Below are 72,089 nucleotides of genomic sequence, written 5' to 3' on the forward strand. Positions count from 1 at the left end.
TTGTAATCGGTTAGGTCTATATGTAATTGGTCACAGCGGTAAACCATAATCTCTTCGTGGGAAAATTGTAACGTAAGATTCCCAAATCCGTTCGTCTGCATGCAATGACCCAAAAATAAACACACTTTCGAAACGTCTATTCAAAAGTGTATTCCAGTAAAATTAGCCCGAGGCTATCGAAATGACTGGTGCAACGCCGTACACCTAAAAACTGTCACTACAATACAAATTACTTGGATAAAAGACGGAACTTTTGTCCAGCTAGCAAGCACTAAGCCAACAGTTAAATGTGCGGCCAACTTTCAAACAATCATTTTACGAATGACCAGAATAGATATCAATATCTCAAATTCACGTAGAAAGTAACTGTGACGCAATAAATGAAAGACAATTATGAAGTCATTCCAACAGGTGTTTAAAGCTGATGTAATATTTCCTGTTTAAACAGGCCCAAACAAGTCCAAACAAGTTTGACACAAGTCTATGAACGATGGTGCAATTTTGGCACATTTTCTAGCAACTTCCATGACGTAATATTCAGTAGACTTGAACGGTTTTATATGACGTTTGATTTGTACAGAGATTGGCCGTAACAGTAATATATTCAAAGGTCACAAAATTAATTTTTTAATCTAACCAGAATTTAAAAGCTTTTTGATTATATTTCAACAAAAAAACTACTAGGACTAACTCAATAGATGCATATGCTACTAGTTATATTGAAATTCGGGACTAGCAAAGTTCCCAATGTAGCACCAACAAAAAAAGATGTCAAAACAAAAAGGTTTATAATATGCATCGAAGAAATAGTGTTTGGAAATCACTCAAGGACAGCCTAATAAGACCTATTACGGTTCATCTCCTTATCCTGGTGAGCCATGATCATTGAGGTCCATATTCTGCAAAAGCTCAGCAGATTGGATGCCTGAATAGATTGAGGGAGCAAGTCTTTTAGGCGCTGACAGTTAGGCGCTGGTCTAATAGGCGCGCACACTGTGGCGTTTGGATATTTAGGTGCGGAGCACTGTGGCGCCCGGTCATTTAGGTGCTATTCCTAGTAAAGTCTGTAGATTGTATCAGCTTGGCAGCTTGCCAGAAAATTATATCATGGCTTCAGTGAGTGAAGCTGCTAAAACCGGCAATGCTTTTCACACAAAATGTTACATTGAACAGAAAAATATATTGTTGTTTTATTGATTTATTATTGTTTTATTTGTTGTTAGTCCAGGTTTGCGTTGGTGAAAGCTTTATCAATAAATTATTGAAGCTTCCGAACATTATTGAGTTCATTTTTAGTTAACTCTTTCGCGACCACGGACGTATACACAGTACACACGTCTTGGGATTTTTGCCATGATGACCAAGGAAGTATCCCTACGTCCAAGGTTAAAAGGTAGCCTATTTCAAGCAAAAAAATAATGTAAATGATGGCAGATCCATAGTCTTTGCCTGTCCTTTTTTGGCTAATTAAAAAAAATATTTTGGCGGTGCAGTTATCAGATGAGGACTTCTTAAAGATGGGGACACAGTGAATTTTTTTTCTTTCACTTATTGGAATTGGCAGTCAAAACTGGCTAGGCAACCCCTTACTTTGGAATTTCTCGATTAAAAAGACTGTAGGCTAAATTACGTAAACTTTTTGCGTAAAATTTTCCAAATTTCTCCATAATCATTCTGCTGTACCTCCTAAAGCATTGCGCGCAGAAACGAAGTAAATTTTTTCTCATGTGCAGAATTGTTTTGGCATTCGATTAAACTACATATGTTTTCATATTATTGTATCATGCTTGGGTAGTAAAAATTATAATGAAGTACACTTTTCTGCCAATTTTTAATTTTTTTAGAAATTAGAAAAAATACCGTTTGGAGTTGCTAGTTGTACATAGAATGTTTTAAATTTTATTGCAAAGCTTTGCATCTTCGGATAGCTGAAGATGTATGCTTTCATTTGATGTCAAGATTGTGCGTCCACGTCGATCACATGACATGTTTTTACCGCGTAAATACAACAGTTTTGTGTGAAAAATGTCTGGTAATTTAGATTAGATATAAATTACTTCTGTTCGGGATGGATTGGCCATGTGACGAGAACGCGTAAGACGCTCTACTACTGTTCATATGCATACATTTCTACAGGGCATATAGGCTACACCTTTGCTACAAGTTGCAAGCATAATGGTGAGACTTCGCTCGTTATTAAACCTAGTCCGGGTTTTGACGGAAAACTAAGTTACTCTTCACTCAAGCCCACCGCCCGCTTGAGTACAGCCTACGGTACATTTTTTAGGGAGCAAGTCTTTTAGGCGCTGACAGTTAGGCGCTGTGAATTAATTATAAAAGGCGCTTGAATTAATAACAAAACTGTTATTAATTCAAGATTTGAACAACTTTTTTATTAATTCATTTTATAGTACCGGTATCAATGTAAATGCTTGTTAAATTGACTGATGAAGTGATATAATTTCTTTTTAAGAGTTAGGCAAAAGACAAAGTGATGAAAGCACTACTAATTTATTGACCAAAAAGTAACTGCACATTGCATTTCACGCAATAGAATCTATGTTTGCTTGGATTTTCTGGTGACACGATATTTTTTCCGATCCATGGATTTTTTCTTCCTTCTATGATGCACAAAGCTTCCCCAATTTGTCGTTTTTGCCCAGCTATCCGCCCAGTTGCTGTTGTTGTCAGTTTAACTCCATGTTCTACAGATTGAGTGTGACTTGGATAATTTAGATGAAGAGGATGTTCCACAAGTTGCTGAATGTTAATGCATGATTTGGTCAGGGGAGGTTTGTTTGGTCAGGAGAGGTTTGTTTGTTTGTTGTATCCAGGCTTAGGCCTACACCGGTGGTGGAAGATTTAGATTAAGTGGACAGGAAGTCAAAGAAGCCAATCTTCATGTCCACTTTCAGGCATGCCTTTAAGTGTCCTGCCACAGACACAGCCGCATGCTCTTGAGCGGTGCCGAACAGGCGCCCTTTCGATTGCCGTTCCAGGGCTCTCACCACTCGGCTATGCAGCCGACACAAAATATGTTGTTGGCGTTTATTGGAAAAGTCACATTCAAGCTAAATATACAATTATTATCAGGGATGAGCCGAACAATCTTTTTCAAGGAATGCAATTGAAAAAGAATCTATTCAATGGCAATGAAGTGCAACAAAGTGTTCAACAAAATTCTTTTTTGCTCATCCCGAAAACGTGCTTTTGGCAATGCTGGGCGATGATAACAAAACCATCACAAGCTAATGCAGTCAAACTAATCTATAAGATTTGGTGCACCACCGTCCATCAATGATGAAAGTCAATCGTAAAATTCTTCAGTGCAAGAGTTTCACCTTCCCAAATTGAATTTTGAGGCAACATCTTATACAGTAGCCTACAGAAATGATAACCATGTATGGCAGTGGGTGCTCCACAATATCTTACCTCTCAAACAAAAAAGGATTGAATGAACCTCCCCTGACCAAACCATGCATTAACATTAAGCAATTTGTGGAACATCCTTTTCATCTAAATTATCCAAGTCACACTCAATCTGTAGAACATGGAGTTAAACTGACAACAACAGCAACTGGGCGGATAGCTGGGTAAAAATGATAAATTGGTGAAGCTTTGTGCACTATAGAAGGAAGAAAAAAATCCATGGATCGGGAAAAAATATCATGTCACCAGAAAATCCAAGCAAACATAGATTCTATTGCGTGAAATGCGATGTGCAGTTACTTCTAGGTCAATAAGTTAGTACGGTAGTGCTTTCATCACTTTGTTTTTTGCCTAACTCTCAAAAAGAAATTATATCACTTCATCAGTCAATTTAAGAAGCATTTACATTGATACTATAAAATGAATTAATTAAAATGTTGTTCAAATCTTGAATTAAGGCATGCAAGTGTCTTCCTTTATGAAAATCAATAAAAATAAATACCAACAACATATATCTAGCTCAAATATTACTAATTTTATCATTAAAAACGTGATTTAGGGGGCTCGATTTAAAACTGCTGTTGGGGCAGGGTCTAAACAGGGTCAGATTTCAAAAAAAGATTGGATTTATTAATATTTTGGGCTAAGGCAAAAATCTATCACCCAGGCAAGTTGAAATGAAAAAATTGCCTCAAAAGGGGCCACCCTAGTGTAGCAACCAAGCCAAATTTCAAACTTATAATTTTATATCGGATTCAACCACGTTTTCACGTATGGTTGCTTCTACCTTTTTCTGTACTTCAAGCTATGTTTTAGCATGGGTTGTTTTTCAACATGATGTTCAGAAGTAAAAACAAACTGAACAGTGTTTCCTTTTAAAAAAGGTAAACATTGTTGGCTAACCTACACCGATTACTTATACATACTTTGTCTATAACAACACAGCTAAGTGTTAGAGCCCCCCCCAAAAAAATTTTTAGGACTGCACCCCTGGACACAACGACAATGCAGTTTGTATACAAATTTTGAATTCCTAAACAATTTTGACAAGTCAAAAAATAATCGCCCTAATTATTATAAATAGATTTTTTATATTTTTTGTGGGATTTTCAGGGGCCAATGAGAGCCGCGGTTGGGAATCACTGGTGTGAGATGTTCACAGGATTCAGATCTTGCTCGATCATAAAAATGTGGCAAAATCAAAAAGGACTAGATCTTGAGTTTCGCAAAAGAGCAGGGTCAGAACAGGATTCTAAAGTTTCTAAAGCAGATCAAAGGTTGAAAACAGCGTATAAAATCATTCACAAACTTAACAGATTTTTGTTGTTTACATGTAGCCAATAGCCAACATAGTAGCCTACATAGGCTAGCCTACATAAGTCTTTATAGGCCTCCTCCACGTTGGCGGTAGAAGGTGATACAGTAGAATTCGCCTATAGTGACACCTAAAGGGACCGCGGAAAAAGTGTCACTATAAGCGAAAGTGTCACTATAGACGAATGATGACGTCGTTGATAACTTCACTTGTGCAGTATCTGCGCATGCGCATCCCATGTTGGTTTAATTCAAACCCAGTCAGCAAATCAATCCTTTATTGTTCAACCTCTGCATACGTCAAATCAATGTAAAAAGATGGATTTGCTGGCTGGAAACTGGCGAATGCTGATAAGGACAAAATATGATTCCAACTTAAACTGGAAATACACCGTAAAGTGTCCTTATACGGAAATTTTCGAGCCCAAGGGACAGAAATGTGGTGTCACTGCCACTGTAAACAAAGTGTTCTTATGCACGAAGTCACTATAGGCGAAGTCATTTCTATGCAAAACATATGGTTTGCAAATGGGACTTTGCAACAGGTGTCACTATAGGCGAAGTGTCACTACAGCCAAAGTCACTATAGGCTAATTCTACTGTAGTAGTTCTGCCGCGGTTTGGTTGGTTATGAGGATGTCGTAAATCTAATTGGCCTTCCGCCTTTGTGTAGTTCCATCGCTTCACTGAGGCACTTGGGATGAAAGAGGCGAGGTTATGGGCAGTGATAAGCGAAGGTCGGTATTGAGAACGTGGGAACTTCTCCAGCACACGTCTGTCAGGCTGAGAGCTATTTGTGTTCATGCTTGCAAAGGCCAGATTGGGGTTTCTGCCCGTTCTCCAGCGTCCAGACCAAAAGCTAGCTGGATCTTTTGGGTTGTAAAGAAGGGCGAGGTTGTTGTTTGCAGCCCAAGCAGCCAGGCATTTCCGTAGCTGCTGGTGTAGGCTAATTGTAATCCCAGTCGGTGCTAGCAGTGAAAGTCGCCAGCATAGATATTGGGTGATGGGAATTCGGGTAGGCCTATAGATCATGGTCATGATCACAATCGGTTCATGGTCAGATATAAACATACACATATTCTTTTAATGATTTATTTCACGCAGTTAATGTGATTTCTGCTCCTGAACTTCATCGGAAACTTCACTCTGTCAATCTCGGTAACCGGGCCTGCGTCAGTGATTCAAAGCCTCTACAAGTATGCGAAACTGCCAGGATTAAGCTCTGCAAAAAGCTTTCCCAGTCCGAGGATAAAGATTCAATCAATCAATCAATCAATCAATCATTGCATAGCGCATCCGCGTGAGCCAAAGGGCAGAGATAAAAGAGCCGCATGCGGCTCCGGAGCCACAGGTTGCCGACCGCTGCTCTATCACATCAACTCAAAGGCACTGCGATTTGCGATTAATTTCAACTTCCAGACACGGAGTGTTGGAAGTAGTAGGCTATTTTCTTTTTCTGATGTCTAGCAATGATGGTCATGTCACCGATAAGCAGTTTGTGTTGGGAGATACATTTTTTGCTGCCGAGTGAGTGTTCATAATGTTGAAACTTTTGTTTTTCAATGTTCTTAAATGCATTTGAGATAGGCATAGTCTTTCTTTGGTACACCTCCGCCCCGTTAACTCAATGGTTACGTGCCCGGCTTAAGAACACGAGGCGCTAGTTCGACTCTCGGAGTTTGGAGTAACAGTGCACTTGAGCAACGAATTTCAGGACTGCTCTCCATTCAGCGTCCCCTAGTGAAGGGAATAATTCCCCGGCAACAACACCTCAACAAACGGAAAACTTCACTCTGTCAGTCCCGGTAACCGGCCCTGTGTCAAGAGCTTCTACAAGTAGCCTACTACCAGGAATAACTTATCAAGGCTTTGTAAGTCCGAGGATTAAGAGTCAAAAACTGAACCTCTCACTAACTTTTACTTGAACATTTGTAGGCTGTACAAGTGTACATTTGAAATGGCATTTCATATCAGCGTGTACGCTCCTTGTAGTGGTTTTCTTGTAAACAAAGAACATTTAAAGCAGGATTACTTGCAATGTGGCCGACTCAGTCAGTAGGCCCATTATAAGATTCTATCTGGCAGTTGTGTTAAAAAGGTTGCCCAACCCTGTTGTTATCAGTTCTTTGGCTTGCATAAATGCATAACTATGAAAGTAGGCTATAGCGATTGAAAATAGCATGCCTTAATTTATGGTCAGAGGTGAGAACGAATTTGAAGAGGCATTTCTAAATATAGGCTACTTTCCAAAACTGAAAACGAAACTGCATAAACGCAGTTACAATTACCATCCCGCGACAGCACAAAGTACCTACGGCTACAACTTCATTCATTTTGCATTTTACTTCAATTTTGCAAAACAAAACTTAATTGCAAAGTAAGTTGAAGGTATCTAGCCAAATGTTTAGCCAGGGCCAAGTCATTGTTTTGAATGTGGTAAAAAAGCAAAACCCTCAGCCTCATTGAGCCCCGGACTGGCCAAGAAGATTTATTATTTTCGATGAAGTAAATTAAAGCTGTATTTTTTTGTTGATTCCACCTGTGTTCAGGGAAATCTAAGATTTTCCGAATCAATCTTTGAAATTTGTGGCAATTGACCAGCTTACGAAAAGTCTCTTTTGGATTAATCTATGGTTGTAGCAAATCTGGAAAAAGAAATTTAGGTGAGCACCAGGATTTCAAGGACGTAAAAATTCCAAGCGAAATAAACAATGTAAATATTGAAGTAAGAAAAAAGAAGTAAACACGTCCATACATTGTTTGGAGGCTTGCCTCCAGAAAAATTTGGCATTACTAGTTTTGATCGCTTTTTGTATATTTTGTGCTCTAATATTCATCACACGAATTTCAAAGAGTGCAGGATGTTGTTTGCTACCCTCTAGCTCCGCCCCTTGAACTGGCTAGCCTACGGCTACATATTGCTTCACGAAAAAGCTAATGGATATAGATACGAGATATTCTACAGAATATTCATTTACAGCCATGTCTATTGTGCGAGACATACGCAAAATTTGCTTTGCTTTATGGAAGTAATGGATTGCGTGCAAATGTAGCCTACGGTTGGTGTTGAATCCAGCACTGGCTTTGATATAAAAAAAAAAACTGTAGGCTACAGTAGTTTACTTCAAGCCACTAAAAACGGTTAGCTTTGTCATCAGGTTCGGCAACTTTTAATAAATTGCTCCGCAGTGCTTGAGGCAAAACATGACGTCAATGAAAACATTAAAAAAGGGCAACATCTTCACAAACACATCTAGGGTAGCCTATTCTTCAATTCAGTTCTATATTGCGACTTTGTAAAATATTCAACATATTTATTTACAAATTTCTTTTGCGAATGTTTCATATGCCCTGAGGCTAATGTATTTATAAGTAAAGTTAGGCTAGGCTATGCCGGAAATTGATCGAAAATAGTTTTCATTTAAAAAAGAATAAAAGTTTAAATATTCGAAATTAAGCTCAGGAAAATAGTGTTTTGTGTTTCATTCATTTGCATGTCATTACATGCAGATGTCTGTTTTAGTTTTAAATCTGAAGTTTGTGTGATTAGAAACAGGCTTGTATCATAATTCCAACATTGGCAGCTTACTTAGTGATAGCAATTAGCATTGGAAGGTTAAACTTTTACACTGGTCTATGTCTCTGTAAGATGAGTGTATGAACTTCGGCGAGTCAATGTTTCTAGTTTTATTCCTAGATGTGGTTCAAGGTGTTTTTACCTTTAATTTCCGTTGGAGCGACGGTTTCCGTTCTTTAAACTTTTTTTTTAGATTTGAGCTATGGAATAGAAAGTAGCAGATATGTTCGGATCTACCTTTTTAAGATCATGATCCGACGAGTGCAGGTCCTGATCCAATGGTTTTAGAAATTTTAAAGATCCTGTCCTAATCCTGCCTATTTTCAATGGTTTTGTGAAAATTTCTGCTTCCTGGCAACCTTAATACACAGTCCTTGATCTTTTTAAAAAAAATAACGTGAATGAATTCTAAATGACATGTCAATGTGATGTAGAATCTATACCGATGTTATTTTGAAATAAAGATCCACTAAAATTAAGATCCTGTCCTGATCATGATCTTGCCAATTTTCAATGATCCTGCAAGATCTTGATCCTGATTCTGAGAACATCTCTGGAAAGTACCGATAAAATAAAGCAAGTTGATGCAATAGACGACCCATTGTAACTTGTAGGACCAATAGTCCTGCAATTCACATTGTTTTTATGTTTTTGTGTGAGGCATGTCAGCAAGGTAGGCATTGAAACTAAAGATGTAGCCTACATTGTACAGTAGCCTATAGTATCATCAGAAGATCCTTATGCAAATAGAATCTATAGATGTGTTTTCAAATAGATTCTATTTGAATAAGGACCTTCTGATGACCCACCTTTTAGGGTGAAGCAGCCTGTAGATGCTTTAGTAACTATATTTGATATAATTCGCTCTGCTGGACCTTTTGCTTGGTATTGAGCACTTTTTGTAATATTAATAGTATTTATTTATTTTTTTATTTTTTTTTTATATATGTAAAACTGTCATCTCTACGGCAATTACATTACAAAAGGAAAGTGGATAAGGAAGGACGTTGCTTCCAGAGAAGGTAGACTTCACAATACTTTTTCCGTGAAAACAGCAACAGTTTCAGGTTTCCGGAATAACGCTGTTAGCAATGGGTGTGTTGACACAAAAATATTTCAGCAGCATCTTTTGCTAGCGAATTCGACGACCCCTATTCGGGATTTTACCGCATTGAAGAGCTCACTTGCACCAGGAGCTATTTGAGCTTTACTGCCACGCCAAGCTCCGAAGCTGACAACATCATTTTCCCCGTGCCTTTTTACCAGCAGCTGGATCAAACTAATTTCAAGACAAGCGAACGTTTGCAAAGAAATGTTGAGCTTGTTCGGCTCAACATGTTTGTGTGAGCAGATTTTCTCGGTTATGAACTTCAACAAGAACCGCTTGAGATCACAACTGGACGACTCCTGCCTACGTGATGTTTTATGCTTGTCTAGCACTAACTTCAAACCAGACTTGATTTGTAAATGAAGTCAAGAGGTCAGTTTCATCTTTCACATTAACACAGCTGCGTTTCACAGACTTTTTGGATATTTCAATTTGTGGTAGGAAAGCAAATGGCTTATGTAGCCTAACTTTATAGCCTACTAACTTTTTATAATGTCATGATATGTGGGCTGCTGTAGGTTATATTACAAACTACGTATGATACTTAAATCTGCGTGTTGCTTTGTTGTGTGAAAATGATATTAATACACAACATTACTAGGCTATATCTGGAAGGCACCTTTTTTTGTGCAAAACAGGATTATCAGAGATTGTTGACCCTTAGGCACTTCCGCATTATCAAATCTGGCCAACCTGTGGAAACGTTTGCATACCCCTGATTCACGTATTCAAACGCTCTGCTGATGGATAGTGATTTTCTTCAATCACGTAGAATCCACGTCAAAACATATAATTAAATTAAAATTATCAGCCTACTTGAATTGTAAAAGATTTTGAAAGGTTGCTTTTATTTTAGTGCATTTTATGCATTTCTATATCCTGCTTGGTGGTGGGATGGCGCCGCTGATAAGGCACTCGTTTTCCAGTAATAGACTACTAGCTTGACTCCCGGCTTAAAATCTCGTTGTCAGATAAACACCGCTCAATTTTAAAATATGAATGTCGGTGTTTACTCGGTTACGAAACATGAGCTTATTCGCTTCCAAACTTTAATTTCTTACGTAAAGTGATTGAATTACTTCAATAAACCTGAACGAGACTACTTGTTTTGGAATTAGGTGGCGTAGACTTCGCGAATGTCTATTTAATGCCTAATTAAAAGTTGAATTAGAAAAAAATGAGGTGGACTACAAAGTACCTATTGATAGGACACATTATCATCACAAGCAAGTTCTTATATTTTTTTTCCCAGGACATACTGTATAGAAGCAAGTAGTCTGCAATTGTTATGTAAAGATGGGCCAAACGAACGACATAAGTCGGCTTATGTTGATAATAATCTTATCTTTTAACCAAAAATGGCTGTTAATTCATCTATAGGCTATTGAGTTGTAAACGTGCCCTTTTTGGATATTTTTTTTTTAGGTTTGACATGTGTACTTTGACGAAAAGTACTGTTTTCTAAACTAACATTTATAAAACAAAAATAGACAGAAACTGAAAAAGTGATTGTAGGCTACCCATGTTAGTAGGCTACTCTCGAAATTGATCGGAGATTGGCCTACTGATGTCTTGAATACTGGCAATTTTGCGTGACCAGTTTGGCCAGTGCGTCGTTATTGCCCCAGGCTACTCAAGTTGTGGGCGTAAGCTGTAACTTCAAACCAAACGCAACCTAAAGACATTTGTTATTTTTTATATCTTTGGGCTATTTGACCTTCATTTTTATCACCAATACGTTTAACGTTTAAAAGTACAGTACCTACCTATCTACCTCTTCCAAGCAATACCTGGAAGCATACTCTACTAAACGTAGCCCACATCTGATCAAAGCTATGTTAGAAATCTATTTTTCAACTATCGTAGCAATCTCAAGACAAGAAATTGACCATTTGTGTTACAAGCAATATGAAGATTAGCTTGTGTTGTCACCAGATGCTGAAAAACTACGTCTGTAATGTAATATGATGGGTCGATTGCGATATTTTTGGAGTGTAAAGGCTTTGAGCATAGCCACTTTACATACAATAGCTTACAAAGCAGTCATTTTTTTTGTTTTACAACCCTCCGAAGCAATGGGTTATTGATAATTGCTGATGGATGACATTTTTTTTTCTGAGTGACGTAAACACTTTGGCTTATCACACCTTGTACCGGTATGCGACTGTGCTTTCGGCCAGTAATCAGCCAAGACCCTGGAAAAGTCAAAATCCGCTCCGAAATCTGTTTGATTAAGCGATCAAATCTTTCGTGGCAAGTGTTTTTTTAAACATATTTTTGTTGTAAGATATCGATTTAAACTTGGCCAATGTGGGTAACTTTAAATCGCCTCCGTACTGGTGTTGGTCGCTTCAAGCACAATATGTTGCACTGGGGTTTGTGTGACACACCAGCCGGCGCTTGTGGCAAACTTCAAACAGCACAGCACATTATACATCATTGTTCAATTTTCCGACCTGCAGAACATGTGAACCTAATAGATCCTAACACTGATAGCCTACAGTGCACTGGCTGCAGCAGTTGGGAGATGTTGCCTCAATTACTGCCTTATGAGCAAGATGAAGCATATTTTTACGTTTGACATATTTTACTTTGGGATGTCTTACCCACAAAGCCATAACTTGCTGTGTGATTTGTAAAGTTCTTCGAAACTTCGTTTTAAAGACTTTGCTAAGAGAGAGTTGTCAGCGGTTTCCATCCCCACTTCCACTGGGGGAGAAGTTTCAAGTCACATAGGTTAAAGCAGAACCAATTTTCAACTTGGCAGTGAGCTAGTGCAGCTGGAGAGATTTATAAAACCCAGCCTCCGCCTTTGAGATGTCTGTGACAACTCAACAAATAATCTAACATTAGTAAGAGCAGAATTTAACATTATATTGATTCAATTACCGGAACGTCACATAGATCTGAACAAGGATATAGTTTATAACCTCTTGGCTACGCCACTGAAGCGTGTGCAATGCTACCATGTAAAGTGATGGTCATTTATCTTTACTAGAAATAGAGGCGCACCGAACCCATTGTCAAAATCACTAAAAAACAAACACGACGATGGAATAAACCGTTGCCAGAGCGTGTGTTTGGCTGACACTCTGCCATTTATTTAACACCTTTTTATAAAATAATAGTTTGTCTTTGATTTTGTTACAGTCATGTTTTTGTAACTTAAAATTTCTGAAGAAGTTTGTTGCAAATGTCTACATCTGTGTAGACATCAATTTGTCAATGGTCCTCAGTTATGTTTTATGAAGAAATAATTAATTCTTTGAGTGGACTGTCGAAAAAAGTACAGGCTAATTTTTCTTGTTGGTTTAGAGCTAGAGGTCTAAAAAGCTGCAAATGCGATGTATAAATTATTTTTTTATTGCAAAATATATTGGTTATTTGGACTATTCATAGTATTGTTATATCCTTGCAAGATATCTGGACAAAATGAAAAAGCAGACAAACGTAAGTAAAACAAAAATAGGTTAGGCTAATAACCACTTGAGTTTTAAACAACACACTTGTTTTGTAAGTAAATTAGCTCTCTGAAATGTTTATAGAGAGTTCATTAAAGCACTAACAGCAACTAGATTTATTACAGTATACGTTTCAGCTATGCTGGCGTAGAATGACGTAAATCATCAATCTTCAAAGAAAATGTGATAACTTGCAAAAATGCTGCAAGTATGCCAGAGTTGGATAAATTACAATTTTAATGGAATGTTGTTAATTATACACTTTCATGTAATCGTAATTATAATTGCAATTGAGTCTTTTTGTTGTTGTGTATTTGTGATTAAACAAAAATTAGTTCCAAATTTCAATTACATTTCGGGCTAACTGCAACGTCTTCAACCAATCAATGCAACACTGCAACTGCAACAACAGCAATAACATCAACCAATAACTGCAACACATCATCAATCAATCAATCTGCCCCAGCAGAAACACTTTTTTCAACAGCTTGAAATTTTTATACTGCAAAAAGGAAGTTACAGGGAACAGACAATTTTTGCAACTTACTCTTTGTCAAATGCAATTCTACTGTTTTCGATATAATTAAACTGTAAAAATCATCAATGACGAATTAACACAAAGATTAAAACATTTAGTTTTTGTAATTGAAACGTGCAATTGATTACATTGGAAAGCAATTGCAATTGGGCTATAATTGTAACTTGAAAATTATAGAACAATGCAATTGTAAAGTAATTAAAAATTTTGATCGTGTAATTGTATTGTAGTTGAACCTGAAACTATGCAATTGATCTAACTCTGAAGTGTGTTGGGTTCCAATCCTATTTTAGGCTACGTTTGAGGTAGTGCGCCTTTAATAGACACTTGAACAGGCCTACTTTAGCTTTGAGTTATGAAAGTAGGCTATGTTTTAATATTAAATGCAATGCAATTTAAACAACAAAAAATTGTTTTGTTTTTAGGCTAACTATTGGATCACAGAGAATTCCTGTAAAAATGTACGAAGGAAAACTTTTGCGAAAGAACAAAAAATCACATGCCTGACAAAATATTTATTCTCAGAGAAAATTATACAGAAAATGTTAACAATTTTTTTTTGTGCAATATTTAAAAAGATGACATTTTAATGGAAATCTATTTTTGGAGATAGGCTACAACTTATTCGTAGTACCGGTAGTGATGAGAATGTATAGCTTCAACTAACCACTTTTTCAAAAAATGAATGAATAAAAGGATGTAAGGAATTATCGAGAATAGGCGTTTCTTCTCACTTTACGACAAACTGCTTTTGTGTTTTAATATTTTGATAGGTACGAAGTAGCCCAGCTTAGCTTATTACAAAAAAAAACTGCGACTTACGTGTGGACTATTCCTTTCAGCTGACGTTCGCGGAAGTTGCGGAGGTAGTTTTACTGGAAGAAGTGGAGTGATAGCCAGCCCTGGTTTTCCTGAAAAAGGACCAGTCGGTACGAATTGCACATATGAAATTGAAGTTGCACCTGGCTTCGTCGTCGCTGTAAGTTTTTGTTGAATCGATTGTCATCGCAGGTTGTACAGGAGTGTAGAACAAGCTGATAACAATTAACAGTTCACCACAAGTTTTCCTTGTTGTAGTTTTGATGGGTTGTCTAGCCCTACGAGATTTTTTTGGACTGAGAAAGATTTTTTGAAAGCTTCATGTTGGCAGTTTGCATATTTGGAGAGACTTGACGCAGGCCAGATCACCGAGATCGACAGATTGAAGTTTGTGTTGTAGAATTGCCTGAAAATTATTCCATTCATCAAGTAGGCTATCGCTAAAACAAGCACTGTCCAGAATTGGATCAATTACAATTGTAATATAATGTAATTACCTACACATTTTTTATGTAATTGTAATTGAGACTTTTTGGTGTTGTTTAACTATAATTTAAACATTTTGGTCCAAATTACAATTACATTTGATAAGCTGCATGCATGATATCACTACTTTTGTTGAGTCGCTAGTCGGATTTTATAATAGGCTAATAATAATGTTATAACTTTATTAGTATTATGATCATTTAGGCTAGTCGTTCTGTGCACGGTGGCATTAATGAATCTTCACAATGAATTCATTAACAAAACTATGCAATCCTACAAGGAATGGTTTCTTTTTTCAAAAGAAACTGCATCAAAATAATACAATTTACAGTAGGCTTTATAGTCTATTTTATAAACGTAAATGCAAACAAACTGTTTTAGTCTGATACTAAAACGTTTTTTCAGTGCTAATTTAACCAATTTACTGCTTATGCAGACAGAATATTCTAAGGCTTTAAATGTTAGCCTATAGGCCTATTGATATTCTTTTTTCTTCAAGTGCGCTGCTCGTTTTTTTTTTTTTTTAATTGAAAGTGAGACACGCAATTAGTTTTAGACTTAGATCATAATTTTAAAAGCCAACCAATAACTTATTTTATGTTTTTTACTTCTGTTTAGTATCAGTCAACTTTCATCAATCTTGAGAAAGGTTGCTATGACTATTTATTGATTTTTCCAAGAAAAGATGTCAGTGAAGAAAATGGAGTTCAATATTGTGATAGCAACGCTGTACCACTAGAAACAACACAAGAAAACAAACTCACGTCAGTGTTTTTATAGTGATAATTTACAATATACACAAATTTCTGGTGTTAGATATCAGTTATTGCTGTTTAACACATTTGTCACTAGGTGCATGTAGCCGTCAGTAGACTGTGCAATGTGCATCGAGCTCATTTGTATGTTGATTATGAGACATAATACACTCTGTACTTAAATTTACCTTCATCTCGACTGATTTCTATTATGATTATCATGTAATTATTAATTTTCTACAAAGCAAAATTTTGGTAAACGCCAAGTAATGTTTACCATAAATTTTGATGCTTATTTCAAATCTGCCATTGTTTTTGCTCTATTGCAGGGTTACATTTCACTCAGATGAAGTCACCCCCAGCGAAGGCTTTGTTATATCATGGTATGCTCTCAATGTCAGCGATCTTCCACCTACTTTTAACTGCTCCTTTGATGGCCCGATTGCTTTGTGTCCAGGTATTTTGTTCTAAAATAGGCTAACAGTTTGTACAATCAGCAAGATAACGTTGTAGTTAGCGAAATTGTTTGTTGCACTGGTTCTATGCTTGTGCCACAGCAATGACTAGCAGTGTATTACATTATATTTTGTATTTTATTGTGTGCATAGTAATAATTTTAATTTGAAGCTTTACCTTTCTGAGACCAAAAGGTTTTGGGTTATAACATTTATACAGTACAATACTATGTCGTGTATAACTTACTTCTACCTCCACTGAATACTTTGTTGCGTGATTTGAATAACTAGTATAGGCTATTGTTTCTTGATGATGCACTGTTTTGAAGTAAAAGCGTTTAACTTTTTAGTGTTGCTTTGACAGGCATATGAATGTTGCCTATAATAAATTACCTCGACAATGCAAGTAAGCTTTCGTGAAATTCTCTGAAAATTAAACAGGTAAGAACCAAATAGTTGACCGACAGAGCGTAAGGTTATAAAATGCTGATTATTTTAGGTTGGACCCAGGTTGAGAATGACTTTGATCAGATGAACTTTCAATTCAGACGCGACTCCACTCCATCAGATAACACAGGTCCATCGCAGGATTCCAATGGATGTGAGTTTTGCTGAATCGAGTGACCACTCACTAACACTTCATACAAAACTAAAATCGATTAAACACTTATTAAAACGTTTTATAGCATAAGATTCCTAAATCCCAAACCATAGGAGATAAGTCGGATCATCTGATTAGGATAATTATGTACATCGGGTAGATGTGCAAAAAAGCTTGCCAAATTTACTGTGTTATTAACCAGTGTCCTTTGTTTTTCTTTTTTTGTGTTCAATAAATTTATGATTTTTAAGAGCAAAGTAGATGAAATGCGTATTTATTAGGTTAAAATATGTCGAGCCGAATATGCAGATACTAGGATACTTATGGATCAGCAAAGGTTTTAAAACTAAATTCGTGTCCAGTGCTAAAGTTTTACTTCTATTCTTTAGACTATCCTTTCGATATCTTCTTTTGCTTTTATTCTCATGGTAACAAAACAAATGTTGTTAAAGTAGGCTATACTGCTGTTGCCAAATTTGTTTCTAGTTTCAAATTGAAGCTACCTGTTAGGCCCCAAAATTGGCAAGTAGGGCGTTTTAGGACATTATGACGTCAGGGAGCGACAAATGACTTTGCAATATTAGGAGATGGTTTGGGGTTGGCGTTAAAACTCTGATGTGTTTCGGAACAATTAACTGTCATGTGGTAATTGTAGCCTGTAAGCCTCCGCCGTGTTTTTAGACGTTTTTTAACATCTTAAGACGCATATATACAGTGTGGAGATCTATTGGAAATGTGTATTAAATTTGTATTTTGTTTGTATATTTAGCAGGAAGATATGCTTATATAGAAGCGTCTAAAAAGGCGGAAGGAGATACGGCGGTGCTTATTTCACCAGAGATAGTGTTAAATGGTGAGGAATGAAAGTTTTGTAACAGGAGTGAGTAAATGTATTGCATAATGCTTCATCCAGAATAGCACTAATTGTGCTCCTGATGTCTCAGTATATTTACAATATAATCCGAATATAGCATTAAACGTTATTCGCATATTTCATTTATCGTTGTTCGCGTGTCCGAAAAGCAACAAAAAGTACTCTTTGCACTAAAACCAAGTTATGCAATATATCAATATGCTAATAACGTGTGGATCCAGTGGTTCCCAACCGGGGTGCCGCGGCACCCTGGGGTGCCAATTGCAATGCTCAAGGGTGCCACGAGATATTGCAATACTGCGGCCCATTCTTTATTTTAACTTTAACCCGTTAAGTGCAGAATTTATTTATTTATGGCCGAGTTTCAGTGCGTATTAAGTTGCGCGTCTCGCAGTTATTCCCAGCTCCTTTCTGGAGGGTCGCTTAGTGGGAAGTCGCTGGCGGTAAGTAGATAATCCGCGGTAAGCCTTTGTTTTCTCGCCCAGGAAAAACAGCGTGGAAGAGATTTTAACTCGTTGCTGTTCTTTCCATAAAAACGTTTGAAACGCATCATTATTGCCAGATTTCATGATTTTATTTTGCGAAGAATTTGAGAAATCCAGTTTTACTGGACTCTCATATTGTTTTGAATCTTAAAAAAGAATAAATTGACATTCGTAGCGATGGAAGTTTTAAGCTTATGCACAAGCAGATGCCTCTCCACGACTTCTGGATAAAAATTCAAAACAAATATCCTTGAGTTGGAAAGAAATCTATTGTGCTTTTGCTGCAGTTTTCCACGTCATAGCCTACCTATGTGAGAGTGGATTTTACGTAACGAACTTAAAAAACGAGAACGACTCCTTTAGTCGACGAAGAAATGCGAGTGGCTTTATCGAATGTGCCCCCACATATTAAGGGACTTTGTGCAAGAAGTCAAGCCCAAATTTCACACTGACTTTTGAATAACAACATTTATTTGCGCGCGCTATACTGTAGGCTACAACTCATTCTCTGTTATTTCATACAGTTATTTGAAATACAGAAACCTCATAGAATTGATCCAGCTTTGCCAGGGTGCCGCAAACTATTTATCTCTTTGATAGGGTGCCGCAAGGTCTAAAAGGTTGGGAACCACTGGGCTAACCCTTTTAAAGATTTGATCTGTATGTGAATAATTGATTGGGTATAGATACTTAGTATAGAGCATGCTTGGATTTAGAACACGGCCACAAAAGCCAATTACTGTTTATGAAACATTATTTTATCAATGTTAAACGGTAATAAATTTTTATTTTAGATGTGATTAATTCTTGTTTAAACTATGTAAACATTGGGTTACAGTCAGTGTAATATAATGCCAAGACCTAATAAGTGCCATATTAAAACTCGTTGAAAGAGCTACAATCGAACGTTTAGAAACTGAAGTCTTCCAAATCTGAGACGTCTGAAAAGTTTTTATTGTGTTTTTTTATTTGTGTGATTCAGAATCTCGGACGGTTAGTTGCTACGTTTTGTTCTGATATTGTCTCACACGGTAGCGGTCGTTCTGGCAGTAATTCATTTCATTCTTTCATTTTTTGCATCAGAGCATGAAGAATATTGCTTATCAATGATGTATCATAACAACGGCAGTAAGCACGGGTCGTTGGAGCTAATACGAATTGTTGATGGTGGAGACGGCTACCTCATTTACTCAGCAAAAAATGCAACTGATAAGTGGCTCAATATCAATGCGACGATGTATAGATCTGAAGAAGCGATCCGGGTGTGTTAATAGTGTCTTGCATTGAAATTGGCCAAATTGTTACACATTTTACGCTAAACTAGTTTTGACAATGTTTTCACAAACTAATCCACTAAATATATTGTTGAACTCGAGAAGATATTATCAAGTAGCCTACATGACTGTTTTCAGTGATTTAACAAAGTAGAAAAATCGCCTGCCCTTTAAAGCAGCTAATTTTATACAGTAAATGCATTTTGCATATATGTTGCACTGCAAAGCAGAGTAGATGTGTGTAGTGAAAGTAAAGATCGCATAACAATATTCTGTGAGACTATTCTTTGATACTAACAATATAACAGACCTTTCAACATACAGTATTTATAGGTTTACTCCCTCACACAAACTAAACCAAAATCCGACATCTAGACTAAACGATTCGTATATTGTAAAGTGAGAGATTTAGCAGCATTACTGTAATGAAAACTTCAACATAATGCACCTCTGGTAGATTACTAGCCTACTTTTTATTCCATTGCGTGCATTTTCGTGCACTTTTAGGCACCTTTGAAACAGATCTCCAAGTATGTGATACAATTTTGTCGGCAGCAGTGGCCGAGTGGTTAGCTCGTTGGGCTTGCAGTTGAGAGCCTGCATGTTCGACTCCAGCCACCCGTATTTGCTGTTGTTTCTCTGGGCAAGAAACTTTACGATAATTGCCTCTACTCAGTGATCGATTTCGAGTAATGGGTAGTACCAAATTTAAGTCATGAGTAGAGTAGACAACCGGAAACAGACATTGCCGTCGGCTGCAGCGTGGGTCAGGTGTACGTTGGAAGGCGTACACCGATGCATAGCGCTCAAGTCCGCTTTCCCGCAAAGCAGGATAAAGATATGAAAAAACAAACAAAAAAATTTAAAGTGTATTGTCTGTCTTGCCCTAATAATATTTGGGTACCGGTACATTAAGTCAATATCTGATAATTGAAGTAAATCAAAATATCTACAGGTTGGAATTCGTGCAATCAGAGGAGGCAACTGGCAATCGGATGTTGCAATCGATGACATCAAGCTTCTTCCATATCCCTGCGTGATTGATGATTATGATTACAGCCAAAATAATTACTCGGAATATGATAACACCACCGGTACATTCTTTAGTGATTGAAAGCTCCCCTACCAGTGTATCTGTATCATGCATCATGTATCAAGTGTAGCCTATCATGTATCAACTCCTATCGAATTATTGGATAATATTGTAGCAAATGTTGGTCACTAGTTTCATTGATCAATTATTGTATTTTTTCATCATTCTACAGCGCTTTACTGATAATGGTTTATCGCCTTCATGAAACCAGTCTTTTTCTTTTAGAACTACAAGAGAAGACTATCAGAGCAGCTATGTTTGAAATTGACCCGTCCCACCAACGGCTCTATTTTTTTTTTAATTTTATTATTTTAATTTTCAGATTACTATGATTATGGTTGCTCTGAATCAGACTTCTTATGTTCTGACATACCCGGAGACTGCATTTCTGACTCTAAAGTGTGCGAAGGCACTCAGGATTGCGATAACGGATCAGACGAAGATCCTGAAATGTGTGCTGGTATGTTTGTGTATGAATGGTGGTCTTGCATGGCTTTATATGTTCGGTTCATCAGTTCACATTGGATAAATTTGTCATAGCTGAGAGTATTTTTATAGCGCTTAAATCAAAATGACAGGAATTATAGAATTTTTACTTTTTCACTGTCCACTTCACACGAAATTGCTCATATCTATAATGAAGAAGAAACATATCCTATTTCTTAGAAGTTTTGACAGAAACGTTCATAAAGGCGGAAGAAAACATTTGGCCACCAATGCAATTGAAGCAATTTGTAAAAAGTTAGTACTTAATGTTGCATAATCCTTTAGTCAAGGGTCTTTATAGCCCTCGGTTCCCGGCAAAATGCGTCTGCTGAATTCAACATACTCCTGTTTATTTGTTGCTTCCAGGTAGGCTAAGTGGTACTTTACGCGATCTATTTTCCTAATTTTCAGAAAGAGCGGCTACATTTACGGAGACAGATACCACAGTGGGACTTGAGATTACCACAAGAACGGAATTGACTACAACTATGAAGCCTACTGAGAGCGTGGTAGAAAAAACAACAGATTCATCAGGTAAGATCAAAAATAATGTAGTGTGATTTGCTACATTTCATGTCGATGAAGTTGAGGTAACGTGTTGTTGTTGTGTTCTGTACTACAATATATTGCCAAAGCTCATTGAGGTTTTATTTTATATAGCCTAATCACGAAGAAGCAGTGTTTAAAAACCAAAAATAGACTGGTTTTTGTGCAACGTGCTAAGTTGTCTCGGATGGGATAAGTTGCTCTATACGTTTTCATATCAAACTTAGGCTACACTAGATTTTTCATCTTTTCTATTTCAGTTCAGTTTCAGTTTGATTTTATTTCTGACCTTCATAGCGAAAAAAAAACAAAACAATATAGCCTACCTAGGCCAAACATAGCAGATGTCTAGAAAAAGGTAGAAACGACAAAACGCGGACGTTATAACGTGCATGATACCTAAGCAGAACAATCAGTTTAAAATAGGCTATTTCAATAATCTCTTACCCTCTTTCTAAACCTCAGAACAGAATGCATATGACATGTAACACAATTACTCCCAGTGAAAGATTGTTTGCAAGTAACGTAAAATACTGTTTTCGTAGTAGGCTAAAAACTACTCTAATAAGCACCACAGCAAAAATACATTAAAAACATTTTAAGTTTTTCACTCATCAGCACAATTCAGATTGTTCATTAAATTGAAAAATTATCGCTTATAGGCATGGCCACCTAAAGATAAGGCCTGATTTGTCACATTTTGCAGAAATTTCCAGGTTTTTCTAACTTTGGGCAAACGTTTAAATAAATTTTTCTAAAATTTAGATTTTTACGCTTTCTTTATTCTTTTCCCCAGATGACACAATAGGTTTTAACGGTGGCCGGTCGATTGGTCGACAGTCATTTGGTCGACAGTCATTTGGTCGATAGACATTTGGTCGACAGGACGTTTGGTCGACAGACAATTGGTCGACAGACATTTGGTCGACAGGACATTTGGTCGACAGGACATGTGGTCGACAGGACATTTGGTCGACAAGACATTTGGTCGACAAGACATTTGGTCGACAGGACATTTGAGTTAGAGTTAGGGTTAGGTTAGGTTAGGGTTAGGGTTAGGGTTAGGTTAGGGTTAGGGTTAGGGTTAGGTTAGGTTAGGGTTAGGGTTAGGGCTAGGGCTAGGGCTAGGGCTAGGGCTAGGGCTAGAGTTAGGGTTAGGGTTAGGTTAGGGTTAGTTAACCCTAACCCTAAAATGAATCGTTCTGTCGACCAAATGTCCTGTCGACGAAATATCTTGTCGACCAATTGTCTGTCGACCAATTGTCTGTCGACCAAACGTCCTGTCGACCAAATGTCTGTCGACCAAATGTCTGTCGACCAAATGTCCTGTCGACCAAATGTCCTGTCGACCAAATGTCTTGTCGACCAAATGTATGTCGACCAAACGTCCTGTCGACCAATGGTCTGTCGACCAAATGACTGTCGACCAATTGTCTTTCGACCAATTGACCTGGTACCGTTTTAACATCCTCACATGTTGAAAAACAAAGAAAGTTTGATTTCGAAGATTTTAGTCAGACTGTTAATTTTCAATAACAGTCTCATTTTGTGTTTTTCAACTTACTTTTTCTCATTTTCTACTGCTTCCCCAAGGCAACAAAAAAGTTTTATGTCATTAGGAAACCGCAAAAAGTAAAAACATCTCAAAAAATGTCAGTCAAGCACTAGCAGTAGCTGTAATCAAAATCTGCAAAATGTGACAAATCAGGCCACATCTCCAGGTGGCCATGGCTTAGGCTATTTTAGTTATGCTAATGTTAAATTTCAAAGTTGCAAATGTTCAATAGCATTGCTGATATCATCGTCTTTCATTTAGTTTTAACGACATGCCAGCTACAATACGAAGCTTATTTGCAAATAAAGAGAGGAGACCCGAACTCCCCCATTGGCCCGTCTCTTCCTGATTGTGCAAGTGATGGAAAGTTTATAAAGAAACAATGCGATTATGAATTCTGTTATTGTGTTGATCCTGAGACTGGAGATGAGGTTGTAGGAAGTCGACAATATAAAAATTTGTTTATTGGAGATTGCACAGAAGGTTGGTGACTTTGCTACTGTTTATTACAAATGACTTTGTTGCTGCGGTTGCACACTCAAAGTTTAAAAAATTTACTGGACCAGAAAGAACAGCACATCTTCACAGGTGTGATAAATTTTGGAAATAGTTTAGCTATTGCAGTTAATTCACGGCTCAATTCATTGCCGTCCATGTCTCTGGTTGGTTTCTTGGTTTCTAGTGTTTTGCTACAATTTCAAATTTCTGGAGACTTTTTCCTTTTAACTGTAAACGAATAACTTGTAATTATAAAGTAAAAGTGAAAACTCCTCTTCTAAACGAAACTAATGGAATTCCTCTGCTTGACCTCTGTTTGATCGGATCTGTGTTTATCAGAGAGATTATTTGTATGGTTTTAAAGTATCCCTGCGACAATATTTGAAAAACAAAAACATCTTTAGGCTGTTAGAAGAATATATATAATTTGAAGTCATGAAACTGGTAAATTAAAAAGCAAGCTCCTTGCCCCCATAAAAGCTGTGCCCTAGGCGACTGTCTACTTTAACGAATGGACGTGCCGGCCCTGGATGTTGCAGTAGTAGGCCTACAAATTTCACCATATTGAATTATTGATATCTAGTGCTTTTGGGTTTAATGGTACCACAGAGAGTAGTGTAATAGTGCCAAAGAGTGAACAGCACACCGCCTCTCTTGTGACATGTTTATGCATCTCGCAGACTTGACACCAACCACAGTAAGCTCCACTACTGAGGGCGCAGGTGAGTACAAGCTCATGTTTGGTATTAATAAACTTGATGGTCAGCAAATAGCTTAATTGGATTTGCTTGTGGTTGATAGGATAATTGTTATTGGTTTAGGCTATCAGCTACGCTTGTTAGTTGCTTCACAATTGTGTAGCAACACAGTTAAATTGATCGAACAACTTTCACCCTATTTTCAGCTGCAGCTATATTGAGTAGCCTATTCATATCTTCTTTATTTTTTTTTGAGTTTTAGTTGAAGAAACCACTGAGTTTTATGATTATGTCACAACAGCCGAAGAAGAAATCGGTAAGCTTTCTTTTATTAGCCTACGTTTTCATCAATCCAACTTTACTTAATATTTTTGATTTTACATTTGTATTTGCATGCATTTATCGAAAATTGATAAAATTAATACACTAGGACGCTTTAGTATAAATGAAAATTGCTTGGTCCAGTCTTTTAACTCCTTATTTAGTCTAAACAAATACTGTACTTTCAAGCAGTATTCAACGTATTGATGGAAATTCTGTAGCGTAACTTTTCTGCTCAGCTCGAAGCACCTACTAACTGGTATCTTTCAACGATTTTCAGATCCGGACGTCCATGAAGAAACAACTGCAGATGCGGAATCTACAACAATTCTAGAAGGTGTGTTTCAAGATCGCTCGACTTGTTGAGATCGCTCCCAGTTATTACTTGTAGGCTAGAATACTTTATTATCGTTCATGAGCTTGATACGCACGTGCAGGCTACCGCAAAGGATTTAAAGCTTAAATCTGCAGGTGGAGTACCAAATGCAAATCGCGCCAAATGAGTTTCTTGTAAAGGTTTTCCGTCATAACTCAAAGTATGATCTGTAGCTTACCCATCAGAAACAATGAGCAACTATCTCAAATGCTGTTCTGTAACACGGACGTAGCCACTAGCCAGGGGGTGGGGGAGAAGGAAGGAGTGCAATCGGCTATCCGAATCTTTTCTTGATTTCCACAAATATGATGTTTCAATACTATCATTAGGTTATAAAACCAATTATGATTTATGTTGGACGACGTTTGCCCACCAACGGGTTCCTTCGCCTTTTAAAAAAATTCTTTCTAACTTCGTTATTGCTATGTGATAATAATTGCCGTAGGCTACTTCTTTAAACATATCGGCTGCTCCCAGATCTCTTGCGTGACGCAACGGACAAATAGCCATTGGAAATACCCATTTCTTGCATTCCTTTGATATCCATTGAAATCTTTGTTTTGCAGAAACTACCTCAGTCACAAAAACAAGCACCACCACAGAAAGTGCAACGACTGCAGGTACGTATTGCAACGTAATAAACTTAGTCTCCCTTCCTACATTTCAGTCACAATCTCCTTTTTAAAGAATCGTAAGTGAAAGGTAGGAAGGTGACTGGATTATTAGTCATTGAGCTTGCAGACTAAGCATATAAGCAGTGATAGGCATTAACGGCGATAATTTACCGGCGATAATTATCGGCGATAAATTTTTATCGCTTATCGTTATCGCTCAAATATTTTTTCAGTTATCGTTTATCGTTATCGCCAAAGGCAATATTTGATTATCGTCGATAATCGCCGATAAATCTTATTTCGGATCAACACACAAGTGGAAAGACCATGAAAAGTAATACTTTTACTAGCCACCTAGTTAATGACACTAAAATTGAAACCAGTTCTTCTTCAGTGCCTGAAGTGTGTGTGCACAGGTAGTTGTCAGGGGAGGGGGCACGCCCCCCCCTGCAGCGACAGCCCTGACAACACAATAATTTTGAGAGTTGCAAATTGCATTGAGTTTTACAATTAAAATGTAAGCGCACAGGCGGAACAGCTTCCTTTGTAGCGAAAGAAATTGGCAAGTGGTTTGTGAAAGTGTCGCAATACGAGGCCACTTTCAAGTAAGCATTGCAGCAGAAAGAGAACTCTGATTGCAGCATCGTGCATTTTCCCGCACTTTTCAAGATCAAGACTCTGAAGAGTGGGATTTTATTGCATAGGCTTAGATTAGGGGCGTAGCAAGTTAAAAGTTGTTCCTGTTTAAAGTTTAAAGAAAATTAGTCATGCAAAAAATATGAAGTAGATAGGCTATGTATGACCGTCGAGAAAAGATGCAAGAACAATACAGTAGGCCTATAGTTCAGTGCTCTCGCCAGAGCGAAAAAAGTAGGGAACGGGGGAACCTGCCCAAAGTGAGAGAGCACCAAAATGTTAGCCTAATGACTTGAGCAAGTCATAAAAAAGCCGGTCACATAATAAACGCCATAAGTTTTCGTGGGGCAACAATATTATGAATCCGGAATGGTAATTTTGCAAATCAGAGTTAACAAATAACTAATCAACAATAAGAAATCGGTTTATAAGGTGAGGCCACAAAGACAAAAACGTAACAAATAATAGCCTAGTGAATTTGGATGAAAAATCATTTAAAATTCAGCCAGAGAACTGGGGAAGCGCTGCAAACTCACTCAGTGGAATCCGAGGATCGGAAGCTCAGGGAGTTTATCAGAGAGTTTTTGGCATTAAATGGCTAATTTTAACCTTGAAAAATCCAATATTGTTGTTCCGATATTAATTTCGTTTGATTTTGCGTTTTTTGGAATTTTTTCAATTATTGCTGACTTTGCTGTAAACAGCCCTGCAGAAAGCAAAATACAAAGTTTGGAATTTTTTATGGTATTTTCATTTGATTTAATTATTTTGCCTATTGCACGTAAGCGGCAGTATAATTCAATTGATAAAAGCATCCAACTGGTATCTGAAGGTATAATTATAAGCACGGCGGTTACCTCAGTGGTTTGATTCTGGATCAAGAGGTTGAAGATTCGATACCCACTGCCGCTGTTGCGATTCTATTCATACATAACTTACAAAAATCTTTGTCCCTTTACAGTATATTATGTTCGATTTTTCGTCATGTTGATAAAAACAGTTCGTGCTGCATGGGATGGGGCAGCGCTAATCAAGAAAAAAAATATCGTTATCGGACGTTATCGGCGATAATTTTATCGTTTATCGTTATCGCTTAACTTTTTTTTAATTTATCGTTTATCGTTATCGCTTTAGGCATATTTCGTTTATCGATTACACTGGTCTACAAAAAAAGAATTTTTTTTTGCTCCATGAACTTTGAAGACTGATTTAGAGTAATTTTGGGGTGCTGAATCCGAATCTGACCTCAGATTTATCCTATCACGTCAGGTTTGTGAAATATGATAACAACAAATTGCTACTTTCGTCAAAAGTGGAAGATTTGGCGTTGCGTTTACCACCAACATATGCAGTGCTGTAACGAAAGGTTAGTGTTAGACAGGCCAAAACAGTCTAAATATGATTACTGAACAAGCATTGCCATAGGCTTGCTTAAATCTTTGTGGTTTCATGCAAAACATTGACGGGGGGAGGGGGTCAGTTACACTTATAGCCTCCCTTTTAGCTTGTTATTACTGCCTTGTTAATAATGTTGCTTAGAAAACAAATTGGTATCAAAATTATAATTGGTAGGTGTATTTCAGCTACTTATGCACCACATGGCCTGGATTTCTGGATCTTGCACAATGTGTATGTGCAATAAACGCAACGTCAAATCTTCCACTTTTGACAAAAGTAACAATATGCTGTTATCATATCTCACAAACCTGACGTGATAGCATAAATCTGAGGTCATATTCGGATTCAGCACCCCAAAATTACTCTAAATCAGTTTTCAAAGTTCACAGAGCAAAAATCGTGTAGACCAGTGTTATCGTTATCGCTTGACTGAAAAATGAGTTATCGCGCCCAACGCTGCATATAAGCTCATTAAAGCAACAATGAGAACAAACATGTCCAAGTTATTCTGAAATGAAAGGATTTTAGTGTCTGATTGTTAGTTGTATTTCTCGAAATCAAGTCATTTAAGGACTCTCTTCAAGAGCACATACATATCGTTATGCTATCAACGATAGGCTTGTTGCATGCGAGATTAACAGTTTTTCTAGTTGACTTTTCTGTTTTGAAAAGCATCCGATGGGAACGTGGTTAGGAATCTGTTCAATGCTTCATCACATTTTTCTCATATTTGCAGCAGTTTTAACGACATGCCAGCTACAATACGAAGCTTATTTGCGAATAAAGAGAGGAGACCCGAACTCCTCCATCGGCCCGTCTCTTCCTGATTGTGCAAGTGATGGGAAGTTTATAAAGAAACAATGCGATTATGAATTCTGTTATTGTGTTGATCCTGAGACTGGAGATGAGGTTGTAGGAAGTCGACAATATAAAAATTTGTTTATTGGAGATTGCACAGAAGGTTGGTGACCTTGTTGCTGTTTATTACAAATAAGGTTTCAAATATAAGATAATATTGTATAATAATGTAATATAATGTAAAAGTTGGTACTTAATATGTTATCATTAGGGCAACCAAAAGTCAATAAAGTCAAAATTTTTCTGCCTTGTTCAAAGTTTATAAAACGTCCATAAACTAAATTTCAGGCTGACACGAAAAGAGGTTTCAAAGTTATTAAGTAAAAAAAAAGTCAAATTTTATGGCTAGGTCAAAATTTTCTTTTAACGTAGTGTTTCTTCTTTCTATTGATATTTTATTAAAAATACACAGATACTGATTTTTTGTTGCAATTTCTGACATAATAATCTTGTTTCGCCCAGTAGGCTACTGACGATTATTAAGTACGGTAGGCTAGGTGTGGAAGGCAGGTAACGTGGTCTTTGTTCTTGGTTAGATGAATGCTCCATTATACCGTACATAGTATTGAGTTTTAGCTTCCTGATGTTCTCAAATTTGTCTTTAGCTAGCCTATAATTATGCCTAAGGTTAAACAAACAAATTCTTCTAACATTGCTTGATTACTTTTCTGAGTTTACCTCAACACCTAAAGGTGAATGACAGGAGACAGGAACTTCAAAGGCGATAATGTGAAACATCACTTGATGTTAAAGTATAATACTGCAGAACCCTCTTAGTAATTTTGGGATATTTAAAGACACTCCATATTTATCTTTTGCAGTTTTTCGAGTGACTTTCATTACCTGTTCGTTAGCTGTAGTGTCGTTGAGTCTTCCACATTTTTTTTTTATTTCATTAGAAAAAGACGATATCCTTACCTAATGGTTTGATTTCTAATATACTTTGTATTTCGCATTTGGGTTGCAAACACAGAAAGTTATTGGTCAAAATTAGGTCAAAATTTGTAAATTGTAAAGTCAAAATTTCAAGTTTTTAGGTCAAAAAATTGGTTGCCTTAGTTATCATGTAACCATAACATGGTTTATACGTTTTTTAATATAAAGAATTGAGATATTGTTGCAGTTTAAAATGTGACGCTGTCTTAAGTTTTGTGACATTTAATCCAAGTTATAAAATGTTTGTGATCACTTTTGAGTCTAATTGAGCCAAATACTGTAGAAAGTGGTATAATAGTGCCAAAGAATGCACACCGCTTCTAATTATCAAACTTATTCGTGACATGTTTATGTATCCCTCAGACTTGACACCAACCACAGTAAGCTCCACTACTGAGGGCGCAGGTGAGTACAAGCTCATGTTTTTTATTTTATGACCTTGCTGGTCAGTAAATAGCCTGGATTTGCTTGTGGTTGATAGGATTGTTATTGGTGTATCTGCACGCTTGTTTCAAAATTGTATAGTAACACAATTAAACTGATTAAACAAATTTTTACCCTATTTTCAGCTGCAGCTATATCGAGTAGCCTATTTATATCTACTTCATTTTTTTTAAGTTTTAGTTAAAGAAACCACTGAGTCCATTCATGATTATGACACAACAGCCGAAGCAGAAATCGGTAAGCTTTCTTTTATTACGTTTTCATCAGCGCAGCAATACATAAGTTTGATTTTACATTTGTATTTACGCACATTTATCGAAATAGCAATATAAAAATTTGTTTGTTGGAGAATGCACAAAAGGTTGGTGACCTTCTTGCTTCTTACAAATAAGGTTTTCAATATAAGATAATACAATAATGTAGTATAATGTAAAAGTTGGTGCTGAATATGTTATAATATGACGAAAAAGAGTGCACGCCGCTTCTAATTATCAAATCCGTTTGTGACATGTTCATGTATGACATCTGTAAATGGACGAGCTAAACTATGAAAGGACGTAGTTCATTTCTCGTATTAAGGTTCGGAGACGATACGCATTACGCAATTGTTCACAATCATGAGCTTTTGATACGCAGGATGATGATGACTAAAATAGCACAGCACTTACGGAAGAACATTCTGGTTTGAGCCTACAAATGCTTTCACCAACCTGTGCTGTTAATATCACTCCAGCAATCTATGTTATTGTTGATGTTAACGCATTAATGACGCCCGTAACTGACCTAAGTGATGCCGCTTTTCAAAGAAGAGTTTCTACAATTTTATTATGTTTGATTGCAGATCTTACAACAGCGGTGGCCTCACCATTCACTCCGCAGTCAACAACACCGGCAAACGGTAATGTCGATTGCCAGTTTTTATCTGTGTTTTATAAGAACAAAATGATGATGTTATTTTTTGGTGAAGCAATGTTTTGTGGTGATGTTCACATAACACAAATTATTGGTTTTCTGAGTAAATTGAATTGTCTTGTTTAGTTTAACACTTGGTGCTTCAAGGTTTTTAAGAGCTATAGAAATTGTGTTCTGTCAACATTTTTAAATCGCCACAGTTTTGAGAAAGTCAGCTTTGTGCAATGGCGTTTACGCTTAAGCGTAAACTATTCCATCATAACGTTTTTTGCTATAATTTACTGTATAACTATGTTGAAACAACGAGAACCATCGTCAAGTTCATGCAAACAAGCTTCTTAAGAATTACGTTCATTTTCTAGTGAATATTTTAAGCCTGTTAGCAGTAAATAGTCAATGTTTACGTAGTTAAAACTTATTAAAAAAAACATTTCAAACATTAACTTTATCAAATTCCCCTCTACAGCTCTGACGTCATGCCAGCAGCAACGCCAGAACTACTCTGTTTCCAAGAATAGCTCATCTTCCTTTCCAACCGAATCCTACCTTCCAGACTGCACCCCCGAGGGTCTCTACGCTCCGAGCCAATGCGATGAGGTTACTGGCTATTGTTTCTGTGTCAATGAAAAGACTGGCCTCATCATCAGGGGAACGAGAAGACTTAAAGATGCCTTTGTTTTGGATTGTTTGGGTATGGCAGACGATGCTTCATTGATGTAGCAGGAAATGTCAATGCAGCGATTATGTTCATTTACGTTGTTTTAACGTCAATTTTTGAATGTAACGTGCCAAAAGAAATACAGCACTTATGTCCAGAAGAATTAAGTTTGCCACAAACCTTAAGTTATTTGTGCTATTTTAATCCAATAAATCTTTTCTTGGTAGTGAAAACCTTACGCTGGCGTAGTGTGTCAAAACGCTTACCTGACTAGTAAATAATGTACTCACCCATTGCAGTATAATAATTACTGAGTCATTATATTAAAGAAATAACTTAACTAACATCACCAGCTTCAGTGACCATGCCTTCAAGGCTTGGCGACTGAAGCTAATTTTGTCAGTTAATTTACGAGTATCCATGTTAACATGCATTTTTGCGTAGGGTGTGTTACTGTGTTGGTCATAAAATCATGGCTTGAGTTGAAAAAAGTTGAAGTAATGAAAAAAGAAAAACATGTAAGGAATTGCATAAGTCGATAAAGCAAAGCCATGGGCTAATGTAGTTGTGATGCTTTGCAGCACTAACGTCTTGTCAGATGTCATTCCACAACATATCCTTGTTTCGGGAACGCAACCCTAACATCCCGAATGGACCCTTTCCACCTGTTTGCACCTCGGAGGGTTTGTTCGCCCGTCGCCAATGTGACATTTTTACCCTCGTTTGCCGTTGCGTAGAACCCGTGTCTGGTGCGGTCATACCTGGAACTGAAACTGAACCATTTAAAGGTTTTGATTTGGCGTGCAAAGGTACGGTTGTCGTTTGAGTACTAAACTTTACTTTGAGCATCTTCTTTTATTATACGGACGTTTCTAGTGGAAATGGAAAACTTTGTCTGTTGCACGACACAAGGCACGAGCACCCACAAGTGTTTATAACATAGTCATGGTAATGCTATAACCTTCACAACAAAAATAAAGTAGCAAAAGATTATTTGAGCTATTGAGTCAACTTCTGGAAAGAGTTTGGCTTAATGTTATCAGTGTTGTTTAAAGTTATATTACCGCCTTTAAACCTTCCACATGTTATTTCTCAGCTCATAGTGATATTGTTTCCCCCTTCTTGTGTGTTATGGAACGTTGAGCCTGGTTAGACTTGGTTAGTGTTTCCGAAATTAATTTAACCTTTGCATCTTCAATTCGTTAGAAGTTGCTATGTTTTGTATTCAGCTGGGAAAATCGTTCTTTTTCAAAGGCGGTTTTTGCTAGTTGTGTGATTTTTGTTCTTTGTGTTTTCAAGAACCAGCTGCTACTGAAGTACCTGCAGTGCCAATTTCTCCTCCAGCAGGTACATGGTGTTGAAGTTTTGTGGCTATTCCTCTTTTTTCCTGTGAGCTTTGGATTTCAATTATTTTAAATGTTAACATTAAATATCATAAGACTACCTTCGTGAATGTACTGGAAAATAATTATGTTTTTGTTCAAATGAAAAAAAGCAACTATTTTTTTTAAAACATATTTTTTCAAGTCAAATAAATACTCAAAAGGGTGATACGCGCAGGAGGCTACGTCTCAGATGGTAGGCTACACTTCGTCATGTCAAAGTGATCAATATATTGTTACTCTATTCGAAAATCAAATACACATTTTGAAACTTCCCACGGTTATGTTACTCAGACATGATTTTGAGCGAATTTCAGGCTAAATGGTTTAATATTACAGGTGGCCCGACGTGCATGTTAATATACAACGCCGTGACAAAGTTCACACGAGAAAACCCTGAAGCTGAAACACCCCATGTCCCAGTTTGCAAAGAAGATGGCTCGTTTAGGCCCCTCCAATGCAACTCCACATCTAAGGCATGCTGGTGCGTTGATGAAAAAAGCGGCAACTTCATCGACGGTTCTGCGACCGCTCCAGGCCAAGGCCATCTTTTGAACTGTTCAGGTAGAAATGGTTTTAGTTTCATTGAAATATCGTGAAATGGTTTAACGTCATAATATTTTGCTTTACACTTATGTTCTCATGAGCAGCCAAAGCAGGGCATTTCTCGTTGAGCGAGTGGTGCAGGAGATTGAAAAAATATCTAGTGATTACTTTCGATGCTGGATGCCTCCAAACTAAATGGATAATTGTAAAATTAAGCAGATTAGTATCTAAAACGCTTTTTCAATCACAATGGTTACAATTGAAAATGTTAGCTTATACTTTTTTTGCATACTCACAACGTTTTGCAACAGCTTACTGGCAAACTATGCAAGAATAAATGTGCATGAAAACAAGAGACGTTGAATTTTTTATAGTTTCATCAAACACAATATTTTGATTAAAACTGTTCTATGCTCAGATCCCCAACCACAGAGTTGTGGAGGCACCTTTACTAACTTAACGGGAGTAATAAAGTCCCCAAACTTTCCCAACTCCTATACCAGTCTGGCCGGTTGTGTCTACAGGATCGAAAGAAGTGACAAAACCCAATTTGTGATGATCAGAATGAATTATTTGAAGTGAGCACTACTGTATTTATTAAAGTTGAATGAACACTTTTACTCTAAAAAGTTTGATTTGCAGGCTTGAAATGTTTTTGCTTCATTTGTCCGCTTAGAAATTTGTTCTCCAATTTACCTTCCCAAACTAAATAGAGATTGAAAAGGAGACCGTGGAAGTCAATTCGCTTTTCTACTACCTGGAAGCCACATAGGCTATTAAAGACATACTGTATGGTCGGTTATCTGAATTGAAACTATTCTTGAACCGTACAATACAACCGTAGGTTCAATTCTAAACGCGACATAATTGCTTGTCGTTAGAAATGTATCAGGCTCGGTCAACGGCTCTAAATAAAAGACTAATCATCTGCTAATCAATTTGCTTCTCTTGCCAAGTTTTTATCACTTGTCATTGTGCTCTTTGTAGATAGCAGAAAAAAGGCAACAATAACTCAAAATCTTTTTGTTTTCATGCAGTTTGGCCCCAAAAGACGTGGATGGCTTTTGTCAATCCGACCGCTTGGGCTTCGGCAATTTTGAACAATTACATTACTCGGCCTGTGGCACTTTCGTTGACGATTCCTCTGTATATTTTGACACTGACGTCATTATGACACTAGTACCGGGAGATTATGAACATCCAAAGAAAGGATTTTCTCTCAGTTATGAAATCAAAAGTAAGCTACTGGTAAAAACTTTGAAGAGTTAGATGATATTCTAATGTGTTGAGCAAAATCTCAAAATAAATATCGTGACTAACCGTTTTTGGAATGTTGGCGCTGGAAAAAGTTGGAGTTCAGCCGGTAATGATTTCCTGATGTTTTTGTATGATAAGATATGGATTCTATCCGTTCAAATATTTTGTGTTGACATCTTTCCGGTTTCTTTTAGAATGTCCCGTGTCTGGTCAGTTGTTTTCAAAGACAGCGAGCAGTTGCGATAGAACATGTTCAAACATGGATCCTGTTTGCGTCAAAGACTTTGCAGAGCGATGCTCGTGCCCATTTGAGAAGCCAATCCTTTTTAATAACACGTAAGTATCCTAAAACTCGTACCTAAAAGCACTTTACATTTTTTAACACTGAGTTCAGGAGATTATTTTTAGTGACAAACTGCATCCAAGCTTGCAGTAGCCTACGACTGCTGTAAGTTTTCCTCTAGATCAGCGGTTCTCAACCAGGAGTACGCAAAGCGTTTTCAGGGGGTCCGTGAAAGTTTCAGAATTTACGGCATGATTGATAAATTACGGCACTTGAATTTGATTGTGCTTTAGGCTATTTGTGCAATTACACTTTACAGTGATTTTCAAACTGTGTGTTGCGACACCATGATGAGTTATTTGAAAATTTCAAGAGTTATCGCACAAAGGTTCTGTTTCCAAACTGAAAGAATTCATATCAAGGAGTTAATTTTTTTTTTATAAAGCTATGTGGGCTATGTTCAGCTTACTTTTTTTGAGACAGCAGATTTATTGATCAATGCTTATTTCAGAAATGCAAACGTTAGTCAAAAGTCTATTAGCACTCACGGTTTTGCCATGACTGTGACTACAACAAAAATTTGATTACAAATGAAAGAGAAAGAAATTCCTTATAAAGGTCGAAAAAATTCTAATAATTTTCGATTTTTTTTTTAAAGAAACATTACTGTAAGTCAGGATATAGATTGCTGATTTTTGATCCTGTCTACCAACATAGGCCGACATAGGATGGACGACAAGTGGCTCCTAGTGCCCCATCTTATGAGTACCATCTGCACATGAGCAGATGAGAAACGAAACTTGCCAACAAAGAGCCTCCACCCGGACGGCACAGCTGGAAGGGACAATTAATAAGTTCAGACGCCCCACCATTCTGCAGCTCAACATAGAAGGCTACACATTACACAACAAGCAAGATCAAAATTGTGGATCGGCTTGCTCATACCAACCAGGCACTCGTCATCCTCCTCTAAGACCCCCACTGCACCTCTGCAGATAGGCTATAGCTATTCCCAACTACACGTTGGTCGGGTCTACCTTAAGCAGGAAGCCTGGTATTGCCACGTTTGTGCATGAGAGCCTGAAGTGGATCTTTGTCGATCAATCTTCTCTTGATGCCGAGATTAAGTGTGTGTGCATTTGTATCTCAGACTACAACATCATCAACATTTACAAGCCCCACCCTCGCGAATAGTGCCACCATCCTTCCCAACGTTCCTCTCCCCCAGTCTCTAAGCTGGCGATTTCAACTGCCAGCACACCCCGATTGGGGCTACAACAACACAAGCAGCGACGGAGAGTTGCTGGCTGACTGGGCGATGTGAATAAACAGACCGCAGACCACATCATCAATAACTGTACCATCTTCAAGCCACCTAACAGAGTGGAAGTCTGCGTGTCATGGATGATTAAACCAAAGACTGGCTGCTCTCTAGTAGCCTTCCAGTGTAGTCCGGGAACATCGTAAATCTGGGGTGGTAAAAGGATAGACCCTCGGCCCCAGATGCTCACACGACGACGATCCTGTCTGCCAACATAGGCCGACAGCTCATAATACAACTTCGTCAATGTCATCAATCATCATAAGTGCGTAGCGTACTGTTCATCAAATTTTTCCAAGTGTATTGCTTCGGAACTTATGAAACAGTTGTTTCCATTAGAAGACGCGATATATAAAAACTTTAGATAAATAAATTTCGGAGGTCCAGTTTGAAGACACCAAAAGGGATCTGCCAAGACAAAAAAGGTGGGGAACCACTGCTCTAGATTTTCATAGTTATTCGCTTTACTTCTGTTAAACGCCATTAATGCTTATTGTCTTAAATATTACTTTCTAGTTGCGTCACTGCAAAAGAATGTCCAAAACTGAACAAAGAAAACGAAATAGTGAGTACCAGTGAAGCAAACGCACCTGCGCTGTTTGTTATCTACTTGCAAACGGGTAGGCTACAGTATCAACATGAACAGTGGCCTTATGCTACCATAGCGACATCTCCAATTGGCTCCAAGTCGATAGAATGTGGGTAGCCTACAATACCTGTCAAGTCACTGACATCAGCACGAAAGCTGCAATGACTTTGGAACGCGTTTAATATTCAGCAATTTCCCACGGCGGTCTTGAAACTGTGTGCAATTGACCAAGCTGTGAGCAATGCACAACGCTTTCCCCCTCCGTACTGTAGAGCTGTCGGTAGTATTGGCTTTTTATTTAAATAACCTGAAAACAACTTATATTTTCTGCATTGATGTATTCACATACTGATGAAGTGTAATTTTGTTTGTAGACCTACGGTAATTTGTAGACTACAGTCTCTCTAATTGAACTTTATGTTTCAAAGCCCAAAACAATCCTCGCTCAAACCAAGATAGAAGATGTGACAATTGCAAGTTCTTCTAGCAACGCCGTATGCCTGTCTATTGCTGCGAGTCTCACAGCCACGGTGATCCATGCCCTGCTCTATCTTGCCTCTGAACAAAATGGGAAACCAGTTGCTAAGGGCAACGCCAATCGGATAGAAGATGACATCACGTTATGTTTTGAGGATTTGATGTCCGGTACAATTTCTTTCATTTTTTCAAATTATAAAAACAAGTTTAGCAAATTCGAGATGTCATTTGATAGTGTCAATGTATCAAGTTTGGAAAGCTTGTCATGCAAGGCCCGCCTGGCAGGGTGAGCACAATACTCCACATTTCTTACCACATTCCTCATCATAGGCACTGAGTACGTGACGCTTTTGTGGAGCATTGAAAATGGAACCGAAGAATCAGCTTTTCCTTTCTCTTTCAAGACAATGGATGTTGGCGGTAAGCTCGAAGTAAAGTTATAAAAATACATCTCATATGTTGTTTTTTAACGTGTTCGATGTGTTAAAGCGAAACGTCCAGTTATAATAAACTATACGCTATCAGCACGCTAACAACCTAACACAGTATAAAGCACAGGTTAGTGGAACTAAAGAGAACTTTTTTTTTGTGTGGAAACAAGCACATCTCAAATACGCTGCATGATTTTTTGCATGGATATTTGAGATGTGCGACTCATTGCTTTTTTATACTATAGTTAAAAATCAATGTTAGCCAGCAACGTGTCATAACGTTTTTATTGTGTCCAGCCCTTTCACTCACATCTTCCATGAGTTTCACTGCTCCTGCCGAGTCAACCAAGAAGTCGACGCAACCAATTGACGTCACAACGGCGTCAGTGCAGCCCGACGAAGTCACAGAAGTTCCAATGACCATTCAAACATCATCAGGCATAAGGCCGCACGCGACTACAGTTACAATGAATGTTTTAGAAAGTGAATCTACCAAAAGTCCTCAAAAACTGGAAGAAATGTCAGGTAAACAGTTCATTGCATTGATTTAACGTTAATTTTTGTCTTGAAACGATTGTGTTTGACTGAGCATTTCTGTCCTTGTTACAATGATTGATTTAGTCGTCATACAGATGGCAATGCTGCCAGAGACACTTGCGCGAATGTGCAAACTGGCAACACTAAGCTTTAACCAATACCAGTTAGTGCAAAGTCAATATTATGGTGTTTTCATTGTTGAGCTCTTTCCAGCAAGACCAGCTATTATGTCGTTGACATTTATTCTAGAATCGGACGAGTTCTCTGTCTTAGAAGTTGATTCTACGACTGTTTGTGCAAAGATTCCGCATCAAATGGTGAGTTTTTTTGTCATTCATAACTGTAGCCTACACTGCGTGACTGCGTTTCAAGCTTCCAGCAATATCTGTTATCAGGCTTGCTGTTCCCGACAATTTTCACCAAATCAAACGTCATATAAAAACCGTTCAAGTCTACTGAATATTACGTCATGGAAATTCCTAAAGCATGTGCCAAAATTGCACCAGCGTTCATAAGAATTGTGTCAAACCTGTTTGGGCCTGTTTGGGCCTGTTTAAACAGGAAATATTACATCAGCTTTAAACACCTGTTGGAATGACTTCATAATTGTCTTTCATTATTGCGTCACAGTACTGCATACGTGAATTTGAGATATTGCTATCTATTCTGGTCATTCGTAAAATGATTGTTTGAAAGTTGGCCGCACATTTAACTGTTGGCTTAGTGCTTGCTAGCTGGACAAAGGTTCCGTCTTTTATCCAAGTAATCTGTTCTGTAGTGACAGTTTTCAGTGGTGTACGCGTTGCACCCCCTCGTTTTCGGTAGCCGTGGGCTAATTTTTACAGAAATACACTTTTTGAAAAGAAGTTCAAGTGTGTGTTTCTTCGGTCATTATATGCAGACGAAAGGATCCGGGAACTTTAAGTTACAATTTTCCCACGAAGAAATTATGGTTTACCGCTGTGACCATAAAAAATAAAAGACGAAGTTGTTGGTTGGTAGGCTACAAAAGCAAAGAAATAATAAAAGAAGATCTTGTTGGTTGGTAGTCTAAAGAAGCAAAGAAAATTAAAGACATTTCTTCTCGGTAGGCAACTGAAGAACTTTAAGCTAAAAAGTAAAGACATTTCTTCTCAGTTTGGTACAGAAGAAAAAATAACTTTGACATTCATTGGCAAGAAAGAAGATTAAAGGCAATCCATCTGTGCTTGAAGATTCAAGTGGAAGAATCCAAGCAAGTTTTGTGGACGTTTGGACTTCACATACTCGTACAGCTACGGTATCGTGCATTTAAATTCTTTTTTGTATTTTTACGGTCTTTGCAGTTAAGTTTTTTATAACTACTGTAATTTTGTGTGTTTGTGTAACTTAATTTTTTAATTGTTAAATTTAGCCCTAACATTTAATATGTCTACACTCGGTGGTGACAGGGACTCGACCGCCGTCGACTCGACTGAGTTTAAGCCTGATGATGTTCTTTGCGGTCGGGCAGGCCATTCTGGGGAGGGACCCATTAACGATGAGGCTAAGTCAGTTCGAGAGGCCCGGCATCTTAGACGGGATATTTTGACTCAAATTGGGAAACTTTCTGTAGCCCTAGGTTCTTTGAGTGATAAGCAGGAACTGTTAATTTTTAGATCTAAGTTATCTACTTTAGAAGAGGAATTACGGCATTTCCACGCTCTTTTGAGTAAAATTGTTAACTCTGCAATCTTGGCAGAACTTCGTGATAGGGTAGATCCCGAATTTAACTCGTTAAAAAATAACTTCGAACAAAAAGAAAGTGAGTTCTCAGATAGGTTGGATGCTGACATACATCCTGAGGATAGCGCCTCAAATGTAAGCACTAGGATGTCTGAGAGCTCGTCACGGATAGTTGCACAAATTAACCTACAGTTAAGACGAGAGGAGCTCCAGATCCAAGCTGAGGCCGAAGCAAGAGCTGCTGAGGCCATCGCAAGAGCTGAAGCCATACGAGCTGAGGCTGCCGCGAGAGCTGAGGCCGACGCGAGAGCTGCTGAGGCCGCACGAGCAGAGGCTGCCGCGAGAGCTGAGGCCGAAGCGAGAGCTGCTGAGGCCGCCGCGAGAGCCGAAGCTAGAGCTGCTGAGTTCGCACTCAAAGACGCTCAGTTGAGGGCCGAACAACGTAAAGAGGTAGTTTTAGCTGAATATCGTTCTGAGTTGGGCTCCCGGCGTAGCTCTAGGAAGGGCTCTTCTAGGCATTCCAGAAGTGAACATCAATCACAGTTTAATTTACCTAACCTTTTCCAGACGCCTGTTCAATCCGAAAGTGGACCTGTACAATCCACATGTTTTCCAGCTGTTTCAGGAGGTCTCGGGGCCGCGGCTAAGGGTCTTCCGAAGGCTGTAGAGCCAAGGTCTGCAAATTACAACCGAACTCCTCCCCCAGAGCGTACAGGTCACGGGGCCGCCATTAGCAGTAATGCTTTGCCCCCTTCACAGTTTTCAGCGCCGCTAGTTTTTGATCGCCCAGCTATACGTAATTTGGGTGGTTGTGAGAGGCGTATCGCGTCTCCTGATTTTAACGTGTGTGAGGATCGTGATCGGGCTGTGCATGTGACTGAGCCCACTCAGCCCCTTAAGGGATATAGCTTGTCTTCTCCCGCTAAATCGAGTTCTCAACAGCAGGATTGCTTTTTTGAATACCAAAATAGTAGGACGTTCTTCGATAAGGCGGCCTTGATTGGTTACGATGGTAATAATATGCCATTTGTCTTCTTTAAAAATCGTGTTATGGCCTTGATGGCAGCTTCGCCCTTTAAGGGAACTCGTTTGACTTTGTTGCAAGCAGCTTGTGTTAGAACAGCTGCACAAACGATTGCTAATTTGGTTTCTGACACTCCTGGCTTGTCAGAGGAAGACAGGATAGAAATGTCGTTAGCTCGCTTGTCCCAACGTTTTGGAGTTCGTGGAGGTCTTTTCGCAGAACCAGAAATTAGAAAGTATCGCTATGGTAGCAAATTGACTTCTATCTCTTCCAGTGATTTGAAAGAGTTTAAAGATGAATTGTCGCAGTGTTTGCTTTACGCGAAAGCTTATGGTCAGCGTGATAAATTAGAAGGACGTTTTGTTTTGGATTTGGCTAAACGACTCCCGTTTGACGCTAAGCAGCGTTATCTTGACTTTTTAGGTGATCAGTATGGTAGCACTGAGGAACCTACTTTTCAGAGTTTGTTTGATTTTGTAGTACGGGAGGAAACGCGCAAGTCGACTGATTTTAGCATCATGCTAATGGGCGATTCTGGTGAGTCGCAGCATTTTAAAAAGTTTGGCAAAGGAAAATTGCTTTCATGTCCGGTTAGGCAGACGTCGGTAAAACCCCATGATAATGTGATTTCAGGGAGTTCGCAGTACTCGACTGCTGTTGGCGCACCGCGCGGCGGTGTGGCCAGACGTAGTGACATACCGGCATGTTTTTGTTGTTCGTCACGTGGTCAAGTTGAATATCATTTTTTGTCTAATTGTAAAGAATTTTTGCGCTTGACACCTAAAGGTCGGAGAGATGTCATTGTGAAAGCTGGCAAATGCTTGAATTGTTTGCGCCAGCATATGGTTAGAGACTGTAATCATGCAAATAACTGTCGTAAGTGCGGACCTACCAACGATAGGAAACACTATTTTCTTCTGCATGATTTTTATGTGACGTCACGTGATTCTCTGGATTTGGTCGGTAAAGATGAGGCTGGTGCCAGAGTTCCTGTGCGTAATGTTAAGATTGGAAATGTTAAAGCAGCCTTTAACCGCGTTACTGCTGCTCGTGTTTTGAATCCAATGACTGGCAAATCGAAGTTGGTGTATTGTCAGCATGATCCTGGTTCGCAGTTGACCTTTGTTTCGAGTGACTTGGTGTGCGAACTTGGTCTTAAACCGTATGATAAAGCGTCGTTTAAAATAGATACTCTGGCTGGTCAGAAACCTACTTGTGCTGACCTTGTTAAACTCAACATCCAGTCGTTAGAGACTGATGAACTGTTTTGTGATATAACCTCGGTGGTTAACCCAGCTTGGGCTGACGATGTTAAAACTTTACCCCATAAACAAGATTTAAGTGGTTTCCGTCATTTCCATGACGTGAATATGTTTCATTTGAATGATTGTAGTACTGTAGATGTACTGATTGGCAATGACAACGCTTATTTGATGTGGACAAAAGAAGAACGTGTTGGTGAAAATCGCAGTGAACCGCATGCTTTACTCACTCCTCTCGGTTGGTTGGCTTGTGGTGGTAATTAAGTCACCCTTAGTTGAAAGCGTTGCTAAAGTGTGCAGAGTGCAGACGTCTTCAGAGTCGGATGTCATCTCTGGCTTTCAGCGTAAAATTGAGTCTCGTGATATGGAAATAGCAGACCTGAATAAAGTCATTCAGGATTTGACTTTGCAAAATGAAACCTGTGAATTGTCTCGCAATGATAATTTGGCTAGAGAACTTGTCGAACCGAATATTGAGTTGAAAGATGGTCGATTTGAGATACCTGTTCCGTTGAAGGAAGATATTGATCTACCTAACAATTTTGTGTTGGCGTCAGATAGAGCTGCTGCTGGAAGAAGGCTTTAAAACAACCTGAACTTCGTGATTTCCTTACTGACACCATGAAAGATCTTAAATCTAATGGCTATATTGAGCGTGCTGGTGAAGCAGGAAATGTCAAGGGATTTGAATGGTATTTACCATACTTTGTGACGTCACAATTAAAAAAGCGTATTGTTTACGATGGCAAGTCTGAATTTCGAGGAACTTGTGTTAATGATGTAATGTTTTCGGGTCCTGACTTGTTAAACCCTCTGGTAGATGTCTTGGCTAGATTTCGGCTTGGTAGATTTGGTCTCATGGCTGATGTGACTAAATGCTTCTTTCAAATAAAGTTACCGGAGTCGCAAAGGGATTTGTTTCGTAAATTGTGGTTTGAAGATGATGACCTTGAAAATGGTAGGATGGTACCATTTCGTTTTTGTGTACACCCTTGGGGAATAAAGAGTAGCCCGTATATCGCTTGCTTGGCTATAAAGAAAATGATCGAGCAGAATCCCAGCAGTGCTGGTGAATTGACTCTCTGCAATATTGCAAATAATATGTACATGGATGATTTTATATTTTCGGCTGATAGCTTAGAGGAAGCTCAGCAAATCACTCATGAATCAATTGCTTTGTTTGATAGCCGTGGGTTTAAACTTGTTAAGTGGAGTGCTAACAAGGAGTCTATGATTGTCTTGTCAAATTTGGATAATGAGATGCTTTCACCTTTGATTCGTGACATTGACTTTCAGACTGAAAATATGACTTTGCCATCAGCGAAGACATTGGGTTGTGTGTGGCAAACCGAGTCTGACGAGATGCGTATCGCATGTTCCTTAAAGCCCTTAGCTAAACACACGCGCCGAAGTATGCTCAGTCAGCTTGGACAAAATTTTGATCCGCTAGGCTTTGGAGCGCCATTTTTTCTAAAAGCACGCCTTATACTTCAGCAATTGGCGATAGACAAGTTTGATTGGGACACCGAGGTCCCTGATAGCTTTGTTAAAGAGTGGGAGTCGTGGCTTCGCTCTTTGGACCTGCTTAAGGATTTTTCGTTACCGAGATGGTATTTTGCAAACTCTGGTGTGTGCAGTCCTGATGATATTGTTTCATATCAATTGCATGGGTTTAGTGATGCTTCGAATCAAGCTTTCTCTTCTGTTGTTTACTTACGTAGACTGGTTAACGGAGTTCCGAGTGTGTCTTTCGTTCTGGGTAAATCTACCATTGTTGTAAAAAATCAGTTTTCTTGGCCGATAGCTAGGAAAGAGCTTGTTGCCGCTTTAAATACAGCAAGACTCGTGAAGCAGGCCTACGAGGCATTGAAGATGCCCGACTGCAGTAAGTATTTTTGGTGTGATTCTCGGACTGTGTTGCAGTGGGTTAAGAACCCTGATTTACGTTTGAATAAGTTTATTACGCGTCGAGTTGAGCATATTTTATTGTTGTCTGGAGCCCAGGATTGGCGTTTTTGCCCTACCGATATGAACCCAGCTGATGTTGGCACAAGGCCAAATCTTATTACAAAGAAAGAGTTTCGAGAGTTGTGGTTAAATGGTTCTAGTCTTCTCTATCAGTGTGAAGAAATTCCATCTGTAGAAAACCCCACTCCAGTACCTGTCCATAGCCTATATCTTCGTGACAAAGAGGGGTCGCTTGACGTTGGATAGGGTGGCCTTCACAGATTGATCGAGGCCGCACCTTCTTTGTATGTTATGAAAAAGAGAATTGCTTATTTGGTTGCTTTTGTTGAATTTTTGTGCTGTAAAACCAAAAAGCGTAGCTTTATGAAGACAAAACTGGACGCCTTTTATCTTGATAGAGCCTTAGACTTAACTGTGAAGTTTGTTCAGAAAAGCGTGTATGGCGATGTGTTACATTTAATGACCAAACGATCGCCGGATGCACTTGAGGAAGTGATAAAGCGGGGTAGTGTTGGCGCTTCGCAACGTGAGAAGGAACGCTTGAAAGGATTGCGTTCACTTAAAAAGTACAGACCTTGTGTAGATGATGCTGGTGTAATCCGCATTGAAGGGCGCTTAAGTAATTCTCCCGAGATTTCTCTAGAAGCAAAGCATCCGATTGTTTTGCCTTCGAAGCACCCCTTCACTAGGCTTGTTGTACTGTCGCATCATAATCGAAATGCGCACTGTGGAGTACAGCACACTTTGTTGTCTACGCGACAGAAGTTTTGGATCGCTAATGGTAATGCTTCCGTGAAGAGGTATCTTAATGATTGTGGTGTATGTGCGATTGAGAAAGCTCGGCCTATAAGGCAGCTCATGTCTGATTTACCTTTGTCTCGCACAACTGCCCATAGGAAACCCTTTTTTGATTGCGGCTTGGACTATCTTGGACCATTGACCTTTGTTGAAGGTAGGAGTCACAAAAAAGCTTGGGGACTCTTATTCACATGTATGGCATCTCGCGCTATTCATGTTGAGCTGGTTACGTCATTGTCGCTGATTGATTTTTTACTTGCCTTTACAAGGTTTACAGATTTACGTGGGCAGGTTAATGCTATCTATTCCGATAATGGAAGTACCTTTCAGGCAGCATCTAAGAAGTTACCCGAGTTGATAGAATCAGCTGAATTTTACAACGCCCTGAGACAGAGAGAGATAAACTGGGAATTTATACCTCCGTATGCTCCGGCGCAAGGTGGCGCCTGGGAGGCAATGGTTAAACAATTTAAAATTGCATTTTTTCACATTTTGGACTCTTCAATACGTAAACCCAGTTTTATTGAACTGCTTACGTACACAGGTAGTGCCGTTCGGATCGTGAACGAACGCCCTTTGGTACCTTTGAGTGACGACCCTAGGGATTTTACTGTCATCACCCCTGCCTCACTTTTGACCCCATACTTAGACCCATACTGTGCTGTTGGGCAACCACATGATCGTGACCAATTAAGAAGGGATTATCGGTTCAATTTGTCACTTTCTCAGCAGTTTTGGAGTAAATGGATCGATTTTTACTTGCCAGGTCTTCAGGGCCGGAAAAAATGGCTAAAAATGGCCGAGAATTTGGAGCCTGGTCAACTTGTAGTGGTAGGTTCTCTCCAAGACATTGGTAAACGTGGGAAGTATCAACTTGGGAGGGTGCATGAGGTAGTTCCACAAATTAGGAAAGGGAAGCCTGTGGTTCGTAGAGCCAAAGTTGCCGTCTGCAACTATGATGAGAGTACGGGGAAAGTAAAAGTAGACTACGTGTTGAGGGATATTTCGTGCCTCGCCCCCGTAAAGAACACCTAAGTGTTAGGGTTTGAGCCTGGTTTTGTCTGCGGTGGCCGACCCTTGTCTGAGCCCGGAACAGTCGGTTATTATCGCAACTATTGTATATAGCGTCATTTTAGCGTGTACCTATGGTACCAATTTCATGTATCGTCGTGTTTATTCTTATTGCTGTTCATTCTTTGCATGCCCTTTGTATTTGCGTATTAACTTAAACGTGAGTGATTCAAACAATTTGTGTATCATGTGTTTTTATTCATTGGCTCACAATTGTCGTCATTTCTTTTTAGTTATGCCATGTCAGACTGTCATAACTAGGGGCCGCTATGTTCCCGACAATTTTCACCAAATCAAACGTCATATAAAAACCGTTCAAGTCTACTGAATATTACGTCATGGAAATTCCTAAAGCATGTGCCAAAATTGCACCAGCGTTCATAAGAATTGTGTCAAACCTGTTTGGGCCTGTTTGGGCCTGTTTAAACAGGAAATATTACATCAGCTTTAAACACCTGTTGGAATGACTTCATAATTGTCTTTCATTATTGCGTCACAGTACTGCATACGTGAATTTGAGATATTGCTATCTATTCTGGTCATTCGTAAAATGATTGTTTGAAAGTTGGCCGCACATTTAACTGTTGGCTTAGTGCTTGCTAGCTGGACAAAGGTTCCGTCTTTTATCCAAGTAATCTGTTCTGTAGTGACAGTTTTCAGTGGTGTACGCGTTGCACCCCCTCGTTTTCGGTAGCCGTGGGCTAATTTTTACAGAAATACACTTTTTGAAAAGAAGTTCAAGTGTGTGTTTCTTCGGTCATTATATGCAGACGAAAGGATCCGGGAACTTTAAGTTACAATTTTCCCACGAAGAAATTATGGTTTACCGCTGTGACCACTTGCTATGGACAAGAGTAGAGGAATGCAGGGCAAAACGAACATGCCAAGTTTAAAGTGCTCTAGTCTATTTGAACAAACAAATCAGATTCAGTATCATGGATCTATTGCGTTTTTTGAAAAGACAACTCACAACAACAACTGCCCAAAGTATGAAACTTAGTGTGTTTTTATTTTTTTGTTTATTTGCAAAAAAATGATTTTTATTCTGGGTGTCCGTTTTACCCCGGCATTGGGAAAAATCGGTCATAGTATGATTGATTGGTGTTGCTGTTGGAACTCATTTTTCTAAATAGTTGTGAAAATCAAGCTAATTTTTGAGAACTTGTGAGGTTGAATATCCATGAGTAGACACCGCAGTTAGGGTTGGTAGCCAATAAATTTAAGTGGACAAGTTTTTACAGCAAAGAACTGAGAAAACTATTTCGACCTCTTGTCCGCCAAGTGTGGCACGAAGGCTTCCAATTTTTTGTGTGGTAGCTATATTCCTTAAAGTAAATTTAGAAGATAGAAAACAAAATGTTTTATTTTTATCTGTACGGTAGTTTTTTTTTTTTTTTTTTAAAGCCAATGTCCGTTTTGCTCCGCCATCTTCTACGCTTTCACACAATCAATGTGCTCAATAGATTCCTGATAAAGAAAAATAGAAACATTATCTGGAAACAAAGAATTGCCCGGACACATACGCTTTTAATATAAATTCAACGTGCAATCGCATTGATGGATGAAGTAAACAAAACTTCAACTGCAAGCATATGCGCCGAATAAAAACCACTTCAGTGCCATTGGTGTCTGCGTCACCATAGCAATGCGATTTCATTTGAGATGAGCCTTAAAACAAGATTTCCATTTCTGGTGGAAAAAAATTCCGACTTCACTGAATTATTATCTTCTATACAATATCCACCTTTCTTATTTTTGTTTTGAAGTAACCTTTGCGTTCTCTTGCTATCTGAGGTTTTTTATCTAAGTTGTCGCAGCCTCACAGGTTGTCGGGAATCTCAACTATTTTATTTCACTGCAGGATCAATCCATCGATTCTTATATGGTGACACTGGACGAGACACAAATGACGTCATCCGAAGGCGTGTCAGATCAGTTTCAAAATGGCCCTGCTGCTTCTCCATTCACTTTCGTCTGTTTTTATGATTTGCAACCAAGTAAATAGTTTTCACGGTTGTTTGTGTGAAACACGCTGTTTGATTGCAAACTTTTAGAATATCCGTTTTAAATTGTTTCTTTCGAGAAGTTGCCTTAAAAAGGTTGACTTGCTCCGTATCATTTTTGCTTATTGTTTGTATTGTTTCGGAAGATGTTGTACTTTTTTGTACTTTAGCATGGAAAGTAAAGACCGACTGCCACAGTACGGTGCTACGTTGTTCTGTCAAGACCTTGTATTTTCTTTCATCCCAGGTAAAGACTACTCTATATCAGTCCATGCCAAGCAAGGCACTTCATTTATTGGAGAGAAAAAAAGCAAAAGTTTTAAGCAAAAACAAGATGAGACAGGTTAGTCATCGTTTATTTATGTCATCGTCATCGTATAGTTAACCTATCAAACTATGTACAGTATTATTACTTTATGTTTATTTAAAGGAGAAAAATCTACTTCACGTTGCACAAACCGCTTTTTGTTGTCTTGCAATTCTCAAACCAACATATCATATCAATTTGAGAATGTTCGTGATACTGATAGTGATAGGCTAATATAATTTTTTTCTAATTTCTACGTAAGTCAAAACGGAGTTTCGTTTCAGAAGTTGGAACCACTCCCTTGTCGATGGTCTACCCACAAACCGAAGAGACTAAACAATGGCAAAAGTCGTACAATGATTGGAGGTACGTGCTTTCACATCGCTCTGAAGGCAGTATGCATCAGTTCTTTCAGTAGTTCTTTCAGTTTGCAGTTCTTTAATCGCTACGTGTTTCTTGATGCTTAAAGTCATTTAGTTAGTTACCTTCAACAAGTTGAAATTTATTGCATTTTTATAAATATTTTCAGATTCCTGATCAGGAAGTTAGGCCGAAAAAGTTTGACTGTTAAACTATTTGTAAATATGTAAAATATATTGTTATAATGCTCAACCCTGTTGTATTGTTGTCTCTTGCCTGTCTTTGGTAGGCTACAAGAAAGCAAACTCTTTCCCGAAACTGTATCTTTGAGTAGACCTTGTTATTTTTCAATTTATTTATACTTCTGCATCAAATAACCTCAATATGAGACAAAATAAAGCTGCTGTTTTGAACGACAACAATGTTGTTTCTTTTTTGACTTACTTTTGGTATTTAAAGCCTTTTAAAAGGCCCATTTTTCAACTTTTGGAAAAGTATTTTATTGGTATACTGTAGTTGTTATTTTGCATCTTTGTATAGCAGCTTAGAAACTTATCGACAGTTTTGAATATTTAACATTTTTATTGAAGAAACTTTCTTCCAATCGCCCATGAGCTGTATTCTATTTGTGTGAACAACGGTTATGAACGATTAGTGATTCCTGAAAGTTGACAGCTTTTAAATTTCATTGCTTTGGGAAAGACGTAAATTTAGCATAGCCTACCATAGATGATTGATTACAACTCAATTGGATTGAGTGAAATTATTCTAAAAACAAAGTAACGTAACATAATTGTTAACCTCTAACGTTTTCGGCAAAAATCTCAGCCTTCATCAGGAAATAACCTAAGCATCTAAACAAAAAACTTTTTTCTAAATCGATTTTTTTACAGAATAAACACATTGAACACCTGGTATACAACGTTATCAAGCTATTTGAAAACAACTGGATCTCAATTCCCTGACCTTGCTCCAGACCATTCAAAGTGTCCTCCAGCTCATAGACCACGTTGCCAGGTTCAACCGAAAGCAATCACCGATTACAATGGCTGCTTGTTCTTTATATGTGAAAGTCCAACTGAAGAAGGTAAATAGGTTTTACTTATTAAATGCTGACAAACACTGACATTTTTTTTTTTTAAATTTAATTTTGTTACAAAATAGGCATACTGTAGCATTTGGCGGATAAATATGAAGCCGTTTTATTACGCAGCAGAGAACATGAAATCTACAAAACAAACCTACAGTAGGGGTACGGTTTAAATTACCCCTTTTTTGAAAAATCAACTTTGTGACTTAATTGTACTTAAATTCATTGTGTAGCCTATTTCTTATGCGAATAAAACATGAACGCGCCAGTTTCGTACATTTTCGTGGTCCTCCTGGCAAAACCTTGCGGCTCACCAGAACGCCTGGTTTGGGAACCGCTGAACCAGGCTATCAACATTGCCACTGGTCAAACGTAGAAAAGAACAGTTAAGTTGAAAAATACATTTTCTAGTGTACTTTAAGTTATCAAAAAATTAACCTATGCTTTGTAAAAATAACTTACTTTATTTTGCTGTTCAATACCAATATGATGAGTAAAAATTTTGATCTTAAAATTCAATCTTTTTCAGGAGATCTTACGCAGAGTGATGTAGATGCTTGGAAAATGGAGTACAACATATTCAAAGATTATTTGATGCCACAGTGGCAAGAATTGTTTGCTGCGTATTCAGAAGCCCAAAAACAAACCTAAATGTGCAATTTCACCAGAGCTATTTTCAAATGTATAGATCTACGTCGTGTGCTATATTTTTAATTTTTTCCTTTTTAGAATTTCTGTTTGTGACAACTTGTGCGCAAATGAATTGACCTTATGTTGTCTTAATGTAGAACATTACTGTCACTGTTCTGTGTTGCATAATCTTGTAGCCTATATTATGAAAATTAACCTTAACGTCTATCAATGGTATACCGAAGAAGTTCTATCTTGGATTCAAATGATAACAAAGATAATATAATTTTTGTTGATTTTACGTTACTGAACAACTTATCAACGTTCACTTACGCAGAGGGAACGCTGATGCAAAAGATTTTCTGTTAATAGAGCACGTTTTTTTTAATAAATTTGCACATTAAACACTTGGCTGCTTGAAAGTGACAGATCGATGGTATAAATGTAAATCTCCTGACCGAGAAGTATAGTTACAAAAGGGACCTTATTTGGTGTCCTATCTCGAAAACTGACCAATCAGAAGCCATGTCGATTTACGTTAGAGCCGACGTGGCAAGATTGCGTAAAGCATGAATCATCGAAGAAGGCATGCTCGAGCAAGTAGGCTACACGCTTTCGCAGAGTTGCGCTGCCGCTGCAGTGCAGGTGGATTTAATTAATTGAAGTAAATCTGAGTAAAAATGATTCAACGAAGCTCACCGCAGCAACAAGTTTCACTCGCTGTGGACTGGACACCAACTATAGCAAGCAGCTTTACAAACTCTCGAAAGCCGTTCTACGTTAATATCCAAAACATTTTGACTTGGAAGTAGACAAGTAGGCTACTAGCTACCACAATCCCATAAAGTTACTGACAAAACTATTAGCTGACTAACTTGTCAACTTAACCTGCCAGCCTTTGGTAGCTACAAGCCCAAGTCAAGTCATACAATCCATTTTTTTTGACAACGCCAATCTAAACTTTTGGAACATCTAAACTTGAGTCCAAGAAAGCAAAGATGATTTCAGAATTCAAAAAAACAGAATTTTTTTAAAGCTTCCTCGCTGCTTTTTGATTATTTTAAATGGTTATTGTTTCAAACAAAATAAGTAGGCGATACTGCAACTTATAAGAAATTATTAAACTGATGATTGTGTCAGATAGAACTGCTAGGTTAAAAGGCATGCATGGTGCCATATGGAACTTTTAAACCAGCTATAGTCATCATCAGCCGGTCATGCCACTGCTTGCAGATGGCTTCCACATATGTTTCCACACCTTTCTGTCTTTCGCTGTTCCCATCCAGGTGATGCCAATCTTTTCTTCTATGTCATCTCGCCATCTTCTTTTTGGTCTCCCTCCAGTTCTTCTTGCATGTCTTGGTGTCCATTCTGTGATTATCTTGGCCCATCTGTTGTCTGTCATTTTTGCTACATGTCCGCCCATTGCCACTTTAGGTTTGTGGCTGTTTCCATGACATCTTTGATACAAGCTTTGTTTCTGATGACTTCATTTCTAATCTTGTCTTTTCTATTTATGTTTAATATTATTCTTTCCATGTTCCTTTGCTAGTCAAGGGGCTAGTAAACTAGTGGTTGATCGAATTTCAACCAGAGTAGGGTCAATTACATAGTTTTCAGTTCAATTACATAGGTTTGAAATTTTCAAATGATAATTAGCCTACTTTCAAATGTACGGTACCGTAATCAATTACACTGTTCAGTTACAAAAGTTAAATGTTGCAGTAGCCTACCGGTACGTTATTTATATTTATCGATGATATTTTTACAGTTTAATTTTAACAAATACAAGTAGCATTGTAAAGATGAAGTTGCACTGTAAAAGTTTCTTTTAAACCCTAACTAGCAGCTCAACAAAAGTGCTGTTATTATGCGCACAACGTACCAAATGTACAGTAGGCCTATTCGTAATTTGGGCAATTTTTTTTTTTAATTATTTAACTACACGCAGTGGTGGGCACCCGCTACTTTTAAAGTAGCGCGCTACCCGCTACTCGCTACTCGGGCCAAAGTAGCGCGCGCTACCGCTACTTCTTCCGCTACTTTTGTCTAAAATGACACTAGGAAACACTCAAGTCCCTAGTGACGCAAAAAGGACCTTGAAAACGAATGTTATCATTCGTTTACGCTGTCATTTTAACGTCGTTATAGAAAACACATTCTAAGGGAAATTTATTGTTACTCATCTTTCAAAAACACGAGCATTTCAAAATGAGAGTCACTAAGTCCTGCCCGCTTTCGTTTAAGCACATCTTTTCCAACAGAGAAAAGTCTCTCCACCGCAGCACTGGAAGGAATGGGGGTGTTGTATTTAATGAACAGATGTTTTAACTCGGTATTCGAAAAGCTCAAGGACTTGCTCTTGTCCGAAAAAAAGGCGTCCACAATTGCTGCTTCCTTCTGCACCGACGTTTCATGGGATGGCGCAAACACTCCAAAAAATACATCCTCGGAGTCATGACTGGTGTTGGTGTCAGGGCCTCTGAGAGAAATTTTCACTAGGGGTACAAAGAGTCATTCCGGGCCCCCTCTCACTCCGAGGCCCGAGCCCCCTTTTTCTAGGGTAAAACGAGTGATGTTTGCTTAGGCATATTGCACGCCATACAGCACTTTATTACAGAATTGGACATATTTCTCTTAAATGTAGCCTATAATTATTCCTGATGACACCATGTCGTGTCAAAAACGTTGGATTTAGTAGTTTTTTCTTGTATTTTCTATGTGTTTAATAAAAAATGTTAAATCTGTTAACGTTACTGAGTGTTATATGTACGGTATCTGGTACAACAAGACAAGCTCTGTACCAAGGCTCAAACATAACATCTTGTTACAACATAATCAAATTAATCATCTGACCAATAACCTTTCTTCATTAACTTTTGCATTCACCACATGCCTAGCAAAGGTGAACGAAGCCACTTTTTTTTGACTCCGGCTCCGCTCCTCCTCCGAAAGTATTGACTCCGGCTCATGCTCCAACTCCGAAATTCATTTTGAAGTGGAATAAGTTTGAAACTACCTTTTTCAAATAGTTTTTAAAAAACAAAAAAAGCTTAAAAACACAAGGACTTTTTAAAAAAAGCAGGGTTTTTTTCAACCCTGCTTTTGCTACACTATGCCCCCCGGACAGGAAAATAACCAACATTTATGATTTAATTTAGGGTGCTTTTAACAGAACATATTTGCACATAAAGCATTGAATCACCACTTTGGGCCTTTTTCTAAATTACGGGCCCCCAAGGACTAACAAATAACAACTTTTATGCTTGAATTTAGTTGTTTAGGATGGTTTTAACCAAACATTTTTGCGCGTAAACTATAAAATCACAATTTCGGGCCCCCCAACAATCACAGGCCTGGTCCCTCAAGGGTACGTCGTATCCTCCGTACCCCCCTTTCATAGGCCTTGGTTGGTGTCACTCTTCTCGGTATCAACCTGGCTTGATGTCTCCCGCAACAGTCGAATTACATCTGTCTTGACTTTTTCTCGCAGTGCGTCAGCATCATCCGTGGAAACTACGTAGTACAGAAATTGTAGCCACGATGTCTTGAAGGAGGGATGAATACATGATGCCATAACGCATTTCATGTTGTTGAAGCACTTGTTGAATCGTTTCTTCACCCCTCCAAGGACTTTCACTTTCAACTCCTCACAGGTCACAAGATCACTGACCTCGGTCAACTTCTTTGCGCAAATTGTGATGGTTGGAAGCAGGACTCCGTAATATGCCTTGGACTCGCCCTGGAGAATGTTTAAAGCCTGGTAGATAGGCTTCATCACACGGAGATATTCGCCGAAGAAGTTGACGTCAGCTGGAAAAGACCGAAACTTTGCAACCAAGCCGATAATATAGCTGCTTGACCACGCCAGTATTGCAAAAAAAAAACAAGCGTTTTTTCAATTTAAATTAAAAAGTAGCGGGTAGCGGGAGTGCGACTGAAAAAAAGTAGCGCCTCTCCCGCTACCGCTACTTTGGAAAAAAATAGCGCCGCTACTGCAGCCGCTACTCCAACTAAAGAGTAGCGCCGCTACCGCTACTTTTACCAAAAAAGTAGCGCCGCTAACAGCGCCGCTAGTAGCGCGCTACTGCCCACCTCCGACTACACGACAACAAAAAGTCTCAATTACAATGGCATAAAAATGTGTAAATAATTAGCCTACATTCAATTACAATTGTAATTAATCCAACTCTGATTTAAAGATCCCATGCAGGTGGATTGAAGGTCCCACTCTAATGAGACTTTTAAGCCAGTTTTTTAATAATATTAAAATCTTTGGCAAATTACCAAAAATATATCAAAAAGAAAAGATTCAAGGTAATGCCTAGGCTCTTGGCCTACCATTGTTACGTAAACTGTTATGTCATTTTTTTTAGAAATTGCTGGATAAATAAACTTTTTTACTGGTAGGTCTACCTTGAAAAACCTATTTTTGGTTAAAAGGTCCCACATTTCTCCTACTGTAATCATCTGTTAAGAATAAAAATTTATGCGTGTTGATGTTGAAGTTTGCTTTTGTTTTACATATTTTTTAATTTTTCTTTCCTATGTGCTAGCTGAAGATGGTTGGCTATAATAGCCAAAAGAGAAATCGATTCTGAATAAATTATGTCGTTTTCTTTGTTTACTGCCGTGGTGATGTTTCAACTCCATTAGAAAAAAATGTGTGGTGTGCCCCAAGGTTCTATTTTAGGCCCCCTATTATTCATAATTTACATTAACGACTTCTCAAATTGTTTAAATTGTAGGCTACTGATTCTATAATTTTTGCGGATGACATAAATCTTCTGATATCAGGTAAGAGTGTAGATAAATTGCATGAAGCGGCCAATACAGAAATGCAAGAAGTCTTCAAAGCTTGTAGCAGATAAATTATCACTCAATGTAAACAAAACAAAATAGCCTACATGCAGGGCCTGATTAAAGCTCACAGGGGCCCGAGGCACAGCTAAGTTTAGGGGCCCCTGTTGGCAATTGCTTTCAATGCAATGCCATGTAGTCTCTGCGAATGATGAAATATGGGCTAACAAATAGTTCAAGCAAAACTATAACTTCCTAAATATTAATTTAGCCAATTTACCTACAACTTTCTAACAGTATGAACACTCTTATAGGCTACTTGTTACAAAAATTCTAGCAGAGTATATTAATGGTTCCTTGAAACCAGTGCTGTGTTAAACCCTTTGTGGGCCTCGGGGCCAGAATAATTTTGGGCCCTCTATTGTCAAGCAGACCTTTAATATTGTGTATATTGTCACTGCACCGACATGAAAATGTGGTTCATTTCAATAGACTTTCTCACCAGTTTAGAAAACAACACAAGTGTAAATAACCGCAAACACAGGTCTATCATTTCTTAGCTACACCTTTGCTCGGAATGAAAGCCAAAAGTGTTAACAATTTCTAATAAAAAAAATACTGGCAATGGAACATATCAAACATATCGGTCACGACACGATAATACCATCGTACCGCACAAACTTTTGACTGTTGAACTTTGCCGCCTGGTACCGCGCAGATAAAATCTGAGGATAAAACCAAAACTGTAGAAGTTATTAATTTCCATTCAGATTTGGTCATCTGGTAACATTATTGTTTTTCACCATTTTTATGTTTCATTTGGCAACATTACTTGTTCTGTCAACCAAGGTAAAAACATTGTAATTGTAATTTGTAAACAAAAGCAGTGTAAAGCGTTTTGAGGATCAGGTGTTCAATTATTTTTATTCAACATTACTTCATTCCAAGGCAAAGCTTTCATAATTTCATGTAGGCATTCAAGTTAATTAAAGTTTTTAGGATATGGTTAGTGGTTAATGGCCTAGATTAGTGGCAAGAATAAACAGGTCCCTTGTGAAGAATGGTTTTTGTTTTGTACCGTACAACACGTGATATGCCAAGGTTATAAGGTATTTGAAGATAAGAGCAATTTCATGTGCATATATTCAGAAAAAGTAAATACAGAAGAACGTTTCTGCTAAAAGTACAGGACAGGTTTTTCCTGCTCGCAACATCACTAGTCAAGGATATTTATAATTACGGTATTGTAAATGTTAAAAATGAAATGATAATTAAACTATCTGAAATGCAATTTAGCTTACAGCTAACAATTTTTTAAAACAAATCACTTTTATTGATGAAAATAAATTAAATATGTAAATTCACAAAGGGCCCAACCCCATTTTTTTTTTATTTTACTTTTTGTGCTTTCCGATTTATTTCAACGAAAAGAAATTGAATATGTGAATTCAAAAAGGGCCCTCAAGTTTTTTATTTTTTTATTTCACTATTTGTGTTTTCCGATTTCTTTCAATGTCTTCTAAATGATCCTTAAAAAAAACAGCCAAATTTTTGAAACATATCGGTAAACACATAAAAAATACCCTATCTAGTATCTATTTTTCCATAGATTTTGAAATGGGCCCAACTACAACAATTGCACTTCAACTTCTCTATAGTTTCTCCACAGAATCCTCACTGAGTGAACTTTTTAGGTATGATGCTTCTTACCAGCAGGCCTATGTTTAAGCATATAATCATTATCGAAGTTTCACCACAAAAGTAGGCTAAATGACCAAAATAATTAAAACAGTTGAGCCAAAAACACTTTGAGGCAATTCGGCCCTTTTTGAATTCATATATTCAATTGCATCCAACCTGTTATATGTTAAATACATTTCTGCAGATCATGTTACTAACGTTATCGCATTTTAACTTTGTTTTTAGATAGTAATGGTGTTTTTAGAGATGTTTCAGTGTAGTTAAGGCCCAAATTTGTAGGCTATAATAGGGGCCAAATTTGAGATGTTTTAGTATAATAAGGGCCTAAATCATCTTGTTAATGGACAAGTACACGCAGTGAACTTTAGCAACTCAAAAAACACTTTACTGAAACGCAAAAATCTATTATTTTTGGGGCCCCTTGAGATGGTGGACCCTGGGTCCGGGCCCCCTTTGACACGGCACTGCTTGAAACCTATAAAAGTATAGACGCCTACGGTACTAATCTAAAAAGAATTTGGGGCCCCCAAAACCAAGGGGCCTGAGGCCTGTGCCTCGTGTGCCTCATGGTTAATCGGGCCCTGCCTATACATGGTATTTGATAAGCTATTAACAGTTTAGGCTATACGTGCGAATAAGTTTAAGCAAATCTTAACCTATGTAGGCTATAAATGATCATTGATCAACCAGTTGAGACTTGAGAGAGTAGGTAGCCTACAAAATATCAGTTTCCTGGGCCTGATTCTGAATGAAAGTCTTTTATGGAAACCACATATCTATGCATTATGCAACATTTGCTGCAAAAGCTTCGAAGAAATTTTGGCATAATTATCGTAGCCTACCAAGATTAGACCCTGTCTTAATTTGTCAAATTTGATCTGCTTATACCATTCTTTAATTAAAAGCAACCTGAGGTATTACGTTACGACTTGGAAATATGGCAACGAAGAAGTTATACAAAAACTTCAAAAAATTTGTAACAAATTTCATCGTATTTTCTGTCCCAACAATGATAGTTGTAGCAAAATCATGATACCAATTGAGCAATTGTTCAAACTGAAAATTGGTGTTTTCGTGTTTAAATTTCACAACAATTTACTACCGGTACCAGATTGTTTCTCCAACCCTTTTTAAATACGGTATGTCAAAGTGGTTCACAGCCTGTCTACAAGAAACCATGACAATGATTCTCTAAACATTCCATAGCCTACTTCTCAAAAACGCTTAGGCTACTCAGCATTCAATAGAATTCACAGGTGCAAAAACATGGAACGACTTTTCTTCTTCAATTAGAAAGACTGATACAAAGTCACTTTTTGTTCACAAACTAAAACAACATTGAAGCAAAACGGATAGGCCTACGCAATAGAAAGACAATGTAGAAAGGCTTTCTTGCATTCTTGTGAAGATTTTAGTGGAAATTCGAAATATTTTACAAAAGATTAGGCCTAGCCTACCTAACAATAATGTCAACTGCTTGTGCTGTAGCCTACTTTTATGTTTTTAGATATTAAACAACAAACGCAGCACTCCATAACCACTACACGTCGCAAAAGGGGATGAGAGCTTCATCAACACCATCAGGACATCATCACCTACCATGCAGCTCATCGATTCCATTGCCCACCAGGACAAGAAATAATAACTTAAACTGAATCTCAAACCTCAATCATCGTAGGCTACTGTGTGATGTGCAGTCTGACCATAGAAAGAGCTCAACACCTGCTCTCCTGGGCCACATCGAAACGGGCTTTTGACTGAGGATGGGTTTCTTTTATGTCCGGTATTCTTTCTCCATTCTATTACTATTATTATGACTGCTCATCCACATCAATATTGGAACTGGCAAATTCAATCCACAACACTTTTCATCAGGCTGTCATTCATTACTACATGTGTGCTTCTCTCTGTTTTTGTTTTTTATTTTGCTATTTGTTTTTTGAATTTTGTGGCCCTGCTAATTACTGACATAGGCTATAGCCTACTATAGGCCTACATGATTTTCGATTCAGGCACGTTTGTTCCAGACGGTTGTTCGCCTGGTCAAACGTCATATAAAAACCGTTCAAGTCTACTGAATCTTACGTCATGGAAATTCCTAAAACATGAGCCAAAATTGCACCATCGTCCGTAAGACTCGTGTCAAACCTGTTTAAACCTGTTTCAGTTGAAACCTGTTTGGACATGAAATGTTGCGTCGCGCTACTGCTGGCGTGCCTTTGAGTTATCACAAATTTTTCTGATTCATTCTCGAAGTTGTTTGTTGGAAGTCGGTCGCACATTTAACTGGTTTATTTGGTGCTTGCTAGCTGGACAAATTCTCCGTCTTTTATCCAAGTAATCTGTATCGTAGTGACAGTTTTAGAGGTGTATCGCGTTGCACCCCATTTCGATAGCCGCGGGCTAATTTTACAGAAATACACTGTTTGAAAAGAAGTTCAAGTGTGTGTTTCTTCGGTCATTATATACAGACGAACGGATTCGGGAACTTTATGTTAAAATTTTCCCACGAAGAGATTATGGTTTACCGCTGTGACCAACGTTTTAAACCTTTCAAGGTTTTGCCACCTTTTCCCGTTCATTATAACGTGCTGGTAGGTCTATATCGATTTTTGTAGTTAGTATCTTTTTCGTCCCGGACGCGTTAATGACGAAAAATAAAATGATTGATTGAGTAATGAGTAGACTTTGGTTTGGTTTGGTTTGGTTTTGAATCTTTATCCTCGGACTGACAAAGCCTTGATAGGTTATTCCTGGTACTTGTTCGCATACTTGTAGAGGCACTTGACGCAGGGCCGGTTACCGAGATTGGCAGAGTGAAGTTTTCCGATTGTTGAAGTCTTGTTGCCGAGAAATTATTCCATTCACTAGGTGCCGCTGAATGGAGAGCAGTCCTGAAATGCGTTGCTCAAACGCACACCCCGAGAGTCGAACCAGCGCCGTGTGATCTTGAGCCCGGCGCGTAACCACTGAGCTATCGGTGCGGACAGACACTAATCAGTCACATTTTTGTTGCCGGAACACCAGTAGCCTATCCATACGGTAGGCTACGTAGTTTTACATCCTGTTTGAGTTGCCCTTCTGCTGAATGCCGCATTACATCAATCAGTAGCCTATGTATTGTGCCTGAAATGCACTGAGCATGCGCCTGTAATCACAATAGGGTTCTATCAAGCCGATGCAGCCATCGTGTAGTAGGCTAGCCTTATTAGTATCAGTAGCCTATGACTTTTTGTTACCGTACTAGTCTCGTTATTCTACAGCTAGGCTAGGCCTGCCTATATGCTCTGCTTTCAGTTGAAGACAGTTTACGATTTAATTTCGATAGTGGTACCGGTAGCCTATGGACCGGTCGACCCTTACTTTTTGTCTGAGAATATTTTAAAAGTGGTGATATTTTCCGTGGATTTTGTTATTTTTGAATGAAGCTGTGCTGCATTTCTGCTTGGAATTACAATAAACTATTATATGAAAAATTACAGGCGCTGTATTCAGATCATGGTTGGTTGGTTGGTTTTGAATTTTTATCCTCGCTCCTCGGACTGGCAAAGCCTTGATTGGTTATTCCTGGTAGTTTCGCATACGGTACTTGTAGAGGCTCTTGACGCAGGGCCGGTCACCGAGATTGGCAGAGTGAAGTTTTTCGATTGTTGAAGTGTTGTTGCTGGGAAATTATCCCATTCACTAAGTGCCGCTGAATGGAGAGCAGTCCTTAACGTGCTTTGCTTGCTCAAGCGCACACCCCGAGAGTCGAACTTGCGCCGCGTGATCTTTAGCCGGTCGCGTAACCACTGAGCTAACGGGGCGGACGGCGGCGGATCATCCCCACCACTAATAATAATAATAATGTTATGGTTTTATTTATTGTCGCTCTACAACAGCTAAGGTCTTTTAGCGACAGCCGACAGGGCTCATGTTTAATTTTATATCAGGTTTTACGATGTTATCACATTATTACCCGATTTATTCTCACTGCGTAATGCAAGAAAGAACACAAGCGGTACCGTTTTTAAAGTCTTCGGTTTGACCCGACCTGAAATCGATCTCAGATCTACCAGCACCAGAGCCGAAAGCGAAACCACTCGGCCACTGAGCTGGTCCCCACCACTACGGTACCGCGCTTAGGATGCCGCTGATATATTAACAGCTGTGTATGAGTGAACCGCAACACTCTGCATCAGCTACACATATTTAAGCTTTTTGTTCTTCCATCTTTTTCTTTTGTTTGTTTCAAATTCGTGTGTTTACTTTGTCGTTCTCAGCAATAACCATGTTCGTGCCAGTAATAAAAAATAAAACTGAACGAAATGTAATGAAGTGGAAACTCTGATTCTGGTGATTGAAAGGTTTTTCATTGGATAAAAACGGTTGATTCAGGATCAGATGATGTGTGAGTGGTGATGTAATTAATGCTTCGCAATTTTGTTTTGGACTGTGAATTCTGGTGTGTGTTAGTCGGCGCCGAAACGTGACCATTTTTTGGGTGTTCACTTTTTTTAGCAAGCTTTAGTCTACTTAATGTAAAAAAGCCCATAGTGTAGTTCAACTAAGTCAGCTCCACTGTTTGTTTTTGAATACAAGTAGAGTCGATGTGCGTATTTGCGACCCTCGAAGTAATTGCGTAATTGCGTCCACTTCAAAATTTGTAACTATTTTGCAATTGAAAATAATGTAACAGAAATGTTTTTTAACAGTTTCTTTATCAATGATATTATCATAACTTGTGTAAGCGGAACAAGGGCAGGAGGCTTGGAGAGCAGCAATGGAAGATAGAGGCATAAAAATAAGCAGGCAAAAGACAGAATATCTCAAATTCCGGGGGTCAACAGAAGAACCATTCACACTGGTTGATGCTTGGGTGTCAAATACTTTGTTTTTATATGTCACAAGAAAGCGCATCATCTGATTTGTACGATACCGTAACGCTTACATTAGCAGAAATATGCAATATGATATATATATATACGGTAATATAGTTTGTTTTCCCGCTGGTTTCAAATCAAACAAGATTAGTCCTACTGATGAATCAACCAAGTTTTACAATATTGTTGAACCAGTCATATGGTTTTCAAGAAATAGTGTTTGGGAGGTTGCTATGGATGCAACCTAATTCGTACCGTCAGTTCGTGCCTTGAAAAGATCAAGAGAAAAAATTTAAAAAAGCCGAAGTCGCTGATCGCAGTTTCCGCAAACAAGCAAAAACTCTTAGGATCATTACCAGAAATTTTAAAATGTTTGCGAAAACTCCGATCAACCCTAACCCTTTTTAAATGTTTGCGTAAACTGCGATCAGCGAGACAGCAACTTCGGCAAACTCTTGAGATCATTACCGGAAATTTTAAAATAGATAAAATGTTTGCGGAAAAACGGAAACCGCAATCAGCGACTTCAAATTTGTTCTATTTTTTTCTCTCAATCTTTTCAGTTTGTTTGTTTGCGGAAACACCCTAACCCTTTTAAAATGTTTGCGGATACTCTGATCAACCCTAACCCGTTTAAAATGTTTGTGGAAACTGCGATCAGCGACTTCGGCAAACTCTTAGGATCATTACCGGAAATTTTAAAATGTTTGCGGAAACCTGCGGAAAAACGGAAACTGCGATCAGTGATGTTCTATTTTTTTCTCTCAATCTTTTCAGTTTGTTTGTTTGCGGTTACCAATACCTAACCGATACTGCGATACCCTAACTACCGATACCTAACCGATACTCCGATACCCTAACCTTCGATACCCATACCCTATACTCCGATACCAATTATCCGATACCCTAACCATACCCAGCGACTTCGGCTTTTTTATTTTTTTTTCTCTCAATCTTTTCAAGGTACGAATTGATGGTACGAATTGTTCATGGTACGAATTAGGTTGCACCCAGTTGCTATTAGGCTAAAGTTCTTCAAAGAAATGCATACCATATCTTGCTCACCATGTAGATGTGCTCCTTGTAATGTTGGGTGACAATGATGAAAGTGTCCATCATCTAGCAGTGAATAAAATACTTTAGTCTTGGCGTTACTCTGCAACAGGTAGTTGGACAACCATATAACCATAAAATGCCCACATGGTCATTTAGGGCTCTAAACATAGGGGTAAAAAAAGGCCGTTTCTGCCTGATAGGGTTTTCAGACCCTCATAAGACCTGTTAATGGCACCACAACTCTCAAACTCAACTTGACAGAGGCAAAGTTTCCAAATATTACAAATAATCATGTTTTATGCAAATATTCTGATTGGTTAGTGTGTCAGAAGCATTCAAAAATTAAAAAGACGCTTGTACATGACAAAAAATTAGGTATGATACATATTTGATGACCCACCTAATAGCCATGCATGAAGAAATGTTGTTTTGTTGAATTGTGTATAATAGTTTATAATGATTTAGCACAGCAATTTTTATTTTTTCATTGCATTTGCAATCTTCGCTGCCTCCACAAGTCAAAAGAGTGGTACTCAAAATTCAAATGGCCTCCATGGTCAAAACCTTTGAGCTATTGATGTAAAACTTGGGATTCTTTTGTTTGGTAGTGTAGGGCATAGTATGACAACTTTTTAGCAAAACCTGAGAGAGATCATACGTGAGATATTTCATAAATTTGCTGTTTTCAGGTGGAATGATCCTATTTTTTTTTATTTTTTTAAAGCTCAATGTGAAGTTGTGGACCCAATAGAATTCTTGGAAGACCAGTTGCCGACGGATGACATCAAAAGCATCTAAACTTCTTTATTGGGAAGTGTGATTATTCCTTTTGTCTGCTCTTCTGTTTTAATAAAGCCCAGCTGTGCGAAAATTGGTTGTTTGCAGTGCGATGTTTAGCACATAAGATTAGAGCTCGACCGATATCACTTTTTCAGGCCGATACCAATATTTATGAAATTTTTAGGCCGATACCGAATACCGATATATATCGGCCGATATACAGGGTGATCAAGCCAAGTGTAGACAAATATTTCTTGACATAACAGTACATCCAAACAGGAAAAAAATACACATGTGAAGAAAAATGCAAAGAAAAGTATAAAGAAACAAAATGTACTCTTATTTTTTTATTTGTGTTCCCTTTGCTTTCACCAAACGCCTTTGTCTGTTGTGCACTTGACTGCATGAGGCACGCAGCCACTCAGCAAGTCTTGTCCAGGACTGGTGTAAAGAGAAATGGAAGAGTTTTGGCCAAAGGAATTATGGCCTCCATCCTCTCTTGATTTAAACCCAATGGACTTTGCAATATGGAGTATCTTGGAGAGTGAAGCCTGTTCTTCAAATAATTCAAGTGTTACAGCTCTGAAGGCAAAATTGCGCACTTGTTGGGAAACAATATCATCAGACACCATACGTGCCTCATGCAGTCAAGTGCACAACGGACTAAGGCGTTTGGTGAAGGCAAAGGGGGGGATATATTGAAAAATAAGAGTACATTTTGTTTATTTATACTTTTCTTTGTATTTTTCTTTATTTATATGTGTAATTTTTTTTCTGTTTGGATGTATTGTTATTTCAATAAATATTTGTCTACACTTGGCTTGATCACCCTATATATATAGCCGTGTAGTGGCTTAATATGCCGCATAACTGATTAACTTCCACCGAACGAGGTCGTGTGGCTTCTTGCGTCACAATGCTCTGGGCACGAATCGGAAAACTTTTACAATGACGCTATCAACAATTTTATTCTGTGCAAAGTCTCACTAGGCTTTTTTCTTTGGGTTTATTTTTGCATGTCATGTGAGCAAAAGTGAATTTCCCTAGGCCTTTTCTTTCTCACTGTAATACCAAAACTTGACAAATTTTGCTGCATCTTGCTGTCATAGCCTACTCGTATGATCTAATTGTAACGAATCTTGCCTTATCAGTATCACTCGGAGATCAAAGCCAGACATTGCGGTGTAAGGCTTGAAATAAGTTGTGCGTGGTTAGTGTTGAAGTGCACTGGTACTCCCATCGATTGTTAGCGAAAAATTCACCTTTGTTACACTGATTCAATGTCATCAATTGTTGAAGCAACGTAAAACTCGAAAGTTTTCTTGCTTGAATGGAACCTAAGGGATACAGTATTAACATTTTCTAGATGCGCGCACTAGAATGGGCGGGAAATTATATTCTTGCAACAATATTGTTCGTGCTATGCAAGCACGTTTGATCAACTTGTGTTTCTTCTAAAGGCATGTATGGCTGGTTTTAAGTGTGCTTTTGCTGGCCGATGTTTGTCGGCGAAAAATAGCCGATACAATATATCGGCTGCACCTGATATCGGCCGATACATATTGGTCGAGCTCTACATAAGATTGTGGCCTGGGATTACAGACACTTGTCTTTGTTTTGATCGCATGCGTCTGTCTCACCTTTGTTTCATTTCGACTTTGAACATTGCAGACAATTATGTAAAGCAAAAAAGAGACACTCTCTTCAAATGCGCTTATGGGTACAATTATACGATTAAATGAATGAAGTATGCATTATGCAAACAAGAAGCAAATCCTGATACTATTATCCGACTTAGTCTTTTAAGCGGTATATGCTTAACCGACATCTGGTTTTACTTAACTTTAGATTGGATTGGTTTGGGATTTCAGGTTTTGATTCAAATAAACGATTGATATGTTTAAGCGGTATACTATTAACCGATTTTGTCTGTACTACAAAAAGTGCTCAATGCCATTCAAAAAGCCAAGCAGAGTGAATTAAATCAAATATACAGGGTGATCAAGCCAAGTGTAGACAAATATTTCTTGAAATAACAGTACATTTAAACAGGAAAAAAAATACACAAGTGAAGAAAAATGCAAAGAAAAGTATAAATAAACAAAATGTACTCTTATTTTTCATTTGTACTCCCTTTGTTTTCACCAAACGCCTTTGTCTGTTGTGCACTTGACTGCATGAGGCACGCAGCCACCAGTTCTTTGGACATACGAAAAGTTATTCATCAGAATGATCGTATTTATGCAAAGAATAAAGAAGATATCCCACTGAATGAAAGGCTGATGTTCCGGAGACAGAAACCAGCCCCTGGGATGTTTTGGGGTAGGGTAACTTCAACTGGTGAAGAAAATCCCCTCTTCTTCATTAAAGAGGGAGTAAAAATTAATCAACATGTTTATTTGAAAATGTTGAGGAAGAATTTGATTCCCTGGATCAATGCAACATTTGGAGAAGACGGAATAAATCTGCAACAGATGGGGCTAGGTCCCACTCAGCAAATCTTGTCTAGGACTGGTGTAAGGAGAAATGGAAGAGTTTTGGCCAAAGGAATTATGGCCTCCATCCTCTCCTGATTTATACCCAATAGATTTCGCAATATGGAGTATCTTGGAGAGTGAAGCCTGTTCTTCAAATCATTCAAGTGTTACAGCTCTGAAGGCAAAATTGTGCACTTGTTGGGAAAAAATATCATCAGACACCATACGTGCCTCAAGCAGTCAAGTGCACAACGGACTAAGGCGTTTGGTGAAGGCAAAGGGGGGATATATTAAAAAATAAGAGTACGTTTTGTTTATTTATACTTTTCTTTGTATTTTTCTTTATATGTGTAAATTTTTCCTGTTAGGATGTATTGTTATTTCAATAAATATTTGTCTACACTTGGCTTGATCACCCTGTATATAGTTATTACTCTCTAAACCCTTGACAATGACAGCCTGTTTCACCCTAAAAGGAGGATCATCAGAAGGTCCTTATTTGAATAGAATATTCTATTTTGAATATTCTATTTGAATATTCTATTTTTGAATAAGGACCTTCTGATTCTTCAAGATTATGTATGTACTAATTTTTTTCTTCTGATTTTCCAGTTAAATATGACAGAAAAGTTATTTAAATTTGGAGCACTGGTATAATCAAGTGTCTTACAGGATGTCTGGTAAGTTAACTTTGTGTTAATAGCATTTGCTTTTTGAATTAAGAGAAAAAAATTCAGAACATTTTCATTAATGCTAGCATTGCATCACTGATAACTAGGCTATAAAATATCAAATTGATAATGCTGTATGCAGGGTGGCTCAGCAAAGTGTGGACTAAATTTCATATTAAATTTAAACACATTTCCCGACTACTAAATTATTTTATTTTTTACAGTTACAGATTTATAGTATATTATAATCATTCGTGATGAAATGACCTCCGGTTTTGGCTCCAGCTAAGCTCCGGCCATTTTTTTCAAGTCTGAGCCGGAGGTGATAGTGGTTCTGGTCCAGAACCAGAGATGTGTGTGTGCCTGTGGTCAGGTTCATTACTTTGAATAAACCTTTTTTGTATCATTGTGGTACTGCAGTAATGCAAGAATAGGCTGCACAGTACACATGTTACCTGTAACATTGGTCAACACATAGCTCCCAAGAAAGAAAAAACAAACTGTCAATTTTTTTTCAGATAGGTGTACTGTATGTACTCAAAAATAGGTCGAAATTTACGCAAGTGATTTTCACCTCAAAAAGGTAGGTTTGACTTATAAATGGGACAAGCTGTTGTCTCCAGCTGGGCAGCCTTCAAAATTAATGCATTTTTGCTGCGGCAAATCATTGCTGACATAGATTACTGATTGTGAAATGTCAAATGGCTTCGGCCGAAGTAAAAGTTTTCAATATGTTTATTGGCAGTGATTCAAACTTAATTTTCAAATGTAATGATTACTTGTCAATTCTGAACGTTATACACTTGTTGAGCAATATGCAAAGCTCATGAGACAAAAAAACAAAAATACATCTGTTTTAGGCAATCAATTTTTTATTTTTGCATGTAGGGTATAATTCTTATAAAGTAACATTCTATGATCGTTGAAGTCAATGTCAAACCATCCGCATAAAACATTGATGTCAGGTTAATGAGTAGATTTTGATTCTCGTGCGTGTGATAACAAAACAATGCGTTCTGTTGAATCATAATTAACCTCACAGCAGGAAACCTTGTTGAAAATAGCACGTCTAATTTAGCTGGTTTACTTATTATTGCTGTAAATAGTGTAACGGACTATTCCAGCAACGCAAGTTACTCTCCATTCTACTTTGAAATTTCCTCGCCATATGTGAATGCCAATACTTAGATGAACCATCGAATGGTGGTATCAGGAATAAGCTATTCGACTGGTAGACGGAAGAAGGAATATCACAGATTTTCAGCTCAAAAGTAGGGATTCTACTTATATATACACGAGAGCGACCTATACTCGAGTATATAAATATATATATAAAAAACAATGAAAACTATTAATACTACAAAAAGTGCTCAATGCCAAGCAAAAAGGCAAAGCAGAGCGAATTAAATCAAATGTAGTTATTACTATCTGAAGCCTTTACAAATTGTTTCACCTAACGGATCATCAGAAGGTTCTGATGATGATCTTGTAGGTTCTTCTGATGATCCGTTAGGTGAAACAATTTGTAAAGGCTTCAGATAGTAATAACTACATTTGATTTAAATATATATATATATATGGTGTACTTGTTGGGAAAGTATGCATTATGCAAACAAGCAAACATTATGCAAACAATATAAAAAAAACAATTAATACTAATACTATTAATACTACAAAAAGTGCTCAATGCCAAGCAAAAAGGCAAAGCAGAGCGAATTTATTTCAATCAATTTATCTATATCAAATAGATTCTACTTGAATAAGACCTTCTGATGATCCGTTAGGTGAAACAATTTGTAAAGGCTTCAGATAGTAATAACTATATTTGATTTATATATAAATAATACGATAACTAGTACAACCATTACAAAATATTCAGCAGTACAGCAGTAGAATATTTGCAACATTGAGCTATAGAGGGTCACTTGAAAGTATTTTTTTGTTTTATTTACTTCACAGGTATTTATTCTATTCTCCCAAAGTAATGTACTTCCCAGAAATCTTTGTTGCATATCTGCAACATAGGGCCTTACGGGGAACGTAACATTGATAATGATTAATCAAAAATCTTTAATATCTTGAAAGCAATACTATATTGGGTGGATAGAATATATTGCCCAATTAGAAATCTATCCAAAAGTTTACTCCTGAATGGATTCTTCTAAAGCAGGGCTACCCAAACTTTTTTGCTCACGACCCCTTTTAATCTCTTAAAATTTTTCGCGACCTTTCACGGTTAAAATGATAAACAGTGCAAAATATAACCTATATTTGTGATATTGATGAAAAGGTTTAATTCAAATGAAAACTTAAAACAAGTTAACGGCACTCAAAGACTGCTACTTTACAGTTGACACGTAGCCGTAGCCTACTGGAAACAAATCAAAGAACCAAACATATTTATTCAGATGGATGCAACCGTTTTCTGCTACAGAGCAAGTCCAGCCGTTGCTTAATTAGCTAATGCTGGTCTCAAGGCGGTTTCAATGTTGCTTATTTTTGATGGTGTCTGTTCATCAACGTTAAAAACGCTGACTCGCACAAATCGTCGTCGTAGGCTCCAGCTCGTGTCGGAGCATTGGTTTTATTTTCCAGTCGGATGTTGCTTTGGAGGCCTAGGCTATAGTCTACAGTGGAAAAGACATGGGAAAAAGTCACATTGTATGGAGAGTTGGGAACGTGGTTGCATTAGCTTTTTTCTAATATTTTATTGGCCTTTATATATTAACTGAAAAAACGTAACTTTTATTTGTTCACACTCCACACTTTGCTGGGCCACCCCATACTTGTATACTGAAAAACCTGAACCCTGACTGAGTGCCTGGTCAAGTTGGGTATTGAAATCCCATGTACAGCACTTGGGATTGTGTCGGTTCAACACTACTTGAAATAGCATGTGACTGTTGTTTTACAAATAAATAAATGACTTGCTTGTAAGTGGACTTAAAGAGTGGCTTGTTTAACTTTCTATATACTTATTACTTACCTGGCCCGAATGCATACTTTGAATGTTCAACCACTTGACATAAGCCGGGATACACAAGGAAATTGTGAAAACAGGTATTTTCAGAAGATATTGATGTAGATGGCTTGTGGAATAAGAGTTTGTGAAAAACTGAAAATGTTTACAAAGTTATCCAAATTCCTATTCCAACCAATAACTTAATATGATACTGCACAACTCTGACAAACTGATTTTTTTATTTCTTGACACACAACATGATATGAGAAAATCATGACATAAAAACTGATGCATTAATGTGTTGGTGACTAACAGGAATTAATCCTAGATTTGTGAAAATTAGTAAGACCATTTTTTATCGTTTGGATCAACATTAAAAGACAAAAGTACTGAAAAAATAATGGCAATAAATTCATTTCTTGAAAAGTTTACTTACTGACGTGAAATTGACACAGAATAAATATTCAAGGTGTGAAACTGTGAAATGCAGCTTGGCAGTTAAATCAGTCAAACTCTGGAATATAACAATCAAATTTTGTAGTTTAGTATGGGAAACATGAAACATTTGACATTTTATTATTTTTACTACTTAGCATTCTTTCTGTCAAAGTTAAGCGTGTATGTTAGAAGAGTGGAAAGCTTTTTCTTTGGTAAAATGAGATGGTTCGAACAATAATCAAACATATGCAATTATGCTCTAGGGGTGGACTGGTGCAAGGTTGCAGGTGACGCGTGAAATTTAAATTCTTATCTAAACCTGCTCGACTTTTTTGGTTCTGTGTTAGGCTAATCAGTGTTGATCATAAATCCACAGTTTATAAAATATTCATTATTGTTTCCCCATCTACCAGGGCAGCTTTTGTGACCTATTTTGTAAAAAAAAATCATTTTTTTCCTCTGTGGGGCACCGTGTTAAAGTTGCATCAGTTTAGGGAACCCTCAACAACTCTCCCTTGTTTTTCTGCACAACAGAGGTTTGCTAAATTAGGACTTTTACATTTTTTTGTAATTTCTTGCTTTCAAGGATGAAAAAGGTAAACTTATTATTTTAACTTTATCAAGATAATGAAAGATCTTCTGGATAATGAAAAAGATGATGAAACTAATATAATATGAAAAACCCACAACAATGCTTGATATGAACGACTCGGTTACATGTCTTGTAATACAAAGGAATTTATTTTCACACAAATCAGTTCAATCATAAATAGCTAAAAATCGATTTCGATCAGCTAGCAGCTAGATCATCTTCAGTTAAGCTTATTCAAATAGAAACAATTCTATTCTTCTGAAGGGTCATGGGTAATAACTCACATGTTCTGAAGATTTGCAACGCGTCCACAATAAACTTTTTCTCATCGATAAAAATGCGAACATGTCCTCCTTTATCTGTCTATTGTCCTCCTTTGTTCTTAAGAAGCTTTTGACATTTTTTAACTCTGATTGATCTTGAGCGGGCGCCAGGCAGTGGAGAGGTTGCGACGTATTTTCACATAAGACTTCATCCTAAGTTCTGCATTGACTGCTCTAGTGCTCTACTGATAGTTCTGTGAGGGACATGGTGTCTTTTTGCCAGTTTTGCCATCGACTGTGTTGGGTCTTCCTTTATTGACCCTTTCAGCCCCGCCAGAAAAGTTTTTGTTTGCTTTCAATCCTTTCAAGGGCTGTGGAGGTTTCTTTCACTTTCCCCTCGGCATCAAACTTGGTCAAAATGCAATAAACTGTCATCTTTGAGTAGCCAGTGCTCTTAATAATATCCAAAGGAGGGTTGCCAACACATCTCAATTCGCATTTGGTTATCTATTTCATTAATTCTGCCATGTTTAAAGAAGTTTATCTAAATATTCCTATCATTTAGAATACGTTTGTGAGATTATCTTCAGAAGTTTTATTTTGATTAGAGAAATAAAAAAGAAAGTTACCGTATGCGAAAATGAAAAAGTCCCAATTGAAGACCCTGTTTCTCACATTACACATTGCATGGTTGTATTTTTGTTTAAATACTCTGATGATGGCTTAATTAATGCTCCAATAAATGATTGTTTTCTCTTTTTATTGCATCAACACTCGAACAACCCTGCAGGTCAGTTGACTTGCCCAATTGGATATGTAACAAGCTGTAATGATAATTCGTATTTTGTTTGCAATTTAAATTTCTCTATGTTGAGAAAATAGATAATAAACAAAACAACATGATAAGCTGAGTTCAGTTTTTTTGTTGATAAGCTTGGTTTCAACGACAACAAGTTTTCTTTTGCTTCTGACGATTATTTTTGACGCGCTTGCAATAAATGGTGACTAGGTAATGACTGCCTTTGAGCCCATAAAAGAAAAAAGATTGTTCTAGGTGTATCGAAAGCATGGTCGTTCTTTGAAGTAATTGGCAATGCATAAATTGGTATTTCATTGTTTTTTTTTTATAACTTATGATGTATTATAGTTTAATTTTTTTCAGGTGTGCAAGTATAACAAATGTAATGCTTCAGTCAAGTTCAGGTGTGTGCACTGTAGCCTGCCTTAGTGTATGTCACTTAC

The 72,089-nt window shown here is 37.9% G+C and overlaps 2 protein-coding genes across 3 annotated transcripts in view; both read left to right on the forward strand.

The window, feature by feature from the left end:
- The first annotated feature begins 12,744 nt into the window (after positions 1-12,744).
- Positions 12,745-50,644, forward strand: LOC145772158 (uncharacterized). The gene is made up of 36 exons (XM_082584001.1): positions 12,745-12,878; positions 14,270-14,406; positions 15,351-15,496; positions 15,817-15,944; positions 16,442-16,543; positions 17,313-17,396; positions 18,986-19,164; positions 20,132-20,270; positions 20,592-20,729; positions 21,167-21,289; positions 23,118-23,339; positions 24,035-24,076; positions 24,315-24,368; positions 24,654-24,710; positions 25,316-25,369; positions 28,134-28,358; positions 29,555-29,596; positions 29,810-29,872; positions 30,477-30,533; positions 31,014-31,238; positions 31,787-32,014; positions 32,505-32,552; positions 32,927-33,151; positions 33,552-33,711; positions 34,171-34,370; positions 34,585-34,726; positions 36,511-36,559; positions 37,012-37,228; positions 37,391-37,480; positions 37,789-38,016; positions 38,278-38,345; positions 47,717-47,852; positions 48,106-48,201; positions 48,450-48,531; positions 49,419-49,612; positions 50,145-50,644. Exons 1-36 carry the CDS (start codon positions 12,773-12,775, stop codon positions 50,264-50,266), a joined length of 4,608 nt encoding a protein of 1,535 aa, XP_082440127.1. The 5' UTR covers positions 12,745-12,772; the 3' UTR covers positions 50,267-50,644.
- Positions 50,645-66,533: 15,889 nt separating this feature from the next.
- Positions 66,534-72,089, forward strand: part of LOC145771924 (magnesium transporter NIPA2-like) — a 16,340-nt gene continuing 10,784 nt past the window's right edge. The window contains exons 1-2 of one of the 2 annotated variants that reach the window (XM_082583689.1): positions 66,534-66,601; positions 72,010-72,050. In XM_082583689.1, coding sequence (XP_082439815.1) covers positions 72,032-72,050 — 19 coding nt within the window. In that variant the 5' untranslated portion in view covers positions 66,534-66,601; positions 72,010-72,031. The remainder of the gene's footprint in view (positions 66,602-72,009; positions 72,051-72,089) is intronic. The other variant, XM_082583690.1, reaches the window with a different exon arrangement.

The sequence above is a fragment of the Aplidium turbinatum genome, chromosome 6 (assembly GCF_918807975.1).
Source record: "Aplidium turbinatum chromosome 6, kaAplTurb1.1, whole genome shotgun sequence".
NCBI classification, from domain to species: Eukaryota; Metazoa; Chordata; class Ascidiacea; order Aplousobranchia; family Polyclinidae; genus Aplidium; species Aplidium turbinatum.

Excerpts from the sequence above, each read along its gene's own strand:
- LOC145772158 (XM_082584001.1), top strand. The coding sequence starts at position 12,773 with ATGTATAAATTATTTTTTTATTGCAAAATATATTGGTTATTTGGACTA. Across the intron at positions 17,397-18,985 it reads ACCAGAGATAGTGTTAAATG|AGCATGAAGAATATTGCTTA; the intron begins GTGAGGAATGAA and ends TTTTTGCATCAG. Across the intron at positions 29,597-29,809 it reads CTCCACTACTGAGGGCGCAG|TTTTAGTTAAAGAAACCACT; the intron begins GTGAGTACAAGC and ends ATTTTTTTTAAG.